The sequence below is a fragment of the Drosophila arizonae genome, chromosome X (assembly GCF_054131065.1).
Source record: "Drosophila arizonae isolate 15081-1271.41 chromosome X, UAZ_ARI_1.0, whole genome shotgun sequence".
Taxonomy (NCBI): domain Eukaryota; kingdom Metazoa; phylum Arthropoda; class Insecta; order Diptera; family Drosophilidae; genus Drosophila; species Drosophila arizonae.
Genome location: NC_142927.1, coordinates 158 through 70,272, shown reverse-complemented (window position 1 = coordinate 70,272; position 70,115 = coordinate 158). Strand labels below are relative to the sequence as shown.

At 44.3% G+C, this 70,115-nt stretch overlaps 4 protein-coding genes and 5 long non-coding RNA genes across 11 annotated transcripts; 5 read left to right on the top strand and 4 right to left on the bottom strand.

Moving 5' to 3' along the window:
* The first annotated feature begins 14,363 nt into the window (after window positions 1–14,363).
* On the top strand, window positions 14,364–14,931 carry LOC149267762 (uncharacterized). Its single transcript, XR_016271079.1, has 3 exons — window positions 14,364–14,521; window positions 14,618–14,692; window positions 14,760–14,931. It is a non-coding gene; the product is annotated as an uncharacterized LOC149267762 (long non-coding RNA).
* Window positions 14,932–28,959: 14,028 nt separating this feature from the next.
* On the bottom strand, window positions 28,960–34,312 carry LOC149267761 (uncharacterized). The gene is made up of 2 exons (XM_089473682.1): window positions 31,846–34,312; window positions 28,960–31,202 (listed from the first exon to the last, which is right to left on the bottom strand). Exons 1-2 carry the CDS (start codon window positions 32,365–32,367, stop codon window positions 30,717–30,719), a joined length of 1,008 nt encoding a protein of 335 aa, XP_089329808.1. The 5' UTR covers window positions 32,368–34,312; the 3' UTR covers window positions 28,960–30,716.
* A 1,901-nt stretch (window positions 34,313–36,213) lies between these two features.
* Window positions 36,214–38,808, bottom strand: LOC149267760 (uncharacterized). The gene is made up of 2 exons (XM_089473681.1): window positions 37,369–38,808; window positions 36,214–36,725 (listed from the first exon to the last, which is right to left on the bottom strand). The coding sequence occupies exons 1-2, from the start codon at window positions 38,089–38,091 to the stop codon at window positions 36,240–36,242; spliced, it is 1,209 nt and encodes a 402-aa protein (XP_089329807.1). The 5' UTR covers window positions 38,092–38,808; the 3' UTR covers window positions 36,214–36,239.
* Window positions 38,809–41,114: 2,306 nt separating this feature from the next.
* On the top strand, window positions 41,115–41,924 carry LOC149267759 (uncharacterized). The gene is made up of 4 exons (XR_016271052.1): window positions 41,115–41,349; window positions 41,459–41,512; window positions 41,609–41,683; window positions 41,751–41,924. It is a non-coding gene; the product is annotated as an uncharacterized LOC149267759 (long non-coding RNA).
* A 6,237-nt stretch (window positions 41,925–48,161) lies between these two features.
* LOC149267758 (uncharacterized) lies at window positions 48,162–48,889 on the top strand. The gene is made up of 4 exons (XR_016270947.1): window positions 48,162–48,314; window positions 48,402–48,475; window positions 48,572–48,648; window positions 48,716–48,889. It is a non-coding gene; the product is annotated as an uncharacterized LOC149267758 (long non-coding RNA).
* Window positions 48,890–48,958: 69 nt separating this feature from the next.
* On the top strand, window positions 48,959–55,896 carry LOC149267757 (uncharacterized). Of its 3 annotated transcripts, none has more exons than XR_016270950.1 (5): window positions 48,959–49,476; window positions 49,598–55,328; window positions 55,435–55,488; window positions 55,585–55,659; window positions 55,727–55,896. It is a non-coding gene; the product is annotated as an uncharacterized LOC149267757 (long non-coding RNA). The 3 variants fall into 3 exon arrangements; XR_016270949.1 differs by having other exon boundaries at window positions 48,960–49,948; window positions 50,059–55,328; XR_016270948.1 differs by lacking the exons at window positions 48,959–49,476; window positions 49,598–55,328 and having other exon boundaries at window positions 55,340–55,488.
* A 2,600-nt stretch (window positions 55,897–58,496) lies between these two features.
* LOC149267756 (uncharacterized) lies at window positions 58,497–60,916 on the bottom strand. Its single transcript, XM_089473539.1, has one exon. It carries the CDS (start codon window positions 60,796–60,798, stop codon window positions 58,966–58,968), a length of 1,833 nt encoding a protein of 610 aa, XP_089329665.1. The 5' UTR covers window positions 60,799–60,916; the 3' UTR covers window positions 58,497–58,965.
* Window positions 60,917–61,158: 242 nt separating this feature from the next.
* On the bottom strand, window positions 61,159–67,969 carry LOC149267755 (uncharacterized). Its single transcript, XM_089473541.1, has 2 exons — window positions 61,539–67,969; window positions 61,159–61,470 (listed from the first exon to the last, which is right to left on the bottom strand). The coding sequence occupies exon 1, from the start codon at window positions 67,665–67,667 to the stop codon at window positions 66,039–66,041; it is 1,629 nt and encodes a 542-aa protein (XP_089329667.1). The 5' UTR covers window positions 67,668–67,969; the 3' UTR covers window positions 61,159–61,470; window positions 61,539–66,038.
* A 402-nt stretch (window positions 67,970–68,371) lies between these two features.
* On the top strand, window positions 68,372–69,080 carry LOC149267754 (uncharacterized). Its single transcript, XR_016270917.1, has 4 exons — window positions 68,372–68,513; window positions 68,620–68,673; window positions 68,769–68,843; window positions 68,911–69,080. It is a non-coding gene; the product is annotated as an uncharacterized LOC149267754 (long non-coding RNA).
* The last annotated feature ends 1,035 nt before the right edge of the window (window positions 69,081–70,115 follow it).

The window sequence follows — 70,115 nt, the reverse complement described above, 5'->3', positions numbered from 1 at the left end:
TTACAATAGACTAATTAGATGAGTAAGATAAAAGTTTAACAATAGTAATAGATGGCATTAATTAATATAATTCAATTTTTTCATTTATAAGCATCTACAAGATGCACAGAGAAAAATAGCCCCAAGTGGCCAATTGGAATAATAGAGAAAAGTCGAGACAAAGTCTGGTCATTTTCTCCAATACGGGCTTAAGCTAAAATTAGCTTTGATCTCTATGTGATCCAAATACGACCCTATAGGCAGCAAGTGGTGATGGTGGTGGTAGTGGCCGCGGCATTGGCGCAATACCCTCGAAAACAGGTAGTCGTTGCGGCTGGTGGGCTGCTGTTTGTGCAGCTTCGTTGCGTTGCTGAGCCTCACGTCGGCGAAGGAATCGCTCCCTACTTTCAGCAATTTCGTCGGCTTCCCGTTGTAGTTGTCGCTGGGTGCGTAGAGCAATGTCATTGGCCAAATGCGTATTTACGAGACTCGTGTATCTTGCCAATGTTATCCGCTGTGGGATGAACGGGTCGTAGGCAATGTTTTTGGCCAAGTTGTTGGTATGGACCCGGAGTCGATCATAGTATTTGGCGCAGAGATTGTTGAGTATATCATCCGCAGATAAAACTTCTAGATCAGCTCTGATGCGCGCGTTCGAAACAAAGTACTGAGCACCAGAAATGGCTCTCAGAGCTTTGTTGTGTACGACTCGAATGCGGCTGAATTGCGCCTCAGATAGCAAAGCACCCCATACAGGCAGCGAGTATTGCCAAAGTGGAGCAACTAGCTGCTTGTATATGATGACTTTAGTCCTTAGAGTCAATTTACTGTCTTTATTGATGAGCCAATCTATCTTTTTAAGCCTAGCCCTAACCCTAGTAACGACCGTAGTGACATGTTGTGAGAAGCGCAGTTTCGTATCTAGAGTAACACCCAAATATGAATGAGAAGTGCCATTTTCAATGGTTTCGTTGCCAATGCGAATAGCCTGATATGGCGCTATAACTCTAAGCGTATGCATGATATGCATAGTCTTGTTTGCATTAATTGTAATGCACCACTTGCTCGCCCATTCAGCCAAACTATCCATATACGCCTGCTGCTGACTGAGCGCGACTGCTTGACGAGAGTCAGCCGAAAGAACGATGACGTCGTCAGCATAAGTGGCAATCAAAGTCCCTCGCGGGTAAGCTGGCCTCGGTATATCGCTGGTGTACACATTGTACAAGATAGGCCCGAGCAAGCTACCTTGTGGCACACCGGCGTGAATTTGCTTAATACCTGAGCGACAGCCACCGTGACACTCAACAATAAAAGTGCGATCTGTTAGATAGCAGCAGAGGATGCGGTAGAGAGCATCCGGCAATAGCATCTTGAGCTTATACTTCAAGCCTGTATGCCACACTCGATCAAAGGCTTCCTTGATATCCATGTACACAGCAGAGCAGTATTTATGGTCATCAAACGCTTTAATAATAAATTGGGTGACTCGACCCAATTGCTGTTCAGCTGAGTGCGCTTTGCGGAATCCAAATTGATGGTTTGGGATCGCATTTACAAGAGTATCTTGCTCCAGCATACGGCTCAAAATAAGATACTCGAGTATCTTTGAGAGGCCAGACAGCAGACTTATTGGCCTGTATGATGCGACGTGTTGCGTAGGCTTGCCAGGCTTATGCACCATCTTCACCATCGCTAACTTCCAGCAAGAAGGGAAATGACCCAGTCTAAAAGAGTTATTGCATATCAAGACGAGATACAGAATAGCCTTCATAGGCAGCGCTTTAATGGTGTGATTATCAATTTGATCCAATCCAGCCGCTTTTTTGTTCTCTAGCGTGCTGATGTGACTGATGACCTCAGCCGCAGTGACTGGCCGAAATGAGACTGAAGCAGTCAAAGATGGCTGGCTAACTTGAGCCTCGATCTCGGCCAGATCACTGGGCGGCGTAGTCACGATTGGCTGAAAACGCTGCTCAAGACTTGCAGCAAATGTTTCGGCCTTCTCGGCTGTTGTCTTGCACCAGACATTTTGCGCATTAGAGCCATTGCCACTGGAGGACTTCAACAGCGGTAGATTTGGAGCAGGCTGCCGCTTGATCTCGTTGGTCAGCCGCCAGAGCTTCTGCATACTATATCTATCAGTTGGATCGATAGATCTAAATAGCTCTTCCTCATACTTCTGCCTAGCATATATGAGCTCTTTGCGTATGCGATTCGACAGCCTGTTGCAGAGCATCTTAAGCATCGGATTGCGATTTCGAGCGAGATAGCGCTTGACTTGCTTATGGGCTTCGATAAGTTGCAGAGTCTGTCTATCTACACGAAATCTAGTCCTCGTTATCTTGCGTGGGTTCTGTGCATTCGCATAGTTTGCAGCATCTTCAATATTTTTGACAAAAATATTGACCGCATCATCCACATCATCAGCACTGCTGATCTCAGTGTTGAGCAAGATTTTTTCATTTAGATAGCTCTGAAATTTGTTGACGTTGGCATTCAAATCAAGCAGGTGGCCTTTTGCTCTGCTGGTGACAGGCTTCTCAACCAGCTGAACTTGCAGCGGGAGATGATCAGAGCTGAGCTCGAAAGAGTCAGTGATGGTCAGCAAATCTCGCCTGATGCCTTTAAATAGCGCAAAGTCAATGGCAGACGGAGTTTGGCGCGAATTAAACGGAAAATGGGTGGGCGACCCAGTTGCCAGAATGTTGCAATTCACTTGTAGAATACTATTGACTAGCATTCGGCCACGGAGACAAGATCTGGCGTTGCCCCACCACTGACTTTTCGCATTCCAGTCACCACCGACTATAAAAGTGTCACCCAGAGAAGATAGCAGGTTGTGGAAATCTTGCCCAGACCAGATGACTTGCGGCGGGCAGTAGATTGAGACAATATTGATATGACGGCCATTTTGCAGGCTGACTGAAACTTCGACAGATTGATGCGAGTCGTAAGATGTAAAGCGCATAGCATAATGGCATATATGTTGTTTAATTATAAAGGCTGCACCTCCTCTGCGCCTGTTTGAGGGGTGATTTGCTAAATAAACAATATAACCATTAATAGCAATGCTATCGCTATCAGTCAGATGCGTCTCAGACACTAGCATTATGTCTACATCGTGCTTGACGAGATACAGATTGAGCTCATTAAGCTTTTTCTTGACACCTGCAGCATTCCAAAAAGATATGTTCATGTTGTTGACACGTTGAGATACAAGCAGGCTGCAGTGCAGCGCTGCGTCTACTGGCATTTGGGGAAGTGGATACATTGTTAGACATTTAAGCGCTCATTGGGACCAAATTGGGCCAACAGGCAGGCCGTGAGGGTGGTCATCATCTCAATGAGTTTGTCTATTTTAGCCTCTAATCTAAAGCTAACTTGCACTGGCATGCTTGGCACATTCGCATTCATTGGCTGCTCGAAACGTTGAAAATGAACACCCCCACTAACAGGATGCGCACCCCCATCTATTGGTTGCGGATGCCTACGGCGCGTACTTAGGCTACGGCTGCGTTTTGGCTGCGGCGGCCGCTGTGCGCTTGCCTGCCTAGGCAAACGGACTTGTTGCTGCTGCTGTTGTTGTTGCTGGCTAACTTTGGCGGCTTTTTGCCTCGACTGACGCTGTTTGCTGCTAATAGCTGCCGGTCCGACAGGCTGAGCAAATTGGAAGGCCAGCCCGAAGAGCAGCCGAATAACTGGGCCCTGCACTAACAGTTTGCGGTCGTGACTGAGGGGGGGCTTGCTGTAAAAGATTTGGCATATTAGACATGTTTGGCATATTTGCTCGACTGCTCTGAGCAGCAGTAGTGGCAGCTGGCTTGGACTAAGTTGCTAATGACTTTAGCTAGTTGCGTGGCACTTTCATTTTCGCGCTTCTTGCACGCTTCTTTATAAGAAGGGCAGCCTTTGTAGCTCGCGGCATGTGGGCCGGAGCAATTGGCACACTTCGCTGGAGTTTGGTCGCCTTTTTGCTTGCCACAGTCCGTGGAAGCATGATTGGCGCCGCACTTGACGCAGGCGAAGGGGCGACGGCAATAATTTTTGTGTGCCCAAATTTCTGGCACCTATGGCATTGGGCAATTTCGCTTGATTTGTACGGCCGCTCAATTTTTACACGCTGATTGCCAATGGCAGTTATTTGCAGCAATTCTGCGTTGTTTGCGCTGACGGCCAACTCAACCTCAAAGAGGTCAAGCGGCTCTTTGGAGAAGCGTGATTTAATGCCTCTTAAGAAGCGAACTTCGTGCCCTAATTTGGCCAACTGCTCACGAATATAGTGATCCGGAGTGGAGAAGTGCAAATGCCGGATAACGGCTCTATAGCCGCGTTCGCATTTCAACTGGTATGTGTGATTTTCAATCGAATTAACGTCGAGGTACTTTACCAATTTGCGGTGCGTAGCGATGTCCTTGCACTGCACTCTGATGCCATGGTTTGCAGCGGGCTTGGTGGTGTAGTTCTCCTGGCCGATAGCATCATCCAGGCGGATTAACAGCGGCATTATGTCCGTGACATTTGCTAAAAACAGCGGAGCGGGCTTCGCGTTGAGTTGCGCATGGCTGGCTCCAGTTGCGGCGGCAGCGGAAGCAGCAGTAACAGCTGCAGCGGCAGCATTGGGCGGCATAGCTTGCACATTTGCAGCAGTGCGAGCTTTATTAACGAGGCCAGTTGCCTCTTGCTGTGTGTCCTCAGTCCTGGGAGTCCGCGCAGAGTCGTCAAGTTGCAGGCAGTCCTCATCGCTGCCATCCAGATCAACTGCGCCCAGCTGCGCAGTCTTCTTCTTGGGGCTGTCGCCTTTCTCAGCAGTCCTCTTTGCTGCTCTCTCACTAGAGAGCGGCTTTGTAGCACTTTGAATTGCATTTTTTGCAGCAAGATATTCGGCGACCATAGATTCCGCAGAAGTGGATGGTTTTGCCTTTAATTGCTAGAGCCGCAGCTCGATGAAGTTGTTGGTCGTGCCGTAACCACACTTTTCTTCACCGGCACTTTTAATGGCGTGGGCGCAGGCGCTAGTGGCTGCGAGTCGATTAATAATTCGACTTCCACGTCCATATCCTCGTCACCGTCATCTGCAGTATAGCCCCTAGGCATTGCAGCAATTTAATTTGCAAAATTTAATTGCAAAAACACCGATTTAAATAGATTTAAATTACAACTTTTTCTGTTCGTATGTCTATGAAGAACACACATTAATGATCTCCGCCTCTTCCCATTCTCGTACATGAACAGCTGACCTGCAGCTGCATGATGAGGGGAAGAGTACGGGGATACTCTTTATTTATTTAATACTTCACAATAGCATTTTTTATAAATATAAATAGCGCCTATGAGATAACTAAAATCTAAAAAGGACTATATTTGTCGAAACTTTTCATTAAATGATTAAATTTAAATGGCCATAAGTGCACAAAAATAACAGTGCAGCTTAATGTTACAAAATACTAATAAAAAGAGCAAATTAAAGATAATTCAAAATAACAATAAAGTGCTTGAGTAGCTTACAATAGACTAATTAGATGAGTAAGATAAAAGTTTAACAATAGTAATAGATGGCATTAATTAATATAATTCAATTTTTTCATTTATAAGCATCTACAAGATGCACAGAGAAAAATAGCCCCAAGTGGCCAATTGGAATAATAGAGAAAAGTCGAGACAAAGTCTGGTCATTTTCTCCAATACGGGCTTAAGCTAAAATTAGCTTTGATCTCTATGTGATCCAAATACGACCCTATAGGCAGCAAGTGGTGATGGTGGTGGTAGTGGCCGCGGCATTGGCGCAATACCCTCGAAAACAGGTAGTCGTTGCGGCTGGTGGGCTGCTGTTTGTGCAGCTTCGTTGCGTTGCTGAGCCTCACGTCGGCGAAGGAATCGCTCCCTACTTTCAGCAATTTCGTCGGCTTCCCGTTGTAGTTGTCGCTGGGTGCGTAGAGCAATGTCATTGGCCAAATGCGTATTTACGAGACTCGTGTATCTTGCCAATGTTATCCGCTGTGGGATGAACGGGTCGTAGGCAATGTTTTTGGCCAAGTTGTTGGTATGGACCCGGAGTCGATCATAGTATTTGGCGCAGAGATTGTTGAGTATATCATCCGCAGATAAAACTTCTAGATCAGCTCTGATGCGCGCGTTCGAAACAAAGTACTGAGCACCAGAAATGGCTCTCAGAGCTTTGTTGTGTACGACTCGAATGCGGCTGAATTGCGCCTCAGATAGCAAAGCACCCCATACAGGCAGCGAGTATTGCCAAAGTGGAGCAACTAGCTGCTTGTATATGATGACTTTAGTCCTTAGAGTCAATTTACTGTCTTTATTGATGAGCCAATCTATCTTTTTAAGCCTAGCCCTAACCCTAGTAACGACCGTAGTGACATGTTGTGAGAAGCGCAGTTTCGTATCTAGAGTAACACCCAAATATGAATGAGAAGTGCCATTTTCAATGGTTTCGTTGCCAATGCGAATAGCCTGATATGGCGCTATAACTCTAAGCGTATGCATGATATGCATAGTCTTGTTTGCATTAATTGTAATGCACCACTTGCTCGCCCATTCAGCCAAACTATCCATATACGCCTGCTGCTGACTGAGCGCGACTGCTTGACGAGAGTCAGCCGAAAGAACGATGACGTCGTCAGCATAAGTGGCAATCAAAGTCCCTCGCGGGTAAGCTGGCCTCGGTATATCGCTGGTGTACACATTGTACAAGATAGGCCCGAGCAAGCTACCTTGTGGCACACCAGCGTGAATTTGCTTAATACCTGAGCGACAGCCACCGTGACACTCAACAATAAAAGTGCGATCTGTTAGATAGCAGCAGAGGATGCGGTAGAGAGCATCCGGCAATAGCATCTTGAGCTTATACTTCAAGCCTGTATGCCACACTCGATCAAAGGCTTCTTTGATATCCATGTACACAGCAGAGCAGTATTTATGGTCATCAAACGCTTTAATAATAAATTGGGTGACTCGACCCAATTGCTGTTCAGCTGAGTGCGCTTTGCGGAATCCAAATTGATGGTTGGGATCGCATTTACAAGAGTATCTTGCTCCAGCATACGGCTCAAAATAAGATACTCGAGTATCTTTGAGAGGCCAGACAGCAGACTTATTGGCCTGTATGATGCGACGTGTTGCGTAGGCTTGCCAGGCTTATGCACCATCTTCACCATCGCTAACTTCCAGCAAGAGGGGAAATGACCCAGTCTAAAAGAGTTATTGCATATCAAGACGAGATACAGAATAGCCTTCATCGGCAGCGCTTTAATGGTGTGATTATCAATTTGATCCAATCCAGCCGCTTTTTTGTTCTCTAGCGTGCTGATGTGACTGATGACCTCAGCCGCAGTGACTGGCCGAAATGAGACTGAAGCAGTCAAAGATGGCTGGCTAACTTGAGCCTCGATCTCGGCCAGATCACTGGGCGGCGTAGTCACGATTGGCTGAAAACGCTGCTCAAGACTCGCAGCAAATGTTTCGGCCTTCTCGGCTGTTGTCTTGCACCAGACATTTTGCGCATTAGAGCCATTGCCACTGGAGGACTTCAACAGCGGTAGATTTGGAGCAGGCTGCCGCTTGATCTCGTTGGTCAGCCGCCAGAGCTTCTGCATACTATATCTATCAGTTGGATCGATAGATCTAAATAGCTCTTCCTCATACTTCTGCCTAGCATATATGAGCTCTTTGCGTATGCGATTCGACAGCCTGTTGCAGAGCATCTTAAGCATCGGATTGCGATTTCGAGCGAGATAGCGCTTGACTTGCTTATGGGCTTCGATAAGTTGCAGAGTCTGTCTATCTACACGAAATCTAGTCCTCGTTATCTTGCGTGGGTTCTGTGCATTCGCATAGTTTGCAGCATCTTCAATATTTTTGACAAAAATATTGACCGCATCATCAACATCATCAGCACTGCTGATCTCAGTGTTGAGCAAGATTTTTTCATTTAGATAGCTCTGAAATTTGTTGACGTTGGCATTCAAATCAAGCAGGTGGCCTTTTGCTCTGCTGGTGACAGGCTTCTCAACCAGCTGAACTTGCAGCGGGAGATGATCAGAGCTGAGCTCGAAAGAGTCAGTGATGGTCAGCAAATCTCGCCTGATGCCTTTAAATAGCGCAAAGTCAATGGCAGACGGAGTTTGGCGCGAATTAAACGGAAAATGGGTGGGCGACCCAGTTGCCAGAATGTTGCAATTCACTTGTAGAATACTATTGACTAGCATTCGGCCACGGAGACAAGATCTGGCGTTGCCCCACCACTGACTTTTCGCATTCCAGTCACCACCGACTATAAAAGTGTCACCCAGAGAAGATAGCAGGTTGTTGAAATCTTGCCCAGACCAGATGACTTGCGGCGGGCAGTAGATTGAGACAATATTGATATGACGGCCATTTTGCAGGCTGACTGAAACTTCGACAGATTGATGCGAGTCGTAGATGTAAAGCGCATAGCATAATGGACATATATGTTGTTTAATTATAAAGGCTGCACCTCCTCTGCGCCTGTTTGAGGGGTGATTTGCTAAATAAACAATATAGCCATTAATAGCAATGCTATCGCTATCAGTCAGATGCGTCTCAGACACTAGCATTATGTCTATATCGTGCTTGACGAGATATAGATTGAGCTCATTAAGCTTTTTCTTGACACCTGCAGCATTCCAAAAAGATATGTTCATGTTGTTGACACGTTGAGATACAGCAGGCTGCAGTGCAGCGCTGCGTCTACTGGCATTTGGGGAAGTGGATACATTGTTAGACATTTAAGCGCTCATTGGGACCAAATTGGGCCAACAGGCAGGCCGTGAGGGTGGTCATCATCTCAATGAGTTTGTCTATTTAGCCTCTAATCTAGAGCTAACTTGCACTGGCATGCTTGGCACATTCGCATTCATTGGCTGCTCGAAACGTTGAAAATGAACACCCCCACTAACAGGATGCGCACCCCCATCTATTGGTTGCGGATGCCTACGGCGCGTACTCAGACTACGGCTGCGTTTTGGCTGCGGCGGCCGCTGTGCGCTTGCCTGCCTAGGCAAACGGACTTGTTGCTGCTGCTGTTGTTGTTGCTGGCTAACTTTGGTGGCTTTTTGCCTAGACTGACGCTGTTTGCTGCTAATAGCTGCCGGTCCGACAGGCTGAGCAAATTGAAGGCCAGCCCGAAGAGCAGCCGAATAACTGGGCCCTGCACTAACAGTTTGCGGTCGTGACTGAGGGGGGGCTTGCTGTAAAAGATTTGGCATATTAGACATGTTTGGCATATTTGCTCGACTGCTCTGAGCAGCAGTAGTGGCAGCTGGCTTGGCTAAGTTGCTAATGACTTTAGCTAGTTGCGTGGCACTTTCATTTTCGCGCTTCTTGCACGCTTCTTTATAAGAAGGGCAGCCTTTGTAGCTCGCGGCATGTGGGCCGGAGCAATTGGCACACTTCGCTGGAGTTTGGTCGCCTTTTTGCTTGCCACAGTCCGTGGAAGCATGATTGGCGCCGCACTTGACGCAGGCGAAGGGGCGACGGCAATAATTTTTGTGTGCCCAAATTTCTGGCACCTATGGCATTGGGCAATTTCGCTTGATTTGTACGGCCGCTCAATTTTTACACGCTGATTGCCAATGGCAGTTATTTGCAGCAATTCTGCGTTGTTTGCGCTGACGGCCAACTCAACCTCAAAGAGGTCAAGCGGCTCTTTGGAGAAGCGTGATTTAATGCCTCTTAAGAAGCGAACTTCGTGCCCTAATTTGGCCAACTGCTCACGAATATAGTGATCCGGAGTGGAGAAGTGCAAATGCCGGATAACGGCTCTATAGCCGCGTTCGCATTTCAACTGGTATGTGTGATTTTCAATCGAATTAACGTCGAGGTACTTTACCAATTTGCGGTGCGTAGCGATGTCCTTGCACTGCACTCTGATGCCATGGTTTGCAGCGGGCTTGGTGGTGTAGTTCTCCTGGCCGATAGCATCATCCAGGCGGATTAACAGCGGCATTATGTCCGTGACATTTGCTAAAAACAGCGGAGCGGGCTTCGCGTTGAGTTGCGCATGGCTGGCTCCAGTTGCGGCGGCAGCGGAAGCAGCAGTAACAGCTGCAGCGGCAGCATTGGGCGGCATAGCTTGCACATTTGCAGCAGTGCGAGCTTTATTAACGAGGCCAGTTGCCTCTTGCTGTGTGTCCTCAGTCCTGGGAGTCCGCGCAGAGTCGTCAAGTTGCAGGCAGTCCTCATCGCTGCCATCCAGATCAACTGCGCCCAGCTGCGCAGTCTTCTTCTTGGGGCTGTCGCCTTTCTCAGCAGTCCTCTTTGCTGCTCTCTCACTAGAGAGCGGCTTTGTAGCACTTTGAATTGCATTTTTTGCAGCAAGATATTCGGCGACCATAGATTCCGCAGAAGTGGATGGTTTTGCCTTTAATTGCAGAGCCGCAGCTCGTGAAGTTGTTGGTCGTGCCGTAACCACACTTTTCTTCACCGGCACTTTTAATGGCGTGGGCGCAGGCGCTAGTGGCTGCGAGTCGATTAATAATTCGACTTCCACGTCCATATCCTCGTCACCGTCATCTGCAGTATAGCCCCTAGGCATTGCAGCAATTTAATTTGCACAATTTAATTGCAAAAACACCGATTTAAATAGATTTAAATTACAACTTTTTTCTGTTCGTATGTCTACAAAGAACACACATTAGTGATCTCCGCCTCTTCCCATTCTCGTACATGAACAGCTGACCTGCAGCTGCATGATGAGGGGAAGAGTTTTTTTTTCTGTTCGTATGTCTATGAAGAACACACATTAATGATCTCCGCCTCTTCCCATTCTCGTACATGAACAGCTGACCTGCAGCTGCATGATGAGGGGAAGAGTACGGGGATACTCTTTATTTATTTAATACTTCACAATAGCATTTTTTATAAATATAAATAGCGCCTATGAGATAACTAAAATCTAAAAAGGACTATATTTGTCGAAACTTTTCATTAAATGATTAAATTTAAATGGCCATAAGTGCACAAAAATAACAGTGCAGCTTAATGTTACAAAATACTAATAAAAAGAGCAAATTAAAGATAATTCAAAATAACAATAAAGTGCTTGAGTAGCTTACAATAGACTAATTAGATGAGTAAGATAAAGTTTAACAATAGTAATAGATGGCATTAATTAATATAATTCAATTTTTTCATTTATAAGCATCTACAAGATGCACAGAGAAAAATAGCCCCAAGTGGCCAATTGGAATAATAGAGAAAAGTCGAGACAAAGTCTGGTCATTTTCTCCAATACGGGCTTAAGCTAAAATTAGCTTTGATCTCTATGTGATCCAAATACGACCCTATAGGCAGCAAGTGGTGATGGTGGTGGTAGTGGCCGCGGCATTGGCGCAATACCCTCGAAAACAGGTAGTCGTTGCGGCTGGTGGGCTGCTGTTTGTGCAGCTTCGTTGCGTTGCTGAGCCTCACGTCGGCGAAGGAATCGCTCCCTACTTTCAGCAATTTCGTCGGCTTCCCGTTGTAGTTGTCGCTGGGTGCGTAGAGCAATGTCATTGGCCAAATGCATGCTTACGAGACTCGTGTATCTTGCCAATGTTATCCGCTGTGGGATGAACGGGTCGTAGGCAATGTTTTTGGCCAAGTTGTTGGTATGGACCCGGAGTCGATCATAGTATTTGGCGCAGAGATTGTTGAGTATATCATCCGCAGATAAAACTTCTAGATCAGCTCTGATGCGCGCGTTCGAAACAAAGTACTGAGCACCAGAAATGGCTCTCAGAGCTTTGTTGTGTACGACTCGAATGCGGCTGAATTGCGCCTCAGATAGCAAAGCACCCCATACAGGCAGCGAGTATTGCCAAAGTGGAGCAACTAGCTGCTTGTATATGATGACTTTAGTCCTTAGAGTCAATTTACTGTCTTTATTGATGAGCCAATCTATCTTTTTAAGCCTAGCCCTAACCCTAGTAACGACCGTAGTGACATGTTGTGAGAAGCGCAGTTTCGTATCTAGAGTAACACCCAAATATGAATGAGAAGTGCCATTTTCAATGGTTTCGTTGCCAATGCGAATAGCCTGATATGGCGCTATAACTCTAAGCGTATGCATGATATGCATAGTCTTGTTTGCATTAATTGTAATGCACCACTTGCTCGCCCATTCAGCCAAACTATCCATATACGCCTGCTGCTGACTGAGCGCGACTGCTTGACGAGAGTCAGCCGAAAGAACGATGACGTCGTCAGCATAAGTGGCAATCAAAGTCCCTCGCGGGTAAGCTGGCCTCGGTATATCGCTGGTGTACACATTGTACAAGATAGGCCCGAGCAAGCTACCTTGTGGCACACCAGCGTGAATTTGCTTAATACCTGAGCGACAGCCACCGTGACACTCAACAATAAAAGTGCGATCTGTTAGATAGCAGCAGAGGATGCGGTAGAGAGCATCCGGCAATAGCATCTTGAGCTTATACTTCAAGCCTGTATGCCACACTCGATCAAAGGCTTCTTTGATATCCATGTACACAGCAGAGCAGTATTTATGGTCATCAAACGCTTTAATAATAAATTGGGTGACTCGACCCAATTGCTGTTCAGCTGAGTGCGCTTTGCGGAATCCAAACTGGTGGCTGGGAATCGCATTTACAAGAGTATCTTGCTCCAGCATACGGCTCAAAATAAGATACTCGAGTATCTTTGAGAGGCCAGACAGCAGACTTATTGGCCTGTATGATGCGACGTGTTGCGTAGGCTTGCCAGGCTTATGCACCATCTTCACCATCGCTAACTTCCAGCAAGAGGGGAAATGACCCAGTCTAAAAGAGTTATTGCATATCAAGACGAGATACAGAATAGCCTTCATCGGCAGCGCTTTAATGGTGTGATTATCAATTTGATCCAATCCAGCCGCTTTTTTGTTCTCTAGCGTGCTGATGTGACTGATGACCTCAGCCGCAGTGACTGGCCGAAATGAGACTGAAGCAGTCAAAGATGGCTGGCTAACTTGAGCCTCGATCTCGGCCAGATCACTGGGCGGCGTAGTCACGATTGGCTGAAAACGCTGCTCAAGACTCGCAGCAAATGTTTCGGCCTTCTCGGCTGTTGTCTTGCACCAGACATTTTGCGCATTAGAGCCATTGCCACTGGAGGACTTCAACAGCGGTAGATTTGGAGCAGGCTGCCGCTTGATCTCGTTGGTCAGCCGCCAGAGCTTCTGCATACTATATCTATCAGTTGGATCGATAGATCTAAATAGCTCTTCCTCATACTTCTGCCTAGCATATATGAGCTCTTTGCGTATGCGATTCGACAGCCTGTTGCAGAGCATCTTAAGCATCGGATTGCGACTTCGAGTCAGATAGCGCTTGATTTGCTTATGGGCCTCGATAAGTTGCAGAGTCTGCCTGTTTACTCGAAATCTAGTCCTCATAATCTTGCGTGGGTGCTGTGCATTCGCAAAGTTTGCAGCATCTTCAATATTTTTGACAAAAATATTGACCGCATCATCAACATCATCAGCACTGCTGATCTCAGTGTTGAGCAAGATTTTGTCATTTAGATAGCTCTGAAATTTGTTGACGTTGGCATTCAAATCAAGCAGGTGGCCTTTTGCTCTGCTGGTGACATTTTCTGTTCGTATGTCTATGAAGAACACACATTAATGATCTCCGCCTCTTCCCATTCTCGTACATGAACAGCTGACCTGCAGCTGCATGATGAGGGGAAGGGTACGGGGATAGTCTTTATTTATTTAATACTTTACAATAGCATTTTATGTAAATATAAATAGCGCCTATGAGATAATTAAAATCTAAAAAGGACAATATTTGTCGAAACTTATCATATAATGATTCAATTTAAATAGCCATAAGTGCACAAACATAACAGTGCAGCTTAATTTTACAAAATACTTATATAAGAGCAATTTAAAGATAATACAAATTAACAATAAAGTGCTTGAGTAACTGATTAACGACTAAATAGATAATTAAGATTTAAGTTTAACAATAGTAATAGATGGCATTAATTAATATAATTCAATTATTTCATTAATAAGCATCTACAAGATGCACAGAGAAAATAGCCCAAAGTGGCCAATTGGAATAATAGAGAAAAGTCGAGACAAAGTCTGGTCATTTTCTCAAATATGGGCTTAAGCTAAAATTAACTTAAATTACAAATAGTTTATGACAATTAATATAGATAATTAAATAGAAATAGTTTAACAATTCATTTTAGCAGTTTTGATTTAATTAATTTTCGTTCGATGTATCGCAAATGCAATTTGGAAAGTGACGATGCACCCCTGGCTTTGTGTCTATCGGAGTGCATAATCAAAACAAAAACAAAAAACAGCTGATTGAAAATTGCATTAAATGCAAATTTTATGCTGCTAATTGGTAAGTTTAAATATTAACAAATAATTAATTGAAATTAATTATATGAATAATTAATATTAATTAATTATCATATTTTTATATAAATGTGGCTGCTATTATACGAAATACAGACGGGCGCAATACTGTAGACAGCGGAATTGCATTAAGTGCAAGCTGACTAGCAGGTGAGTTTTGCAAAATAAAAATTAGAAATTGTAAACGTGATATTAATAAAGATGATAATTAATATTAATTGATTATTATCTTTATATAAAAAATAGCTGCTACCATACAAAGTGCAGAGGGGCGCAAAGCTGGAAATAGCCGAACTTCATTAATTGCAAGTTGACTAGCAGGTAAGTGAATTTTGCAGAAGTTAATAAAAACATTCAAAGATTATTAATGTTGATTTTTTCTTTGCAGAATACATGAAGTACAGCAAGGAGACTTAGCCATATGGGCTGCATAACCAATAGGGCGCGTATTTAAGTTAGTTTTAAGTAGGCTTAAAATGTGCATTTTAGGCGCAAGCGCCGTCGCATATGTTCGCTGCACACATATATATGTGCCGAAAATAAAATTTTTGAATTGTCAATTTGTGTTAATACTTAACTTAGATCTCTATGTGATCCAAATACGACCCTATAGGCAGCAAGTGGTGATGGTGGTGGTAGTGGCCGCGGCATTGGCGCAATACCCTCGAAAACAGGTAGTCGTTGCGGCTGGTGGGCTGCTGCTTGTGCGGCTTCGTTGCGTTGCTGGGCCTCCCGTCGGCGAAGGAATCGTTCTCTGCTTTCAGATATTTCGTCGGCTTCTCTTTGCAGTTGCCGCTGAGTGCGTAATGCAATATCGTTGGCTAAATGCGTGTTAACGAGACTCGTGTATCTAGCCAAAGTTATCCGCTGTGGGATAAACGGGTCATAGGCTATGTTTTTGGCCAGATTGTTGCTATGAGCGCGAAGTCTGTCGTAGTATTTAGCGCAGAGATTATTGAGTATCTCATCTGCAGACAAGACGTCCAGTTCAGTTCTGATGCGAGTGTTCGAGATGAAGTACTGAGCACCAGAAATGGCTCTCAGAGCTTTATTGTGAACGACTCGAATGCGGCTGAATTGCGCCTCAGATAGCAGAGCGCCCCATACAGGCAGCGAGTATTGCCAAAGTGGAGCAACTAGCTGCTTGTATATGATGACTTTAGTCCTTAGACTCAATTTACTGTCTTTATTGATGAGCCAATCTATCTTTTTAAGCCTAGCCCTAACCCTAGTAACGACCGTAGTGACATGTTGTGAGAAGCGCAGTTTCGTATCTAGAGTAACACCCAAATATGAATGAGAAGTGCCATTTTCAATGGTTTCGTTGCCAATGCGAATAGCCTGATATGGCGCTATAACTCTAAGCGTATGCATGATATGCATAGTCTTGTTTGCATTAATTGTAATGCACCACTTGCTCGCCCATTCAGCCAAACTATCCATATACGCCTGCTGCTGACTGAGCGCGACTGCTTGACGAGAGTCATGCCGAAAGAACGATGACGTCGTCAGCATAAGTGGCAATCAAAGTCCCTCGCGGATAAGCTGGCCTCGGTATATCGCTGGTGTACACATTGTACAAGATAGGCCCGAGCAAGCTACCTTGTGGCACACCAGCGTGAATTTGCTTAATACCTGAGCGACAGCCACCGTGACACTCAATAATAAAAGTGCGATCTGTTAGATAGCAGCAGAGGATGCGGTAGAGAGCATCCGGCAATAGCATCTTGAGCTTATACTTCAAGCCTGTATGCCACACTCGATCAAAGGCTTCTTTGATATCCATGTACACAGCAGAGCAGTATTTATGGTCATCAAACGCTTTAATAATAAATTGGGTGACTCGACCCAATTGCTGTTCAGCTGAGTGCGCCTTGCGGAATCCAAACTGGTGGCTGGGAATCGCATTTACAAGAGTATCTTGCTCCAGCATACGGCTCAAAATAAGATACTCGAGTATCTTTGAGAGGCCAGACAGCAGACTTATTGGCCTGTATGATGCGACGTGTTGCGTAGGCTTGCCAGGCTTTTTTCTGTTCGTATGTCTATGAAGAACACACATTAATGATCTCCGCTTCTTCCCATCTCATACATGATCAGCTGACCAGCAGCTGCATGGCGAGGGGAAGATAGTACGGAGATACTTTTTATTCAATTGATACTTCACAATAGCATTTCTTATGAATATAAATAGCGCCTATGAGATAATTAAAATCTATAAAGGACAATATTAGTCAAAACTTATCATAGAATGATTCAATTTAAATAGCCAAAAGTGCACAAAAATAACAGTGCAGCTTAATGTTACAAAATACTTATAAAAGAGCAATTTAAAGATAATACAAATTAACAATAAAGTGCTTGAGTAACTGATTAACGACTAAATAGATAAGTAAGATTTAAGTTTAACAATAGTAATAGATGGCATTAATTAATATAATTCAATTTTTTCATTATAAGCATCTACAAGATGCACAGAGAAAAATAGCCCCAAGTGGCCAATTGGAATAATAGAGAAAAGTCGAGACAAAGTCTGGTCATTTTCTCCAATACGGGCTTAAGCTAAAATTAGCTTTGATCTCTATGTGATCCAAATACGACCCTATAGGCAGCAAGTGGTGATGGTGGTGGTAGTGGCCGCGGCATTGGCGCAATACCCTCGAAAACAGGTAGTCGTTGCGGCTGGTGGGCTGCTGTTTGTGCAGCTTCGTTGCGTTGCTGAGCCTCACGTCGGCGAAGGAATCGCTCCCTACTTTCAGCAATTTCGTCGGCTTCCCGTTGTAGTTGTCGCTGGGTGCGTAGAGCAATGTCATTGGCCAAATGCATGCTTACGAGACTCGTGTATCTTGCCAATGTTATCCGCTGTGGGATGAACGGGTCGTAGGCAATGTTTTTGGCCAAGTTGTTGGTATGGACCCGGAGTCGATCATAGTATTTGGCGCAGAGATTGTTGAATATATCATCCGCAGATGAAACTTCCAAATCAGCTCTGATGCGCGCGTTCGAAACAAAGTACTGAGCACCAGAAATGGCTCTCAGAGCTTTGTTGTGTACGACTCGAATGCGGTTGAATTGCGCCTCAGATAGCAGAGCGCCCCATACAGGCAGCGAGTATTGCCAAAGTGGAGCAACTAGCTGCCTATAAATAATGACTTTTGTTCTAAGCGTCAATTTGCTATCCTTGTTAATGAGCCAATCTATCTTTTTAAGCCTAGCCCTGACCCTAGTAACGACCGTAGTGACATGTTGTGAAAAGCGTAGTTTTGTGTCTAGAGTAACGCCCAAATACGAATGTGAGGTGCCATTTTCAATAGTTTCGTTGCCAATGCGAATAGCCTGATATGGCGCTATAACTCTAAGCGTATGCATGATATGCATAGTCTTGTTTGCATTAATTGTAATGCACCACTTGCTCGCCCATTCGGCCAAACTATCCATATAAGCTTGCTGCTGACTGAGCGCATCTGCTTGGCGAGAGTCTGCCGATAGAACAATGACGTCATCAGCATAAGTAGCAATCAAAATCCCACGTAGACGAGTTGGCCTTGGTATGTCGCTGGTGTATATATTATACAAGATTGGCCCGAGCAAGCTACCTTGTGGCACACCGGCGTGAATTTGCTTGATTCCTGAGCGGCAGCCACCGTGACACTCAACAATAAAAGTGCGATCTGCTAAATAGCAGCAGAGGATGCGATAGAGAGCGTCCGGCAAGAGCATCTTGAGCTTGTATTTCAAGCCTGGATGCCACACTCGATCGAAAGCTTCTTTTATGTCCATATAGACGGCAGAGCAGTATTTATGGTCATCAAACGCTTTAATAATAAATTGAGTAACTCGACCCAATTGCTGCTCAGCTGAATGCGCCTTGCGGAATCCAAACTGATGGCTGGGAATCGCGTTTACAAGAGTATCTTGCTCCAGCATACGGCTCAATATAAGATACTCGAGTATCTTAGAGAGGCCAGATAGCAGACTTATTGGCCTGTATGATGCGACGTGTTGCGTAGGCTTGCCAGGCTTATGCACCATCTTCACCATCGCTAACTTCCAGCAAGAGGGGAAATGACCCAGTCTAAAAGAGTTATTGCATATCAAGACGAGATACAGAATAGCCTTCATCGGCAGCGCTTTGAATGGTGTGATTAGTCAATTTGGTCCAATCCAGCCGCTTTTTTGTTCTCTAGCGTGCTGATGTGACTGATGACCTCAGCCGCAGTGACTGGCCGAAATGAGACTGAAGCAGTCAAAGATGGCTGGCTAACTTGAGCCTCGATCTCGGCCAGATCACTGGGCGGCGTAGTCACGATTGGCTGAAAACGCTGCTCAAGACTCGCAGCAAATGTTTCGGCCTTCTCGGCTGTTGTCTTGCACCAGACATTTTGCGCATTAGAGCCATTGCCACTGGAGGACTTCAACAGCGGTAGATTTGGAGCAGGCTGCCGCTTGATCTCGTTGGTCAGCCGCCAGAGCTTCTGCATACTATATCTATCAGTTGGATCGATAGATCTAAATAGCTCTTCCTCATACTTCTGCCTAGCATATATGAGCTCTTTGCGTATGCGATTCGACAGCCTGTTGCAGAGCATCTTAAGCATCGGATTGCGATTTCGAGCGAGATAGCGCTTGACTTGCTTATGGGCTTCGATAAGTTGCAGAGTCTGTCTATCTACACGAAATCTAGTCCTCGTTATCTTGCGTGGGTTCTGTGCATTCGCATAGTTTGCAGCATCTTCAATATTTTTGACAAAAATATTGACCGCATCATCAACATCATCAGCACTGCTGATCTCAGTGTTGAGCAAGATTTTTTCATTTAGATAGCTCTGAAATTTGTTGACGTTGGCATTCAAATCAAGCAGGTGGCCTTTTGCTCTGCTGGTGACAGGCTTCTCAACCAGCTGAACTTGCAGCGGGAGATGATCAGAGCTGAGCTCGAAAGAGTCAGTGATGGTCAGCAAATCTCGCCTGATGCCTTTAAATAGCGCAAAGTCAATGGCAGACGGAGTTTGGCGCGAATTAAACGGAAAATGGGTGGGCGACCCAGTTGCCAGAATGTTGCAATTCACTTGTAGAATACTATTGACTAGCATTCGGCCACGGAGACAAGATCTGGCGTTGCCCCACCACTGACTTTTCGCATTCCAGTCACCACCGACTATAAAAGTGTCACCCAGAGAAGATAGCAGGTTGTTGAAATCTTGCCCAGACCAGATGACTTGCGGCGGGCAGTAGATTGAGACAATATTAATGTGACGGCCATTTTGCAGGCTGACTGAAACTTCGACAGATTGATGCGAGTCGTTAGATGTAAAGCGCATAGCATAATGACATATATGTTGTTTAATTATAAAGGCTGCACCTCCTCTGCGCCTGTTTGAGGGGTGATTTGCTAAATAAACAATATAGCCATTAATAGCAATGCTATCGCTATCAGTCAGATGCGTCTCAGACACTAGCATTATGTCTATATCGTGCTTGACGAGATATAGATTGAGCTCATTAAGCTTTTTCTTGACACCGGCAGCATTCCAAAAAGATATCTTGATGTTGTTGACACGTTGAGATACAGCATGCTGCAGTGCAGCGCTGCGTCTACTGGCATTTGGGGAAGTGGATACATTACTAGACATTTAAGCGCTCATTGGGACCAACTTGGGCCATCAAGGCAGGCAAGTGAGGTGGTCATCATCTCAATGAGTTTGTCTAATTTAGCCTCTAATCTAGAGCTAACTTGCACTGGCATGCTTGGCACATTCGCATTCATTGGCTGCTCGAAACGTTGAAAATGAACACCCCCACTAACAGGATGCGCACCCCCATCTATTGGTTGCGGATGCCTACGGCGCGTACTCAGACTACGGCTACGTTTTGGCTGCGGCGGCCGCTGCGCGCTTGCCTGCCTAGGCAAACGGACTTGTTGCTGCTGCTGTTGTTGTTGCTGGCTAACTTTGGTGGCTTTTTGCCTAGACTGACGCTGTTTGCTGCTAATAGCTGCCGGTCCGACAGGCTGAGCAAATTGAAGGCCAGCCCGAAGAGCAGCCGAATAACTGGGCCCTGCACTAACAGTTTGCGGTCGTGACTGAGGGGGGGCTTGCTGTAAAAGATTTGGCATATTAGACATGTTTGGCATATTTGCTCGACTTGCTCTGAGCAGCAGTAGTGGCAGCTGGCTTGGCTAAGTTGCTAATGACTTTAGCTAGTTGCGTGGCACTTTCATTTTCGCGCTTCTTGCACGCTTCTTTATAAGAAGGGCAGCCTTTGTAGCTCGCGGCATGTGGGCCGGAGCAATTGGCACACTTTGCTGGAGTTTGGTCGCCTTTTTGCTTGCCACAGTCCGTGGAAGCATGATTGGCGCCGCACTTGACGCAGGCAAAGGGGCGACGGCAATAATTCTTTGTGTGCCCGAATTTTTGGCACCTATGGCATTGAGCAATTTCATTAGTTTTATACGGCCGCTCAATTTTGACACGCTGGTTGCCAATGGCCGTGATTTGCAGCAATTCTGCGTTGTTTGCGCTGACGGCCAACTCAACCTCAAAGAGATCGAGAGGCTCTTTTGTAAATCGAGACTTAATGCCTCTTAAAAAGCGGACTTCGTGCCCTAACTTGGCCAACTGCTCACGAATATAGTGATCCGGAGTGGAGAAATGCAAGTGCCGAATAATGGCTCTATAGCCGCGCTCGCACTTTAATTGAAAAGTGTAATTTTCAATTGCATTAGCATCGAGGTACTTTACCAATTTGCGGTGCGTGGCGACGTCCTTGCACTGGACACGAATGCCGTGGTTAGCAGCAGGCTTGGTGGAGTAATTGTCCTGTCCAATAGCGTCATCCAGGCGTATTAGCAGAGGCATAATATCCGTCACGTTGGCAAGAAATAGCGGCGCTGGCTTCGCGTTGAGTTGCGCATGGCTGGCTCCAGTTGTAGTGGCGGCGGCAGCAGCAGTAACGGCGGCAGCACTAATAGCAGCTGCAGCGGCAGCATTAGGTGGCATAGCTTGCACTTTTGCAGCTGTGCGAGCTTTATTAACGAGGCCAGTAGCCTCTCGCTGCGTGTCCTCAGTCCTGGTGGTCCGTATTAAGTCGTCAATTTGCTGGCAGTCCTCGTCACTGCCATCCAGATCAACTGCGCCCAGCTGCGCAGTCTTCTTCTTGGGGCTGTCGCCTTTCTCAGCAGTCCTCTTTGCTGCTCTCTCACTAGAGAGCGGCTTTGTAGCACTTTGAATTGCATTTTTTGCAGCAAGATATTCGGCGACCATAGATTCCGCAGAAGTGGATGGTTTTGCCTTTAATTGCTGAGCCGCAGCTCGAGAAGTTGTTGGTCGTGCCGTAACCACACTTTTCTTCACCGGCACTTTTAATGGCGTGGGCGCAGGCGCTAGTGGCTGCGAGTCGATTAATAATTCGACTTCCACGTCCATATCCTCGTCACCGTCATCTGCAGTATAGCCCCTAGGCATTGCAGCAATTTAATTTGCAAAATTTAGTTGCAAAAAACCCGATTTAAATAGATTTAATTTTTTTTTTTTCTGTTCGTATGTCTATGAAGAACACACATTAATGATCTCCGCTTCTTCCCATCTCATACATGATCAGCTGACCAGCAGCTGCATGGCGAGGGGAAGATAGTACGGAGATACTTTTTATTTCAATTGATACTTCACAATAGCATTTCTTATGAATATAAATAGCGCCTATGAGATAATTAAAATCTATAAAGGACTATATTAGTCGAAACTTATCATAGAATGATTCAATTCAAATAGCCATAAGTGCACAAAAATAACAGTGCAGCTTAATGTTACAAAATACTTATAAAAGAGCAATTAAAGATAATACAAATTAACAATAAAGTGCTTGAGTAGCTTAATTAACGACTAATAGATAAGTAAGATTAAGTTTAACAATAGTAATAGATGGCATTAATTAATATAATTCAATTTTTTCATTATAAGCATCTACAAGATGCACAGAGAAAAATAGCCCCAAGTGGCCAATTGGAATAATAGAGAAAAGTCGAGACAAAGTCTGGTCATTTTCTCCAATACGGGCTTAAGCTAAAATTAGCTTTGATCTCTATGTGATCCAAATACGACCCTATAGGCAGCAAGTGGTGATGGTGGTGGTAGTGGCCGCGGCATTGGCGCAATACCCTCGAAAACAGGTAGTCGTTGCGGCTGGTGGGCTGCTGTTTGTGCAGCTTCGTTGCGTTGCTGAGCCTCACGTCGGCGAAGGAATCGCTCCCTACTTTCAGCAATTTCGTCGGCTTCCCGTTGTAGTTGTCGCTGGGTGCGTAGAGCAATGTCATTGGCCAAATGCATGCTTACGAGACTCGTGTATCTTGCCAATGTTATCCGCTGTGGGATGAACGGGTCGTAGGCAATGTTTTTGGCCAAGTTGTTGGTATGGACCCGGAGTCGATCATAGTATTTGGCGCAGAGATTGTTGAGTATATCATCCGCAGATAAAACTTCTAGATCAGCTCTGATGCGCGCGTTCGAAACAAAGTACTGAGCACCAGAAATGGCTCTCAGAGCTTTGTTGTGTACGACTCGAATGCGGCTGAATTGCGCCTCAGATAGCAAAGCACCCCATACAGGCAGCGAGTATTGCCAAAGTGGAGCAACTAGCTGCTTGTATATGATGACTTTAGTCCTTAGAGTCAATTTACTGTCTTTATTGATGAGCCAATCTATCTTTTTAAGCCTAGCCCTGACCCTAGTAACGACCGTAGTGACATGTTGTGAGAATCGTAGTTTTGTGTCTAGAGTAACGCCCAAATACGAATGTGAGGTGCCATTTTCAATAGTTTCGTTGCCAATACGAATAGCCTGATATGGCGCTATAACTCGAAGCGTATGCATGATATGCATAGTCTTGTTTGCATTAATTGTAATGCACCACTTGCTCGCCCATTCAGCCAATCTATCCATATAAGCTTGCTGCTGACTGAGCGCATCTGCTTGACGAAAGTCTGCCGAAAGAACGATGACGTCGTCAGCATAAGTGGCAATCAAGATCCCACGTAGGCGAAGTTGGCCTTGGTATATCGCTGGTGTATATATTATACAAGATAGGCCCGAGCAAGCTACCTTGTGGCACACCAGCGTGAATTTGCTTAATACCTGAGCGACAGCCACCGTGACACTCAACAATAAACGTGCGATCATGCTAGATAGCAGCAGAGGATGCGGTAGAGAGCATCCGGCAATAGCATCTTGAGCTTATACTTCAAGCCTGTATGCCACACTCGATCAAAGGCTTCTTGATATCCATGTACACAGCAGAGCAGTATTTGCTGGTCATCAAACGCTTTAATAATAAATTGGGTGACTCGACCCAATTGCTGTTCAGCTGAATGCGCCTTGCGGAATCCAAATTGATGGATTGGGAATCGCATTTACAAGAGTATCTTGCTCCAGCATACGGCTCAAAATAAGATACTCGAGTATCTTTGAGAGGCCAGACAGCAGACTTATTGGCCTGTATGATGCGACGTGTTGCGTAGGCTTGCCAGGCTTATGCACCATCTTCACCATCGCTAACTTCCAGCAAGAGGGGAAATGACCCAGTCTAAAAGAGTTATTGCATATCAAGACGAGATACAGAATAGCCTTCATCGGCAGCGCTTTAATGGTGTGATTATCAATTTGATCCAATCCAGCCGCTTTTTTGTTCTCTAGCGTGCTGATGTGACTGATGACCTCAGCCGCAGTGACTGGCCGAAATGAGACTGAAGCAGTCAAAGATGGCTGGCTAACTTGAGCCTCGATCTCGGCCAGATCACTGGGCGGCGTAGTCACGATTGGCTGAAAACGCTGCTCAAGACTTGCAGCAAATGTTTCGGCCTTCTCGGCTGTTGTCTTGCACCAGACATTTTGCGCATTAGAGCCATTGCCACTGGAGGACTTCAACAGCGGTAGATTTGGAGCAGGCTGCCGCTTGATCTCGTTGGTCAGCCGCCAGAGCTTCTGCATACTATATCTATCAGTTGGATCGATAGATCTAAATAGCTCTTCCTCATACTTCTGCCTAGCATATATGAGCTCTTTGCGTATGCGATTCGACTAGCCTGTTGCAGAGCATCTTAAGCATCGGATTGCGACTTCGAGTCAGATAGCGCTTGACTTGCTTATGGGCCTCGATAAGTTGCAGAGTCTGTCTATTTACGCGATATCTAGTCCTCTTTATCGTGCGTGGGTTCTGTGCATTCGCATAGTTTGCAGCATCTTCAATGTTTTTTACAAAAATATTGACCGCATCATCAATATCGTCAGCACTGTTGATCTCAGTGTTGAGCAAGATTTTGTCAGTTTAGATAGCTCTGAAATTTGTTGATGTTAGCGTTCAGATCAAGTAGATGGCCTTTTGCTCTGCTGGTGACAGGCTTCTCAACCAGCTGAACTTGCAGCGGGAGATGATCAGAGCTGAGCTCGAAAGAGTCAGTGATGGTCAGCAAATCTCGCCTGATACCTTTAAATAGCGCAAAGTCAATGGCAGACGGAGTTTGGCGCGAATTAAACGGAAAATGGGTGGGCGACCCAGTTGCCAGAATGTTGCAATTCACTTGTAGAATACTATTGACTAGCATTCGGCCACGGAGACAAGATCTGGCGTTGCCCCACCACTGACTTTTCGCATTCCAGTCACCACCGACTATAAAAGTGTCACCCAGAGAAGATAGCAGGTTGTTGAAATCTTGCCCAGACCAGATGACTTGAGGCGGGCAGTAGATTGAGACAATATTGATATGACGGCCATTTTGCAGGCTGACTGAAACTTCGACAGATTGATGCGAGTCGTTAGATGTAAAGCGCATAGCATAATGACATATATGTTGTTTAATTATAAAGGCTGCACCTCCTCTGCGCCTGTTTGAGGGGTGATTTGCTAAATAAACAATATAGCCATTAATAGCAATGCTATCGCTATCAGTCAGATGCGTCTCAGACACTAGCATTATGTCTATATCGTGCTTGACGAGATATAGATTGAGCTCATTAAGCTTTTTCTTGACACCGGCAGCATTCCAAAAAGATATGTTCATGTTGTTGACACGTTGAGATACAGCAGGCTGCAGTGCAGCGCTGCGTCTACTGGCATTTGGGGAAGTGGATACATTGTTAGACATTTAAGCGCTCATTGGGACCAAATTGGGCCAACAGGCAGGCCGTGAGGGTGGTCATCATCTCAATGAGTTTGTCTATTTAGCCTCTAATCTAAGCTAACTTGCACTGGCATACTTGGCACATTCGCATTCATTGGCTGCTCGAAACGTTGAAAATGAACACCCCCACTAACAGGATGCGCACCCCCATCTATTGGTTGCGGATGCCTACGGCGCGTACTCAGACTACGGCTACGTTTTGGCTGCGGCGGCCGCTGCGCGCTTGCCTGCCTAGGCAAACGAACTTGTTGCTGTTGTTGTTGTTGCTGCTGTTGTTGTTGTTGCTGGCTAACTTTGGTGGCTTTTTGCCTAGACTGACGCTGTTTGCTGCTAATAGCTGCCGGTCCGACAGGCTGAGCAAATTGAAGGCCAGCCCGAAGAGCAGCCGAATAACTGGGCCCTGCACTAACAGTTTGCGGTCGTGACTGAGGGGGGGCTTGCTGTAAAAGATTTGGCATATTAGACATGTTTGGCATATTTGCTCGACTGCTCTGAGCAGCAGTAGTGGCAGCTGGCTTGGCTAAGTTGCTAATGACTTTAGCTAGTTGCGTGGCACTTTCATTTTCGCGCTTCTTGCACGCTTCTTTATAAGAAGGGCAGCCTTTGTAGCTCGCGGCATGTGGGCCGGAGCAATTGGCACACTTTGCTGGAGTTTGGTCGCCTTTTTGCTTGCCACAGTCCGTGGAAGCATGATTGGCGCCGCACTTGACGCAGGCAAAGGGGCGACGGCAATAATTTTTGTGTGCCCGAAATTTCTGGCACCTATGGCATTGAGCAATTTCGCTGGATTTTATACGGCCGCTCAATTTTGACAGCGCTGATTGCCAATGGCAGTAATTTGCAGCAATTCTGCGTTGTTTGCGCTGACGGCCAACTCAACCTCAAAGAGGTCAAGCGGCTCTTTAGAGAAGCGTGATTTAATGCCTCTTAAGAAGCGAACTTCGTGCCCTAATTTGGCCAACTGCTCACGGATATAGTGATCCGGAGTGGAGAAGTGCAGATGCCGAATAACAGCTCTATAGCCGCGCTCGCATTTAATTGAAATGTGTAATTTTCAATTGAATTTAGCAGTCGAGGATATCTTACCAACTTGCGGTGCGTGGCGACGTCCTTGCACTGGACACGAATGCCGTGGTTAGCAGCAGGCTTGGTGGAGTAATTGTCCTGGCCAATAGCGTCATCCAGGCGTAATTAGCAGAGGCATAATATCCGTCACGTTGGCGATAAATAGCGGCGCTGGCTTTGCACTCGGTTGCGCATGGCTGGCTCCAGTTGTAGTGGCGGCGGCAGCAGCAGTAACGGCGGCAGCACTAATAGCAGCTGCAGTGGCAGCATTAGGTGGCATAACTTGCACTTTTGCGGCTGTGCAAACTTTATTGGCGAGGCAAGTTGCCTCTCGCTGCGTGTCCTCAGTCCTGGTGGTCCGTATTAAGTCGTCAATTTGCAGGCAGTCTTCGTCACTGCCATCCAGATCAACTGCGCCCAGCTGCGCAGTCTTCTTCTTGGGGCTGTCGCCTTTCTCCGCAGTCCTCTTTGCTGCTCTTTCACTAGAGAGCGGCTTTGTAGCACTTTGCATTGCTTTTTCTGTTCGTATGTCTAAAAAGAACACACATTAGTGATCTCCGCCTCTTCCCATTCTCGTACATGAACAGCTGACCTGCAGCTGCATGATGAGGGGAAGAGTACGGGGATACTCTTTATTTATTTAATACTTCACAATAGCATTTTTATATAAATATAAATAGCGCCTATGAGATAATTAAAATCTAAAAAGGACTATATTTGTCGAAACTTTTCATTAAATGATTAAATTTAAATGGCCATAAGTGCACAAAAATAACAGTGCAGCTTAATGTTACAAAATACTAATAAAAAGAGCAAATTAAAGATAATTCAAAATAACAATAAAGTGCTTGAGTAGCTTACAATAGACTAATTAGATGAGTAAGATAAAGTTTAACAATAGTAATAGATAGCATTAATTAATATAATTCAATTTTTTCATTTATAAGCATCTACAAGATGCACAGAGAAAAATAGCCCCAAGTGGCCAATTGGAATAATAGAGAAAAGTCGAGACAAAGTCTGGTCATTTTCTCCAATACGGGCTTAAGCTAAAATTAGCTTTGATCTCTATGTGATCCAAATACGACCCTATAGGCAGCAAGTGGTGATGGTGGTGGTAGTGGCCGCGGCATTGGCGCAATACCCTCGAAAACAGGTAGTCGTTGCGGCTGGTGGGCTGCTGTTTGTGCAGCTTCGTTGCGTTGCTGAGCCTCACGTCGGCGAAGGAATCGCTCCCTACTTTCAGCAATTTCGTCGGCTTCCCGTTGTAGTTGTCGCTGGGTGCGTAGAGCAATGTCATTGGCCAAATGCATGCTTACGAGACTCGTGTATCTTGCCAATGTTATCCGCTGTGGGATGAACGGGTCGTAGGCAATGTTTTTGGCCAAGTTGTTGGTATGGACCCGGAGTCGATCATAGTATTTGGCGCAGAGATTGTTGAATATATCATCCGCAGATAAAACTTCCTAGATCAGCTCTGATGCGCGCGTTCGAAACAAAGTACTGAGCACCAGAAATGGCTCTCAGAGCTTTGTTGTGTACGACTCGAATGCGGCTGAATTGCGCCTCAGATAGCAGAGCACCCCATACAGGCAGCGAGTATTGCCAAAGTGGAGCAACTAGCTGCCTTATAATAATGACTTTAGTCCTTAAGCGTCAATTTGCTATCTTTGTTAATGAGCCAATCTATCTTTTTAAGCCTAGCCCTGACCCTAGTAACGACCGTAGTGACATGTTGTGAGAATCGTAGTTTTGTGTCTAGAGTAACGCCCAAATACGAATGTGAGGTGCCATTTTCAATAGTTTCGTTGCCAATACGAATAGCCTGATATGGCGCTATAACTCGAAGCGTATGCATGATATGCATAGTCTTGCTTGCATTAATTGTAATGCACCACTTGCTCGCCCATTCAGCCAATCTATCCATATAAGCTTGCTGCTGATTAAGCGCATCTGCTTGACGAAAGTCTGCCGAAAGAACGATGACGTCGTCAGCATAAGTGGCAATCAAAGTCCCTCGCGGATAAGCTGGCCTCGGTATATCGCTGGTGTACACATTGTACAAGATAGGCCCGAGCAAGCTACCTTGTGGCACACCAGCGTGAATTTGCTTAATACCTGAGCGACAGCCACCGTGACACTCAACAATAAAGTGCGATCTGCTAGATAGCAGCAGAGGATGCGGTAGAGAGCATCCGGCAATAGCATCTTGAGCTTATACTTCAAGCCTGTATGCCACACTCGATCAAAGGCTTCTTTGATATCCATGTACACAGCAGAGCAGTATTTGTGGTCATCAAACGCTTTAATAATAAATTGGGTGACTCGACCCAATTGCTGTTCAGCTGAGTGCGCTTTGCGGAATCCAAACTGGTGGCTGGGAATCGCATTTACAAGAGTATCTTGCTCCAGCATACGGCTCAAAATAAGATACTCGAGTATCTTTGAGAGGCCAGACAGCAGACTTATTGGCCTGTATGATGCGACGTGTTGCGTAGGCTTGCCAGGCTTATGCACCATCTTCACCATCGCTAACTTCCAGCAAGAGGGGAAATGACCCAGTCTAAAAGAGTTATTGCATATCAAGACGAGATACAGAATAGCCTTCATCGGCAGCGCTTTAATGGTGTGATTATCAATTTGATCCAATCCAGCCGCTTTTTTGTTCTCTAGCGTGCTGATGTGACTGATGACCTCAGCCGCAGTGACTGGCCGAAATGAGACTGAAGCAGTCAAAGATGGCTGGCTAACTTGAGCCTCGATCTCGGCCAGATCACTGGGCGGCGTAGTCACGATTGGCTGAAAACGCTGCTCAAGACTCGCAGCAAATGTTTCGGCCTTCTCGGCTGTTGTCTTGCACCAGACATTTTGCGCATTAGAGCCATTGCCACTGGAGGACTTCAACAGCGGTAGATTTGGAGCAGGCTGCCGCTTGATCTCGTTGGTCAGCCGCCAGAGCTTCTGCATACTATATCTATCAGTTGGATCGATAGATCTAAATAGCTCTTCCTCATACTTCTGCCTAGCATATATGAGCTCTTTGCGTATGCGATTCGACAGCCTGTTGCAGAGCATCTTAAGCATCGGATTGCGATTTCGAGCGAGATAGCGCTTGACTTGCTTATGGGCTTCGATAAGTTGCAGAGTCTGTCTATCTACACGAAATCTAGTCCTCGTTATCTTGCGTGGGTTCTGTGCATTCGCATAGTTTGCAGCATCTTCAATATTTTTGACAAAAATATTGACCGCATCATCAACATCATCAGCACTGCTGATCTCAGTGTTGAGCAAGATTTTTCATTTAGATAGCTCTGAAATTTGTTGACGTTGGCATTCAAATCAAGCAGGTGGCCTTTTGCTCTGCTGGTGACAGGCTTCTCAACCAGCTGAACTTGCAGCGGGAGATGATCAGAGCTGAGCTCGAAAGAGTCAGTGATGGTCAGCAAATCTCGCCTGATGCCTTTAAATAGCGCAAAGTCAATGGCAGACGGAGTTTGGCGCGAATTAAACGGAAAATGGGTGGGCGACCCAGTTGCCAGAATGTTGCAATTCACTTGTAGAATACTATTGACTAGCATTCGGCCACGGAGACAAGATCTGGCGTTGCCCCACCACTGACTTTTCGCATTCCAGTCACCACCGACTATAAAAGTGTCACCCAGAGAAGATAGCAGGTTGTTGAAATCTTGCCCAGACCAGATGACTTGCGGCGGGCAGTAGATTGAGACAATATTAATGTGACGGCCATTTTGCAGGCTGACTGAAACTTCGACAGATTGATGCGAGTCGTTAGATGTAAAGCGCATAGCATAATGACATATATGTTGTTTAATTATAAAGGCTGCACCTCCTCTGCGCCTGTTTGAGGGGTGATTTGCTAAATAAACAATATAGCCATTAATAGCAATGCTATCGCTATCAGTCAGATGCGTCTCAGACACTAGCATTATGTCTATATCGTGCTTGACGAGATATAGATTGAGCTCATTAAGCTTTTTCTTGACACCGGCAGCATTCCAAAAAGATATGTTCATGTTGTTGACACGTTGAGATACAGCAGGCTGCAGTGCAGCGCTGCGTCTACTGGCATTTGGGGAAGTGGATACATTGTTAGACATTTAAGCGCTCATTGGGACCAAATTGGGCCAACAGGCAGGCCGTGAGGGTGGTCATCATCTCAATGAGTTTGTCTATTTTAGCCTCTAATCTAAAGCTAACTTGCACTGGCATACTTGGCACATTCGCATTCATTGGCTGCTCGAAACGTTGAAAATGAACACCCCCACTAACAGGATGCGCACCCCCATCTATTGGTTGCGGATGCCTACGGCGCGTACTCAGACTACGGCTACGTTTTGGCTGCGGCGGCCGCTGCGCGCTTGCCTGCCTAGGCAAACGAACTTGTTGCTGTTGTTGTTGTTGCTGCTGTTGTTGTTGTTGCTGGCTAACTTTGGTGGCTTTTTGCCTAGACTGACGCTGTTTGCTGCTAATAGCTGCCGGTCCGACAGGCTGAGCAAATTGAAGGCCCGCCCGAAGAGCAGCCGAATAACTGGGCCCTGCACTAACAGTTTGCGGTCGTGACTGAGGGGGGGCTTGCTGTAAAAGATTTGGCATATTAGACAATGTTTGGCATATTTGCTCGACTGCTCTGAGCAGCAGTAGTGGCAGCTGGCTTGGCTAAATTGCTAATGACTTTAGCTAGTTGCGTGGCACTTTCATTTTCGCGCTTCTTGCACGCTTCTTTATAAGAAGGGCAGCCTTTGTAGCTCGCGGCATGTGGGCCGGAGCAATTGGCACACTTTGCTGGAGTTTGGTCGCCTTTTTGCTTGCCACAGTCCGTGGAAGCATGATTGGCGCCGCACTTGACGCAGGCGAAGGGGCGACGGCAATAATTTTTGTGTGCCCGAAATTTCTGGCACCTATGGCATTGAGCAATTTCGCTTGATTTGTACGGCCGCTCAATTTTGACACGCTGATTGCCAATGGCAGTAATTTGCAGCAATTCTGCGTTGTTTGCGCTGACGGCCAACTCAACCTCAAAGAGGTCAAGCGGCTCTTTAGAGAAGCGTGATTTAATGCCTCTTAAGAAGCGAACTTCGTGCCCTAATTTGGCCAACTGCTCACGGATATAGTGATCCGGAGTGGAGAAATGCAGATGCCGAATAACAGCTCTATAGCCGCGCTCGCATTTCAATTGAAATGTGTAATTTTCAATTGAATTTGCGTCGAGATATCTTACCAACTTGCGGTGCGTGGCGACGTCCTTGCACTGGACACGAATGCCGTGGTTAGCAGCAGGCTTGGTGGAGTAATTGTCCTGGCCAATAGCGTCATCCAGGCGTAATAGCAGAGGCATAATATCCGTCACGTTGGCGATAAATAGCGGCGCTGGCTTTGCACTCGGTTGCGCATGGCTGGCTCCAGTTGTAGTGGCGGCGGCAGCAGCAGTAACGGCGGCAGCACTAATAGCAGCTGCAGCGGCAGCATTAGGTGGCATAACTTGCACTTTTGCGGCTGTGCAAACTTTATTGGCGAGGCAAGTTGCCTCTCGATGCGTGTCCTCAGTCCTGGCGGTCCGTATATAGTCGTCAATTTGCTGGCAGTCCTCGTCACTGCCATCCAGATCAACTGCGCCCAGCTGCGCAGTCTTCTTCTTGGGGCTGTCGCCTTTCTCAGCAGTCCTCTTTGCTGCTCTCTCACTAGAGAGCGGCTTTGTAGCACTTTGCATTGCATTTTTTGCAGCAATATATTCAGCGACCATTGATTCCGCAGAAGTGGAAGGTTTTGCCTTTAATTGCTGAGCCGCAGCTCGAGAAGTTGTTGGTCGTGCCGTAACCACACTTTTCTTACCGGCACTTTTAATGGCGTGGGCGCAGGCGCTAGTGGCTGCGAGTCGATTAATAATTCGACTTCCACGTCCATATCCTCGTCACCGTCATCTGCAGTATAGCCCCTAGGCATTGCAGCAATTTAATTTGCAAAATTTAATTGCAAAAACACCGATTTAAATAGATTTAAATTACAACTTTTTTTTTTTTCTGTTCGTATGTCTAAAAAGAACACACATTAGTGATCTCCGCCTCTTCCCATTCTCGTACATGAACAGCTGACCTGCAGCTGCATGATGAGGGGAAGAGCACGGGGATACTCTTTATTTATTTAATACTTCACAATAGCATTTTTATATAAATATAAATAGCGCCTATGATATAATTAAAATCTAAAAAGGACTATATTTGTCGAAACTTTTCATTAAATGAATAAATTTAAATGGCCATAAGTGCACAAAAATAACAGTGCAGCTTAATGTTACAAAATACTAATAAAAAGAGCAAATTAAAGATAATTCAAAATAACAATAAAGTGCTTGAGTAGCTTACAATAGACTAATTAGATGAGTAAGATATAAGTTTAACAATAGTAATAGATGGCATTAATTAATATAATTCAATTTTTTCATTTATAAGCATCTACAAGATGCACAGAGAAAAATAGCCCCAAGTGGCCAATTGGAATAATAGAGAAAAGTCGAGACAAAGTCTGGTCATTTTCTCCAATACGGGCTTAAGCTAAAATTAGCTTTGATCTCTATGTGATCCAAATACGACCCTATAGGCAGCAAGTGGTGATGGTGGTGGTAGTGGCCGCGGCATTGGCGCAATACCCTCGAAAACAGGTAGTCGTTGCGGCTGGTGGGCTGCTGTTTGTGCAGCTTCGTTGCGTTGCTGAGCCTCACGTCGGCGAAGGAATCGCTCCCTACTTTCAGCAATTTCATCGGCTTCCCGTTGTAGTTGTCGCTGGGTGCGTAGAGCAATGTCATTGGCCAAATGCATGCTTACGAGACTCGTGTATCTTGCCAATGTTATCCGCTGTGGGATGAACGGGTCGTAGGCAATGTTTTTGGCCAAGTTGTTGGTATGGACCCGGAGTCGATCATAGTATTTGGCGCAGAGATTGTTGAATATATCATCCGCAGATAAAACTTCTAGATCAGCTCTGATGCGCGCGTTCGAAACAAAGTACTGAGCACCAGAAATGGCTCTCAGAGCTTTGTTGTGTACGACTCGAATGCGGCTGAATTGCGCCTCAGATAGCAAAGCACCCCATACAGGCAGCGAGTATTGCCAAAGTGGAGCAACTAGCTGCTTGTATATGATGACTTTAGTCCTTAGAGTCAATTTACTGTCTTTATTGATGAGCCAATCTATCTTTTTAAGCCTAGCCCTGACCCTAGTAACGACCGTAGTGACATGTTGTGAGAAGCGTAGTTTTGTGTCTAGAGTAACGCCCAAATACGAATGTGAGGTGCCATTCTCAATAGTTTCATTTCCAATGCGAATCGCCTGATATGGCGCTATAACTCTAAGAGTATGCATGATATGCATAGTCTTGTTTGCATTAATCGTAATGCACCACTTGCTCGCCCATTCAGCCAATCTATCCATGTAAGCTTGCTGCTGATTAAGCGCATCTGCTTGACGAAAGTCTGCCGACAGAACGATGACGTCATCAGCATAAGTAGCTATAAGAATCCCATGCAGACAAGTTGGCCTTGGCATATCGCTGGTGTATATATTATACAAGATTGGCCCGAGCAAGCTACCTTGTGGCACACCAGCGTGAATCTGTTTGATACCTGAGCGACAGCCACCGTGGCACTCAACAATGAAAGTGCGATCTGCTAGATAGCAGCAGAGGATGCGATAGAGAGCATCCGGCAAGTAGCCTCTTAAGCTTATACTTCAAGCCTGTATGCCACACTCGATCAAAGGCTTCTTTGATGTCCATGTACACAGCAGAGCAGTATTTGTGGTCATCAAACGCTTTAATAATGTATTGGGTGACTCGACCCAATTGCTGTTCAGCTGAGTGCGCTTTGCGGAATCCAAACTGGTGGCTGGGAATCGCATTTACAAGAGTATCTTGCTCCAGCATACGGCTCAAAATAAGATACTCGAGTATCTTTGAGAGGCCAGACAGCAGACTTATTGGCCTGTATGATGCGACGTGTTGCGTAGGCTTGCCAGGCTTATGCACCATCTTCACCATCGCTAACTTCCAGCAAGAGGGGAAATGACCCAGTCTAAAAGAGTTATTGCATATCAAGACGAGATACAGAATAGCCTTCATCGGCAGCGCTTTAATGGTGTGATTATCAATTTGGTCCAATCCAGCCGCTTTTTTGTTCTCTAGCGTGCTGATGTGACTGATGACCTCAGCCGCAGTGACTGGCCGAAATGAGACTGAAGCAGTCAAAGATGGCTGGCTAACTTGAGCCTCGATCTCGGCCAGATCACTGGGCGGCGTAGTCACGATTGGCTGAAAACGCTGCTCAAGACTCGCAGCAAATGTTTCGGCCTTCTCGGCTGTTGTCTTGCACCAGACATTTTGCGCATTAGAGCCATTGCCACTGGAGGACTTCAACAGCGGTAGATTTGGAGCAGGCTGCCGCTTGATCTCGTTGGTCAGCCGCCAGAGCTTCTGCATACTATATCTATCAGTTGGATCGATAGATCTAAATAGCTCTTCCTCATACTTCTGCCTAGCATATATGAGCTCTTTGCGTATGCGATTCGATAGCCTGTTGCAGAGCATCTTAAGCATCGGATTGCGACTTCGAGTAAGATAGCGCTTGACTTGCTTATGGGCCTCGATTAAGTTGCAGAGTCTGTCTATTTACGCGATATCTAGTCCTCTTTATCGTGCGTGGGTGCTGTGCATTCGCATAGTTTGCAGCATCTTCAATGTTTTTTACAAAAATATTGACCGCATCATCAATATCGTCAGCACTGTTGATCTCAGTGTTGAGCAAGATTTTGTCGTTTAGATAGCTCTGAAATTTGTTGATGTTAGCGTTCAGATCAAGTAGATGGCCTTTTGCTCTGCTAGTGACAGGCTTCTCAACCAGCTGAACTTGCAGCGGGAGATGATCAGAGCTGAGCTCGAAAGAGTCAGTGATGGTCAGCAAATCTCGCCTGATACCTTTAAATAGCGCAAAGTCAATGGCAGACGGAGTTTGGCGCGAATTAAACGGAAAATGGGTGGGCGACCCAGTTGCCAGAATGTTGCAATTCACTTGTAGAATACTATTGACTAGCATTCGGCCACGGAGACAAGATCTGGCGTTGCCCCACCACTGACTTTTCGCATTCCAGTCACCACCGACTATAAAAGTGTCACCTAAGAGATAAAGCAGGTTGTTGAAATCTTGCCCAGACCAGATGACTTGAGGCGGGCAGTAGATTGAGACAATATTGATATGACGGCCATTTTGCAGGCTGACTGAAACTTCGACAGATTGATGCGAGTGGTTAGATGTAAAGCGCATAGCGTAATGACATATATGTTGTTTAATTATAAAGGCTGCACCTCCTCTGCGCCTGTTTGAGGGGTGATTTGCTAAATAAACAATATAGCCATTAATAGCAATGCTATCGCTATCAGTCAGATGTGTCTCAGACACTAGCATTATGTCTATATCGTGCTTGACGAGATATAGATTGAGCTCATTAAGCTTTTTCTTGACACCGGCAGCATTCCAAAAAGATATGTTCATGTTGTTGACACGTTGAGATACAGCAGGCTGCAGTGCAGCGCTGCAGTCTACTGGCATTTGGGGAAGTGGATACATTGTTAGACATTTAAGCGCTCATTGGGACCAAATTGGGCCAACAGGCAGGCCGTGAGGGTGGTCATCATCTCAATGAGTTTGTCTATTTTAGCCTCTAATCTAAAGCTAACTTGCACTGGCATACTTGGCACATTCGCATTCATTGGCTGCTCGAAACGTTGAAAATGAACACCCCCACTAACAGGATGCGCACCCCCATCTATTGGTTGCGGATGCCTACGGCGCGTACTCAGACTACGGCTACGTTTTGGCTGCGGCGGCCGCTGCGCGCTTGCCTGCCTAGGCAAACGAACTTGTTGCTGTTGTTGTTGTTGCTGCTGTTGTTGTTGTTGCTGGCTAACTTTGGTGGCTTTTTGCCTAGACTGACGCTGTTTGCTGCTAATAGCTGCCGGTCCGACAGGCTGAGCAAATTGAAGGCCAGCCCGAAGAGCAGCCGAATAACTGGGCCCTGCACTAACAGTTTGCGGTCGTGACTGAGGGGGGGCTTGCTGTAAAAGATTTGGCATATTAGACATGTTTGGCATATTTGCTCGACTGCTCTGAGCAGCAGTAGTGGCAGCTGGCTTGGCTAAGTTGCTAATGACTTTAGCTAGTTGCGCTGGCACTTTCATTTTCGCGCTTCTTGCACGCTTCTTTATAAGAAGGGCAGCCTTTGTAGCTCGCGGCATGTGGGCCGGAGCAATTGGCACACTTTGCTGGAGTTTGGTCGCCTTTTTGCTTGCCACAGTCCGTGGAAGCATGATTGGCGCCGCACTTGACGCAGGCGAAGGGGCGACGGCAATAATTTTTGTGTGCCCAAATTTCTGGCACCTATGGCATTGAGCAATTTCAGCTTGATTTGTACGGCCGCTCAATTTTGACACGCTGATTGCCAATGGCAGTTATTTGCAGCAAATCTGCATTGTTTGCGCTGACGGCCAACTCAACCTCAAAGAGGTCAAGCGGCTCTTTAGAGAAGCGTGATTTAATGCCTCTTAAGAAGCGAACTTCGTGCCCTAATTTGGCCAACTGCTCACGGATATAGTGATCCGGAGTGGAGAAGTGCAGATGCCGAATAACAGCTCTATAGCCGCGCTCGCACTTTAATTGAAATGTGTAATTTTCAATTGCATTAGCATCGAGGTACTTTACCAATTTGCGGTGCGTGGCGACGTCCTTGCACTGGACACGAATGCCGTGGTTAGCAGCAGGCTTGGTGGAGTAATTGTCCTGGCCAATAGCGTCATCCAGGCGTATTAGCAGAGGCATAATATCCGTCACGTTGGCGATAAATAGCGGCGCTGGCTTTGCACTCGGTTGCGCATGGCTGGCTCCAGTTGTAGTGGCGGCGGCAGCAGCAGTAACGGCGGCAGCACTAATAGCAGCTGCAGTGGCAGCATTAGGTGGCATAACTTGCACTTTTGCGGCTGTGCAAGCTTTATTGGCGAGGCAAGTTGCCTCTCGCTGCGTGTCCTCAGTCCTGGTGGTCCGTATTAAGTCGTCAATTTGCTGGCAGTCTTCGTCACTGCCATCCAGATCAACTGCGCCCAGCTGCGCAGTCTTCTTCTTGGGGCTGTCGCCTTTCTCCGCAGTCCTCTTTGCTGCTCTTTCATTAGAGAGCGGCTTTGTAGCACTTTGCATTGCATTTTTTGCAGCAATATATTCAGCGACCATAGATTCCGCAGAAGTGGAAGGTTTTGCCTTTAATTGCTGAGCCGCAGCTCGAGAAGTTGTTGGTCGTGCCGTAACCACACTTTTCTTCACCGGCACTTTTACTGGCGTGGGCGCAGGCGCTAATGGCTGCGAGTCGATTAATAATTCGACTTCCACGTCCATATCCTCGTCACCGTCATCTGCAGTATAGCCCCTAGGCATTGCAGCAATTTAATTTGCAAAATTCAATTGCAAAATCACCGATTTAAATAGATTTAAATTACAACTCTTTTTCTGTTTTTTCTTTTTTTCTGTTCGTATGTCTAAAAAGAACACACATTAGTGATCTCCGCCTCTTCCCATTCTCGTACATGAACAGCTGACCTGCAGCTGCATGATGAGGGGAAGAGTACGGGGATACTCTTTATTTATTTAATACTTCACAATAGCATTTTTATATAAATATAAATAGCGCCTATGAGATAATTAAAATCTAAAAAGGACTATATTTGTCGAAACTTTTCATTAAATGATTAAATTTAAATGGCCATAAGTGCACAAAAATAACAGTGCAGCTTAATGTTACAAAATACTAATAAAAAGAGCAAATTAAAGATAATTCAAAATAACAATAAAGTGCTTGAGTAGCTTACAATAGACTAATTAGATGAGTAAGATATAAGTTTAACAATAGTAATAGATGGCATTAATTAATATAATTCAATTTTTTCATTTATAAGCATCTACAAGATGCACAGAGAAAAATAGCCCCAAGTGGCCAATTGGAATAATAGAGAAAAGTCGAGACAAAGTCTGGTCATTTTCTCCAATACGGGCTTAAGCTAAAATTAGCTTTGATCTCTATGTGATCCAAATACGACCCTATAGGCAGCAAGTGGTGATGGTGGTGGTAGTGGCCGCGGCATTGGCGCAATACCCTCGAAAACAGGTAGTCGTTGCGGCTGGTGGGCTGCTGTTTGTGCAGCTTCGTTGCGTTGCTGAGCCTCACGTCGGCGAAGGAATCGCTCCCTACTTTCAGCAATTTCAGTCGGCTTCCCGTTGTAGTTGTCGCTGGGTGCGTAGAGCAATGTCATTGGCCAAATGCATGCTTACGAGACTCGTGTATCTTGCCAATGTTATCCGCTGTGGGATGAACGGGTCGTAGGCAATGTTTTTGGCCAAGTTGTTGGTATGGACCCGGAGTCGATCATAGTATTTGGCGCAGAGATTGTTGAAGTATATCATCCGCAGATAAAACTTCTAGATCAGCTCTGATGCGCGCGTTCGAAACAAAGTACTGAGCACCAGAAATGGCTCTCAGAGCTTTGTTGTGTACGACTCGAATGCGGCTGAATTGCGCCTCAGATAGCAGAGCACCCCATACAGGCAGCGAGTATTGCCAAAGTGGAGCAACTAGCTGCCTATAAATAATAACTTTTGTCTTAAGCGTCAATTTGCTATCTTTGTTAATGAGCCAATCTATCTTTTTAAGCCTAGCCCTGACCCTAGTAACGACCGTAGTGACATGTTGTGAGAATCGTAGTTTTGTGTCTAGAGTAACGCCCAAATACGAATGTGAGGTGCCATTTTCAATAGTTTCGTTGCCAATACGAATAGCCTGATATGGCGCTATAACTCGAAGCGTATGCATGATATGCATAGTCTTGCTTGCATTAATTGTAATGCACCACTTGCTCGCCCATTCAGCCAATCTATCCATATAAGCTTGCTGCTGAATAAGCGCATCTGCTTGACGAAAGTCTGCCGAAAGAACGATGACGTCGTCAGCATAAGTGGCAATCAAAGTCCCTCGCGGATAAGCTGGCCTCGGTATATCGCTGGTGTACACATTGTACAAGATAGGCCCGAGCAAGCTACCTTGTGGCACACCAGCGTGAATTTGCTTAATACCTGAGCGACAGCCACCGTGACACTCAACAATAAACGTCCGATCAACTAAATAGCAGCAGAGGATGCGGTAGAGAGCATCCGGCAATAGCATCTTGAGCTTATATTTCAAGCCTGTATGCCACACTCGATCAAAGGCTTCCTTGATATCCATATAGACAGCAGAGCAGTATTTGCGGTCATCAAACGCTTTAATAATAAATTGAGTAACTCGACCCAATTGCTGTTCAGCTGAGTGCGCTTTGCGGAATCCAAACTGGTGGCTGGGAATCGCATTTACAAGAGTATCATGCTCCAGCATACGGCTCAAAATAAGATACTCGAGTATCTTTGAGAGGCCAGACAGCAGACTTATTGGCCTGTATGATGCGACGTGTTGCGTAGGCTTGCCAGGCTTATGCACCATCTTCACCATCGCTAACTTCCAACAAGAGGGGAAATGACCCAGTCTAAAAGAGTTATTGCATATTAAGACGAGATACAGAATAGCCTTCATCGGCAGCGCTTTGATGGTGTGATTATCAATTTGATCCAATCCAGCCGCTTTTTTGTTCTCTAGCGTGCTGATGTGACTGATGACCTCAGCCGCAGTGACTGGCCGAAATGAGACTGAAGCAGTCAAAGATGGCTGGCTAACTTGAGCCTCGATCTCGGCCAGATCACTGGGCGGCGTAGTCACGATTGGCTGAAAACGCTGCTCAAGACTCGCAGCAAATGTTTCGGCCTTCTCGGCTGTTGTCTTGCACCAGACATTTTGCGAATTAGAGCCATTGTCACTGGAGGACTTCAACAGCGGTAGATTTTTCTGTTGGTATGTTGCAGAGAACACACAATAATGATCTCCGCTTCTTCACACCTCATACATGATCAGCTGACCAGCAGCTGCATGGCGAGGGGAAGATAGTACGGGGATACTCTTTATTTCTTTAATACTTCACAATAGCATTTTTATATAAATATAAATAGCGCCTATGAGATAATTAAAATCTAAAAAGGACTATATTTGTCGAAACTTTTCATTAAATGAATAAATTTAAATGGCCATAAGTGCACAAAAATAACAGTGCAGCTTAATGTTACAAAATACTAATAAAAGAGCAATTAAAGATAATTCAAAATAACAATAAAGTGCTTGAGTAGCTTACAATAGACTAATTAGATGAGTAAGATATAAGTTTAACAATAGTAATAGATGGCATTAATTAATATAATTCAATTTTTTTCATTTATAAGCATCTACAAGATGCACAGAGAAAATAGCCCGAAGTGGCCAATTGGAATAATAGAGAAAAGTCGAGACAAAGTCTGGTCATTTTCTCCAATGCGGGCTAAGCTAAAATTAGCTTAAATTACAAAAAGTAAATGATAATTAATATAGATAATTAATTAAAAATAGTTTAACAATTCATTTTAGCAGTTTTGATTTCATTAACATTCATTCGATATATCGCAAGTGCAATTGAGTAAGTGACGATGCACCCCTGGCGTTGTGCCTATCGGGGTGCATAATCAAAACAAAACAAAAACAGCTGATTGAAATTGCATTAAATGCAAATTTTATGCTGCTAATTGGTAAGTTTAAATATAACAAGTAAATAATTGAAATTAATGATATTAATAATTAATATTAATTAATTATTATCTTTTTATATATATGTGGCTGCTGTCATACGGAATACAGACGGGCGCAATACTGAATATAGCAGGATTGCATTAATTGCAAGCTGACTAGCAGGTGAGTTTTGCAATATAAAAAATTAACAATTGAAAAAGTGATATTAATAAAGTTAACAATTAATATTAATTAATTATTATCTTTATATATAAACAGCTGCTACCATACAAAGTGCAGAGGGGCGCAAAGCTGGAAATAGTCGAATTTCATTAATTGCGAGCTGACTAGCAGGTAAGTGAATTTTGCAGAAGTTAATAAAAACATTCAAAGATTATTAATGTTGATTTTTTCTTTGCAGAGCACATCAACTACGGCAAGGAGACTTAGCCAAGTGGGCTGCACAGCCAATAGGGCGTATATTTAAGTTAGTTTTTAGTTAATTACAAAATGTGCATTTAAGGCGCAAGCGCCGTCACATATGTTCCGTGCACATATATATGTATGTGCCGAAAATAAAATTTTGAAATTGTAACTGAGTGTTTAATTTGTGTTTAAATAGTGTAATTACTTAACTCTGATCCCTATGTGATCCAAATACGACCCTATAGGCAGCAAGTGGTGATGGTGGTGGTAGTGGCCGCGGCATTGGCGCAATACCCTCGAAAACAGGTAGTCGTTGCGGCTGGTGGGCTGCTGTTTGTGCAGCTTCGTTGCGTTGCTGAGCCTCACGTCGGCGAAGGAATCGCTCCCTACTTTCAGCAATTTCGTCGGCTTCCCGTTGTAGTTGTCGCTGGGTGCGTAGAGCAATGTCATTGGCCAAATGCATGCTTACGAGACTCGTGTATCTTGCCAATGTTATCCGCTGTGGGATGAACGGGTCGTAGGCAATGTTTTTGGCCAAGTTGTTGGTATGGACCCGGAGTCGATCATAGTATTTGGCGCAGAGATTGTTGAATATATCATCCGCAGATAAAACTTCCAGATCAGCTCTGATGCGCGCGTTCGAAACAAAGTACTGAGCACCAGAAATGGCTCTCAGAGCTTTGTTGTGTACGACTCGAATGCGGCTGAATTGCGCCTCAGATAGCAGAGCACCCCATACAGGCAGCGAGTATTGCCAAAGTGGAGCAACTAGCTGCTTATAATAATGACTTTAGTCTTAAGCGTCAATTTGCTATCCTTGTTAATGAGCCAATCTATCTTTTTAAGCCTAGCCCTGACCCTAGTAACGACCGTAGTGACATGTTGTGAGAATCGTAGTTTTGTGTCTAGAGTAACGCCCAAATACGAATGTGAGGTGCCATTTTCAATAGTTTCGTTGCCAATACGAATAGCCTGATATGGCGCTATAACTCGAAGCGTATGCATGATATGCATAGTCTTGCTTGCATTAATTGTAATGCACCACTTGCTCGCCCATTCAGCCAATCTATCCATGTAAGCTTGCTGCTGATTAAGCGCATCTGCTTGACGAAAGTCTGCCGACAGAACGATGACGTCATCAGCATAAGTAGCTATAAGAATCCCATGCAGACAAGTTGGCCTTGGCATATCGCTGGTGTATATATTATACAAGATTGGCCCGAGCAAGCTACCTTGTGGCACACCAGCGTGAATCTGTTTGATACCTGAGCGACAGCCACCGTGGCACTCAACAATGAAAGTGCGATCTGCTAGATAGCAGCAGAGGATGCGATAGAGAGCATCCTGGCAGTAGCCTCTTAAGCTTATACTTCAAGCCTGTATGCCACACTCGATCAAAGGCTTCTTTGATATCCATGTATACAGCAGAGCAGTATTTGTGGTCATCAAACGCTTTAATAATGTATTGGGTGACTCGACCCAATTGCTGTTCAGCTGAGTGCGCTTTGCGGAATCCAAATTGATGGTTTGGGATAGCATTTAGAAGAGTATCTTGCTCCAGCATACGGCTCAAAATAAGATACTCGAGTATCTTTGAGAGGCCAGACAGCAGACTTATTGGCCTGTATGATGCGACGTGTTGCGTAGGCTTGCCAGGCTTATGCACCATCTTCACCATCGCTAGCTTCCAGCAAGAGGGGAAATGACCCAATCTAAAAGAGTTGTTACAGATCAAAACAAGATACAGAATAGCCTTCATTGGCAGCGCTTTAAGGGTGTGATTATCAATTTGATCCAATCCAGCCGCTTTTTTGTTTTCCAGCGTGCTGATGTGACTGATGACCTCAGCCGCAGTGACTGGCCGAAATGAGACTGAAGCAGTCAAAGATGGCTGGCTAACTTGAGCCTCGATCTCGGCCAGATCACTGGGCGGCGTAGTCACGATTGGCTGAAAACGCTGCTCAAGACTCGCAGCAAATGTTTCGGCCTTCTCGGCTGTTGTCTTGCACCAGACATTTTGCGCATTAGAGCCATTGCCACTGGAGGACTTCAACAGCGGTAGATTTGGAGCAGGCTGCCGCTTGATCTCGTTGGTCAGCCGCCAGAGCTTCTGCATGCTATATCTATCAGTTGGATCGATAGATCTAAATAGCTCTTCCTCATACTTCTGCCTAGCATATATGAGCTCTTTGCGTATGCGATTCGATAGCCTGTTGCAGAGCATCTTAAGCATCGGATTGCGATTTCGAGCGAGATAGCGCTTGACTTGCTTATGGGCTTCGATAAGTTGCAGAGTCTGTCTATCTACACGAAATCTAGTCCTCGTTATCTTGCGTGGGTTCTGTGCATTCGCATAGTTTGCAGCATCTTCAATGTTTTTTACAAAAATATTGACCGCATCATCAATATCGTCAGCACTGTTGATCTCAGTGTTGAGCAAGATTTTGCCGTTTAGATAGCTCTGAAATTTGTTGATGTTAGCGTTCAGATCAAGTAGATGGCCTTTTGCTCTGCTGGTGTCAGGCTTCTCAACCAGCTGAACTTGCAACGGGAGATGATCAGAGCTAAGCTCGAAAGAGTCAGTGATGGCAAGCAAATCTCGCCTGATACCTTTAAATAGCGCAAAGTCAATGGCAGACGGAGTTTGGCGTGAATTAAACGGAAAATGGGTGGGCGACCCAGTTGCCAGAATGTTGCAATTCACTTGTAGAATACTATTGACTAGCATTCGGCCACGGAGACAAGATCTGGCGTTGCCCCACCACTGACTTTTCGCATTCCAGTCACCACCGACTATAAAAGTGTCACCCAAGGATAAAAGCAGGTTGTTGAAATCTTGCCCAGACCAGATGACTTGAGGCGGGCAGTTTTCTAGGTGAGGTGCCTGCTGGCGGCTGCGCTCTCGCGACCGATCTCGCTGCCGTCCAACTAGCAATTGGCTGGGCTGCCCACTCCTGCCATTCACCTCCACCAGGCATGGCAGGGCGCGGGCTGTAAATATCTCAATCGATACCTAGTATCATTTGTTTAGAAATTAAGTGGCGCCTGAAAACATGCTACGCAGAGCAGTCAGGGCTCGAGTTGCTGGGGAACTACTCAGCCAGGGCTGAGAAGCTTATTGACATTACTATCGTAATATATGAATGTTATCGATGTGCGATCATTTTGAATGACGAACTTAGAGCTATTGTGACTTAGAACTATATTTACAAATAACAATAGGAAAACTTAAATTAACTTAGCTAATCATACTAATTATTTTCTATTTATTTACAGGTGACATCTAGGCGAGGAAACCATCAGGACCATCAGGGACAGACGGCCTCCATCAGTGGCAGCACAATCGGTGGAAATTATGCAGGGCTTTTTTTCTGTTCGTATGTCTAAAAAGAACACACATTAGTGATCTCCGCCTCTTCCCATTCTCGTACATGAACAGCTGACCTGCAGCTGCATGATGAGGGGAAGAGTACGGGGATACTCTTTATTTATTTAATACTTCACAATAGCATTTTTTTATAAATATAAATAGCGCCTATGAGATAACTAAAATCTAAAAAGGACTATATTTGTCGAAACTTTTCATTAAATGATTAAATTTAAATGGCCATAAGTGCACAAAAATAACAGTGCAGCTTAATGTTACAAAATACTAATAAAAAGAGCAAATTAAAGATAATTCAAAATAACAATAAAGTGCTTGAGTAGCTTACAATAGACTAATTAGATGAGTAAGATAAAAGTTTAACAATAGTAATAGATAGCATTAATTAATATAATTCAATTTTTTCATTTATAAGCATCTACAAGATGCACAGAGAAAAATAGCCCCAAGTGGCCAATTGGAATAATAGAGAAAAGTCGAGACAAAGTCTGGTCATTTTCTCCAATACGGGCTTAAGCTAAAATTAGCTTTGATCTCTATGTGATCCAAATACGACCCTATAGGCAGCAAGTGGTGATGGTGGTGGTAGTGGCCGCGGCATTGGCGCAATACCCTCGAAAACAGGTAGTCGTTGCGGCTGGTGGGCTGCTGTTTGTGCAGCTTCGTTGCGTTGCTGAGCCTCACGTCGGCGAAGGAATCGCTCCCTACTTTCAGCAATTTCGTCGGCTTCCCGTTGTAGTTGTCGCTGGGTGCGTAGAGCAATGTCATTGGCCAAATGCATGCTTACGAGACTCGTGTATCTTGCCAATGTTATCCGCTGTGGGATGAACGGGTCGTAGGCAATGTTTTTGGCCAAGTTGTTGGTATGGACCCGGAGTCGATCATAGTATTTGGCGCAGAGATTGTTGAGTATATCATCCGCAGATAAAACTTCTAGATCAGCTCTGATGCGCGCGTTCGAAACAAAGTACTGAGCACCAGAAATGGCTCTCAGAGCTTTGTTGTGTACGACTCGAATGCGGCTGAATTGCGCCTCAGATAGCAAAGCACCCCATACAGGCAGCGAGTATTGCCAAAGTGGAGCAACTAGCTGCTTGTATATGATGACTTTAGTCCTTAGAGTCAATTTACTGTCTTTATTGATGAGCCAATCTATCTTTTTAAGCCTAGCCCTAACCCTAGTAACGACCGTAGTGACATGTTGTGAGAAGCGCAGTTTCGTATCTAGAGTAACACCCAAATATGAATGAGAAGTGCCATTTTCAATGGTTTCGTTGCCAATGCGAATAGCCTGATATGGCGCTATAACTCTAAGCGTATGCATGATATGCATAGTCTTGTTTGCATTAATTGTAATGCACCACTTGCTCGCCCATTCAGCCAAACTATCCATATACGCCTGCTGCTGACTGAGCGCGACTGCTTGACGAGAGTCAGCCGAAAGAACGATGACGTCGTCAGCATAAGTGGCAATCAAAGTCCCTCGCGGGTAAGCTGGCCTCGGTATATCGCTGGTGTACACATTGTACAAGATAGGCCCGAGCAAGCTACCTTGTGGCACACCAGCGTGAATTTGCTTAATACCTGAGCGACAGCCACCGTGACACTCAACAATAAAAGTGCGATCTGTTAGATAGCAGCAGAGGATGCGGTAGAGAGCATCCGGCAATAGCATCTTGAGCTTATACTTCAAGCCTGTATGCCACACTCGATCAAAGGCTTCTTTGATATCCATGTACACAGCAGAGCAGTATTTATGGTCATCAAACGCTTTAATAATAAATTGGGTGACTCGACCCAATTGCTGTTCAGCTGAGTGCGCTTTGCGGAATCCAAATTGATGGTTTGGGATCGCATTTACAAGAGTATCTTGCTCCAGCATACGGCTCAAAATAAGATACTCGAGTATCTTTGAGAGGCCAGACAGCAGACTTATTGGCCTGTATGATGCGACGTGTTGCGTAGGCTTGCCAGGCTTATGCACCATCTTCACCATCGCTAACTTCCAGCAAGAAGGGAAATGACCCAGTCTAAAAGAGTTATTGCATATCAAGACGAGATACAGAATAGCCTTCATAGGCAGCGCTTTAATGGTGTGATTATCAATTTGATCCAATCCAGCCGCTTTTTTGTTCTCTAGCGTGCTGATGTGACTGATGACCTCAGCCGCAGTGACTGGCCGAAATGAGACTGAAGCAGTCAAAGATGGCTGGCTAACTTGAGCCTCGATCTCGGCCAGATCACTGGGCGGCGTAGTCACGATTGGCTGAAAACGCTGCTCAAGACTTGCAGCAAATGTTTCGGCCTTCTCGGCTGTTGTCTTGCACCAGACATTTTGCGCATTAGAGCCATTGCCACTGGAGGACTTCAACAGCGGTAGATTTGGAGCAGGCTTTTTTTTCTGTTGGTATGTTGCAGAGAACACACAATAATGATCTCCGCTTCTTCACACCTCATACATGATCAGCTGACCAGCAGCTGCATGGCGAGGGGAAGATAGTACGGAGATACTTTTTATTCATACAATACTTTACAATAGTATTTCTTAAGAATATGAGTAGCGCCTATAAGATACTTAGAAATATACAGAAGGTCAATATTTACCGAAACTTTTCATAAAATGAATTAATTTAAATGGCCATAAGTGCACAAAAATAACAGTGCAGCTTAATGTTACAAAATACAGATAAAATGAGCAATTTAAAGATAATACAAATTAACTATAAAGTGCTTGAGTAACTGATTAACGACTAAATAGATAAGTAAGATTTAAGTTTAACAATAGTAATGGATGGCATTAATTAATATAATTCATTTTTTTCATTTATAAGCATCTACAAGATGCACAGAGAAAAATAGCCCAAAGTGGCCAATTGGAATAATAGAGAAAAGTCGAGACAAAGTCTGGTCATCTTCTCCAATATGAGCTTAAGCTAAAATTAACTTAAATTACAAAATGTTTATGATAATTAATATAGATAATTAATTAAAAATAGTTTAACAATTCATTTTAGCAGTTTTGATTTAATTAACATTCATTCAATATATCGCAAGTGCAATTGGTAAGTGACGATGCACCCCTGGTTTACATACCTATCGGAATGCATAACCAAAACAAAAACAAAGACAGCTGATTGAAAATTGCATTAAATGCAAATTTGATGCTGCTAATTGGTAAGTTTAAATATTAATAATTATATAAGTGATATTAATGACATTAATAATACATATTAATTAATAATAATCTTTTTATATTTACAGCTGCTACCATACAACATGCAGAAAGCGCAATACTGAAGATAGCGGAATTGCATTAATTGCAAGCTGACTAGCAGGTAAGTAACTTTGCAAAATAGAAATTAATAATTATAAAAGCAATATTGAAGATATTAATAATTAATATTAATTAATTATTATCTTTTTATATATAGAGCTGCTGCCATACAAGGTGCAGAGGGGCGCAAAAATGGAAATTGCAGAATTGCATTAACTGCAAGCTGACTAGCAGGTATGTGAATTTTGCAGAAGTAAATAAAAACATTAAAAGATAATTAATGTTGATTTTTTCATTGCAGAATATATGAAGTACAGCAAGGAGACCTAGCCAAGTGGGCTGCATAGTCAATAGGGCACATAATTAAGTTAGATTTAAGTAGATTTAAAATGTGCATTTTAGGCGCTAGTGCCGTCACATATGTTCGCTGTACATATACATATATGTGCCGAAAATAAAATTTTTGAATTGTCAATTTGTGTTAATACTTAACTTAGATCTCTATGTGATCCAAATTTTCTAGGTGAGGTGCCTGCTGGCGGCTGCGCTCTCGCGACCGATCTCGCTGCCGTCCAACTAGCAATTGGCTGGGCTGCCCACTTCTGCCATTCACCACCACCAGGCATGGCAGGGCGCGGGCTGTGAATATCTCAATCGATACCTAGTATCATTTGTTTAGAAATTAAGTGGCGCCTGAAAACATGCTACGCAGAGCAGTCAGGGCTCGAGTTGCTGGGGAACTGCTCAGCCAGGGCTGAGTAGATTATTGGCATTACTATCGTAATATATGAATGTTATCGATGTGCGATCATTTTGAATGGCGAACTTAGAGCTATTGTGACTTAGAACTATATTTACAAATAACAATAGGAAAACTTAAATTAACTTAGCTAATAATACTAATTATTTTCTTTTTATTTACAGGTGAGGAGACATCTAGGCGAGGAAACCATCAGGACCATCAGGGACAGACGGCCTCCATCAGTGGCAGCATAATCGGTGGAAATTATGCAGGACAAGATGAATGGCTGCTGGCACCGCAATGTGGACCAGCGACACATGGTAAATATTAGGCATCTCGAGTTTGCTGGAGACTAGCACCAGCATCACCAGATCCTCTAGTGGCAGAAGCAGGTAAGTTGACATCATTATTGACAATTTACTGAAATCTATTCAATTACAGATTCAGCAAATCGACTGCATCCATCGGCAAAGCAGGTATGTGGACATCATTATTGGCAATTTACTCAGCATCACCAGGTCCTCAAGTGGCAGGAAGCTGGTAAGTTGACATCATTATTGACAATTTACTGAAATCTGTTCAATTACAGATTCAGCAAATCAACTGCATCCATCGGCAAAGCAGGCAAGTTGACATCATTATTGGCAATTTACTGAAATCTATTCAATTACAGATTCAGCAAATCAACTGCATCCATCAGCAAAGCAGGCAAGTGGACATCATTATTGACAACTTACTGAAATCTGTTCAGTTACAGATTCAGCAAATCAACTGCATCCATCGGGAAAGCAGGTAAGTGGACATCATTGGCAATTTACTCAGCATCACCAGATCCTCAAGTGGCAGGAAGCAGGTAAGTTGACATCATTATTGACAATTTACTGAAATCTATTCAATTACAGATTCAGCAAATCGACTGCATCCATCGGCATCATCTGGGGCATCCAGGATTTGGACAATTTTTCTGTTCGTATGTCTATGAAGAACACACATTAATGATCTCCGCCTCTTCTCATTCTCGTACATGAACAGCTGACCTGCAGCTGCATGATGAGGGGAAGAGTACGGGGATACTCTTTATTTATTTAATACTTCACAATAGCATTTTTTTATAAATATAAATAGCGCCTATGAGATAACTAAAATCTAAAAAGGACTATATTTGTCGAAACTTTTCATTAAATGATTAAATTTAAATGGCCATAAGTGCACAAAAATAACAGTGCAGCTTAATGTTACAAAATACTAATAAAAAGAGCAAATTAAAGATAATTCAAAATAACAATAAAGTGCTTGAGTAGCTTACAATAGACTAATTAGATGAGTAAGATAAAAGTTTAACAATAGTAATAGATAGCATTAATTAATATAATTCAATTTTTTCATTTATAAGCATCTACAAGATGCACAGAGAAAAATAGCCCCAAGTGGCCAATTGGAATAATAGAGAAAAGTCGAGACAAAGTCTGGTCATTTTCTCCAATACGGGCTTAAGCTAAAATTAGCTTTGATCTCTATGTGATCCAAATACGACCCTATAGGCAGCAAGTGGTGATGGTGGTGGTAGTGGCCGCGGCATTGGCGCAATACCCTCGAAAACAGGTAGTCGTTGCGGCTGGTGGGCTGCTGTTTGTGCAGCTTCGTTGCGTTGCTGAGCCTCACGTCGGCGAAGGAATCGCTCCCTACTTTCAGCAATTTCATCGGCTTCCCGTTGTAGTTGTCGCTGGGTGCGTAGAGCAATGTCATTGGCCAAATGCATGCTTACGAGACTCGTGTATCTTGCCAATGTTATCCGCTGTGGGATGAACGGGTCGTAGGCAATGTTTTTGGCCAAGTTGTTGGTATGGACCCGGAGTCGATCATAGTATTTGGCGCAGAGATTGTTGAATATATCATCCGCAGATAAAACTTCTAGATCAGCTCTGATGCGCGCGTTCGAAACAAAGTACTGAGCACCAGAAATGGCTCTCAGAGCTTTGTTGTGTACGACTCGAATGCGGCTGAATTGCGCCTCAGATAGCAAAGCACCCCATACAGGCAGCGAGTATTGCCAAAGTGGAGCAACTAGCTGCTTGTATATGATGACTTTAGTCCTTAGAGTCAATTTACTGTCTTTATTGATGAGCCAATCTATCTTTTTAAGCCTAGCCCTGACCCTAGTAACGACCGTAGTGACATGTTGTGAGAATCGTAGTTTTGTGTCTAGAGTAACGCCCAAATACGAATGTGAGGTGCCATTTTCAATAGTTTCGTTGCCAATACGAATAGCCTGATATGGCGCTATAACTCGAAGCGTATGCATGATATGCATAGTCTTGTTTGCATTAATCGTAATGCACCACTTGCTCGCCCATTCAGCCAATCTATCCATGTAAGCTTGCTGCTGATTAAGCGCATCTGCTTGACGAAAGTCTGCCGAAAGAACGATGACGTCGTCAGCATAAGTAGCTATAAGAATCCCACGCAGACAAGTTGGCCTTGGCATATCGCTGGTGTATATATTATACAATATTGGCCCGAGCAAACTACCTTGTGGCACACCAGCGTGAATCTGTTTGATACCTGAGCGACAGCCACCGTGGCACTCAACAATGAAAGTGCGATCTGCTAGATAGCAGCAGAGGATGCGATAGAGAGCATCCGGCAATAGCCTCTTAAGCTTATACTTCAAGCCTGTATGCCACACTCGATCAAAGGCTTCTTTGATATCCATGTACACAGCGGAGCAGTATTTGTGGTCATCAAACGCTTTAATAATGTATTGGGTGACTCGACCCAATTGCTGTTCAGCTGAATGCGCCTTGCGGAATCCAAACTGGTGGTTGGGAATCGCATTTACAAGAGTATCTTGCTCCAGCATACGGCTCAAAATAAGATACTCGAGTATCTTTGAGAGGCCAGATAGCAGACTTATTGGCCTGTATGATGCGACGTGTTGCGTAGGCTTGCCAGGCTTATGCACCATCTTCACCATCGCTAACTTCCAGCAAGAGGGGAAATGACCCAGTCTAAAAGAGTTATTGCATATCAAGACGAGATACAGAATAGCCTTCATCGGCAGCGCTTTAATGGTGTGATTATCAATTTGGTCCAATCCAGCCGCTTTTTTGTTCTCTAGCGTGCTGATGTGACTGATGACCTCAGCCGCAGTGACTGGCCGAAATGAGACTGAAGCAGTCAAAGATGGCTGGCTAACTTGAGCCTCGATCTCGGCCAGATCACTGGGCGGCGTAGTCACGATTGGCTGAAAACGCTGCTCAAGACTTGCAGCAAATGTTTCGGCCTTCTCGGCTGTTGTCTTGCACCAGACATTTTGCGCATTAGAGCCATTGCCACTGGAGGACTTCAACAGCGGTAGATTTGGAGCAGGCTGCCGCTTGATTTCGTTGGTCAGCCGCCAGAGCTTCTGCATACTATATCTATCAGTTGGATCGATAGATCTAAATAGCTCTTCCTCATACTTCTGCCTAGCATATATGAGCTCTTTGCGTATGCGATTCGATAGCCTGTTGCAGAGCATCTTAAGCATCGGATTGCGACTTCGAGTCAGATAGCGCTTGACTTGCTTATGGGCCTCGATAAGTTGCAGAGTCTGTCTATTTACGCGATATCTAGTCCTCTTTATCGTGCGTGGGTTCTGTGCATTCGCATAGTTTGCAGCATCTTCAATGTTTTTTACAAAAATATTGACCGCATCATCAATATCGTCAGCACTGTTGATCTCAGTGTTGAGCAAGATTTTGCCGTTTAGATAGCTCTGAAATTTGTTGATGTTAGCGTTCAGACCAAGTAGATGGCCTTTTGCTCTGCTGGTGACAGGCTTCTCAACCAGCTGAACTTGCAACGGGAGATGATCAGAGCTAAGCTCGAAAGAGTCAGTGATGGCAAGCAAATCTCGCCTGATACCTTTAAATAGCGCAAAGTCAATGGCAGACGGAGTTTGGAGTGAATTAAACGGAAAATGGGTGGGCGACCCAGTTGCCAGAATGTTGCAATTCACTTGTAGAATACTATTGACTAGCATTCGGCCACGGAGACAAGATCTGGCGTTGCCCCACCACTGACTTTTCGCATTCCAGTCACCACCGACTATAAAAGTGTCACCCAGAGAAGATAGCAGGTTGTTGAAATCTTGCCCAGACCAGATGACTTGAGGCGGGCAGTAGATTGAGACAATATTGATATGACGGCCATTTTGCAGGCTGACTGAAACTTCGACAGATTGATGCGAGTCGTTAGATGTAAAGCGCATAGCGTAATGACATATATGTTGTTTAATTATAAAGGCTGCACCTCCTCTGCGCCTGTTTGAGGGGTGATTTGCTAAATAAACAATATAGCCATTAATAGCAATGCTATCGCTATCAGTCAGATGCGTCTCAGACACTAGCATTATGTCTATATCGTGCTTGACGAGATATAGATTGAGCTCATTAAGCTTTTTCTTGACACCGGCAGCATTCCAAAAAGATATGTTCATGTTGTTGATACGTTGAGATACAGCAGGCTGCAGTGCAGCGCTGCGTCTACTGGCATTTGGGGAAGTGGATACATTGTTAGACATTTAAGCGCTCATTGGGACCAAATTGGGCCAACAGGCAGGCCGTGAGTGTGGTCATCATCTCAATGAGTTTGTCTATTTTAGCCTCTAATCTAAAGCTAACTTGCACTGGCATACTTGGCACATTCGCATTCATTGGCTGCTCGAAACGTTGAAAATGAACACCCCCACTAACAGGATGCGCACCCCCATCTATTGGTTGCGGATGCCTACGGCGCGTACTCAGACTACGGCTACGTTTTGGCTGCGGCGGCCGCTGCGCGCTTGCCTGCCTAGGGAAACGAACTTGTTGCTGTTGTTGTTGTTGCTGCTGTTGTTGTTGTTGCTGGCTAACTTTGGTGGCTTTTTGCCTAGACTGACGCTGTTTGCTGCTAATAGCTGCCGGTCCGACAGGCTGAGCAAATTGAAGGCCCGCCCGAAGAGCAGCCGAATAGCTGGGCCCTGCACTAACAGTTTGCGGTCGTGACTGAGGGGGGGCTTGCTGTAAAAGATTTGGCATATTAGACATGTTTGGCATATTTGCTCGACTGCTCTGAGCAGCAGTAGTGGCAGCTGGCTTGGCTAAATTGCTAATGACTTTAGCTAGTTGCGTGGCACTTTCATTTTCGCGCTTCTTGCACGCTTCCTTATAAGAAGGGCAGCCTTTGTAGCTCGCGGCATGTGGGCCGGAGCAATTGGCACACTTTGCTGGAGTTTGGTCGCCTTTTTGCTTGCCACAGTCCGTGGAAGCATGATTGGCGCCGCACTTGACGCAGGCAAAGGGGCGACGGCAATAATTTTTAGTATGCCCAAATTTCTGGCATCTATGGCATTGAGCAACTTCGCTGGATTTGTACGGCTTTCTGTTCGTATGTCTAAAAAGAACACACATTAGTGATCTCCGCCTCTTCCCATTCTCGTACATGAACAGCTGACCTGCAGCTGCATGATGAGGGGAAGAGTACGGGGATACTCTTTATTTATTTAATACTTCACAATAGCATTTTATGTAAATATAAATAGCGCCTATGAGATAATTAAAATCTAAAAAGGACAATATTTGTCGAAACTTATCATAGAATGATTCAATTTAAATAGCCATAAGTGCACAAAAATAACAGTGCAGCTTAATTTTACAAAATACTTTTATAAGAGCAATTTAAAGATAATACAAATTAACAATAAAGTGCTTGAGTAACTGATTAACGACTAAATAGATGAGTAAGATTTAAGTTTAACAATAGTAATAGATGGCATTAATTAATATAATTCAATTATTTCATTAATAAGCATCTACAAGATGCACAGAGAAAATAGCCCAAAGTGGCCAAATGGAATAATAGAGAAAAGTCGAGACAGAGTCTGGTCATTTTCTCAAATATGGGCTTAAGCAAAAATTAACTTAAATTACAAAAAGTTTATGACAATTAGTATAGATAATTAAATAGAAATAGTTTAACAATTCATTTTAGCAGTTTTGATTTAATTAATTTTCGTTCGATGTATCGCAAATGCAATTGGAAAGTGACGATGCACCCCTGGCTTTGTGCCTATCGGAGTGCATAATCAAAACAAAAACAAAAAACAGCTGATTGAAAATTGCATTAAATGCAAATTTTATGCTGCTAATTGGTAAGTTTAAATATTAATAATTAATTGAAATTAATTATATGAATAATTAATATTAATTAACTATCATATTTTTATATATATGCGGCTGCTATTATACGAAATACAGACGGGCGCAATACTGTAGACAGCGGAATTGCATTAAGTGCAAGCTGACTAGCAGGTGAGTTTTGCAAAATAAAAATTAGAAATTGTAAACGTGATATTAATAAAGTTGATAATTAATATTGATTGATTATTATCTTTATATAAAAAACAGCTGCTACCATACAAAGTGCAGAGGGGCGCAAAGCTGGAAATGGCCGAACTTCATTGATTGCAAGTTGACTAGCAGGTAAGTGAATTTTGCAGAAGTTAATAAGAACATTCAAAGATTATTAATGTTGATTTTTTCTTTGCAGAATACATGAAGTACAGCAAGGAGACTTAGCCATATGGGCTGCATAGCCAATAGGGCGCGTATTTAAGTTAGTTTTAAGTAGGCTTAAAATGTGCATTTTAGGCGCAAGCGCCGTCGCATATGTTCGCTGCACATATATATGTGCCGAAAATAAAATTTTTGAATTGTCAATTAGTGTTAATACTTAACTTAGATCTCTATGTGATCCAAATACGACCCTATAGGCAGCAAGTGGTGATGGTGGTGGTAGTGGCCGCGGCATTGGCGCAATACCCTCGAAAACAGGTAGTCGTTGCGGCTGGTGGGCTGCTGCTTGTGCGGCTTCGTTGCGTTGCTGAGCCTCCCGTCGGCGAAGGAATCGCTCTCTGCTTTCAGCTACTTCGTCGGCTTCTCTTTGCAGTTGCCGCTGAGTGCGTAAAGCAATATCGTTGGCTAAATGCGTGTTAACGAGACTCGTGTATCTAGCCAATGTTATCCGCTGTGGGATGAACGGGTCGTAGGCAATGTTTTTGGCCAAGTTGTTGGTATGGACCCGGAGTCGATCATAGTATTTGGCGCAGAGATTGTTGAATATATCATCCGCAGATGGAACTTCCAAATCAGCTCTGATGCGCGCGTTCGAAACAAAGTACTGAGCACCAGAAATGGCTCTCAGAGCTTTGTTGTGTACGACTCGAATGCGGTTGAATTGCGCCTCAGATAGCAGAGCGCCCCATACAGGCAGCGAGTATTGCCAAAGTGGAGCAACTAGCTGCCTATAAATAATGACTTTTGTTCTAAGCGTCAATTTGCTATCCTTGTTAATGAGCCAATCTATCTTTTTAAGCCTAGCCCTGACCCTAGTAACGACCGTAGTGACATGTTGTGAGAATCGTAGTTTTGTGTCTAGAGTAACGCCCAAATACGAATGTGAGGTGCCATTTTCAATAGTTTCGTTGCCAATACGAATAGCCTGATATGGCGCTATAACTCGAAGCGTATGCATGATATGCATAGTCTTGCTTGCATTAATTGTAATGCACCACTTGCTCGCCCATTCAGCCAATCTATCCATATAAGCTTGCTGTTGAATAAGCGCATCTGCTTGACGAAAGTCTGCCGACAGAACGATGACGTCGTCAGCATAAGTGGCAATCAAAGTCCCTCGCGGATAAGCTGGCCTCGGTATATCGCTGGTGTACACATTGTACAAGATAGGCCCGAGCAAGCTACCTTGTGGCACACCAGCGTGAATTTGCTTGATTCCTGAGCGACAGCCACCGTGACACTCAACAATAAACGTCCGATCAACTAAATAGCAGCAGAGGATGCGGTAGAGAGCATCCGGCAATAGCATCTTGAGCTTATATTTCAAGCCTGTATGCCACACTCGATCAAAGGCTTCCTTGATATCCATATAGACAGCAGAGCAGTATTTGCGGTCATCAAACGCTTTAATAATAAATTGAGTAACTCGACCCAATTGCTGCTCAGCTGAATGCGCCTTGCGGAATCCAAATTGATGATTTGGAATCGCATTTACAAGAGTATCTTGCTCCAGCATACGGCTCAAAATCAGATACTCAAGTATCTTAGAGAGGCCAGACAGCAGACTTATTGGCCTGTATGATGCAACATGGTGCGTAGGCTTGCCAGGCTTATGCACCATCTTCACCATCGCTAGCTTCCAGCAAGAGGGGAAATGACCCAGTCTAAAAGAGTTATTGCATATCAAGACGAGATACAGAATAGCCTTCATTGGCAGCGCTTTAATGGTGTGATTGTCAATTTGATCCAATCCAGCCGCTTTTTTGTTCTCTAGCGTGCTGATGTGACTGGATGACCTCAGCCGCAGTGACTGGCCGAAATGAGACTGAAGCAGTCAAAGATGGCTGGCTAACTTGAGCCTCGATCTCGGCCAGATCACTGGGCGGCGTAGTCACGATTGGCTGAAAACGCTGCTCAAGACTTGCAGCAAATGTTTCGGCCTTCTCGGCTGTTGTCTTGCACCAGACATTTTGCGCATTAGAGCCATTGCCACTGGAGGACTTCAACAGCGGTAGATTTGGAGCAGGCTGCCGCTTGATCTCGTTGGTCAGTCGCCAGAGCTTCTGCATACTATATCTATCAGTTGGATCGATAGATCTAAATAGCTCTTCCTCATACTTCTGCCTAGCATATATGAGCTCTTTGCGTATGCGATTCGACAGCCTGTTGCAGAGCATCTTAAGCATCGGATTGCGATTTCGAGCGAGATAGCGCTTGACTTGCTTATGGGCCTCGATAAGTTGCAGAGTCTGTCTATCTACACGAAATCTAGTCCTCGTTATCTTGCGTGGGTTCTGTGCATTCGCATAGTTTGCAGCATCTTCAATGTTTTTTACAAAAATATTGACCGCATCATCAATATCGTCAGCACTGTTGATCTCAGTGTTGAGCAAGATTTTGTCGTTTAGATAGCTCTGAAATTTGTTGATGTTGGCATTCAAATCAAGCAGGTGGCCTTTTGCTCTGCTGGTGACAGGCTTCTCAACCAGCTGAACTTGCAGCGGGAGATGATCAGAGCTGAGCTCGAAAGAGTCAGTGATGGTCAGCAAATCTCGCCTGATACCTTTAAATATCGCAAAGTCAATGGCAGACGGAGTTTGGCGTGAATTAAACGGAAAATGGGTGGGCGACCCAGTTGCCAGAATGTTGCAATTCACTTGTAGAATACTATTGACTAGCATTCGGCCACGGAGACAAGATCTGGCGTTGCCCCACCACTGACTTTTCGCATTCCAGTCACCACCGACTATAAAAGTGTCACCCAAGGATAAAAGCAGGTTGTTGAAATCTTGCCCAGACCAGATGACTTGAGGCGGGCAGTAGATTGAGACAATATTGATATGACGGCCATTTTGCAGGCTGACTGAAACTTCGACAGATTGATGCGAGTCGTAAGATGTAAAGCGCATAGCATAATGACATATATGTTGTTTAATTATAAAGGCTGCACCTCCTCTGCGCCTGTTTGAGGGGTGATTTGCTAAATAAACAATATAGCCATTAATAGCAATGCTATCGCTGTCAGTCAGATGCGTCTCAGACACTAGCATTATGTCTATATCGTGCTTGACGAGATACAGATTGAGCTCATTAAGCTTTTTCTTGACACCTGCAGCATTCCAAAAAGATATCTTGATGTTGTTGACACATTGAGATACAGCAGGCTGCAGTGCAGCGCTGCGTCTACTGGCATTTGGGGAAGTGGATACATTGTTAGACATTTAAGCGCTCATTGGGACCAAATTGGGCCAACAGGCAGGCCGTGAGGGTGGTCATCATCTCAATGAGTTTGTCTATTTTAGCCTCTAATCTAAAGCTAACTTGCACTGGCATGCTTGGCACATTTGCATTCATTGGCTGCTCGAAACGTTGAAAATGAACACCCCCACTAACAGGATGCGCACCCCCATCTATTGGTTGCGGATGCCTACGGCGCGTACTCAGACTACGGCTACGTTTTGGCTGCGGCGGCCGCTGCGCGCTTGCCTGCCTAGGCAAACGAACTTGTTGCTGTTGTTGTTGTTGCTGCTGTTGTTGTTGTTGCTGGCTAACTTTGGTGGCTTTTTGCCTAGACTGACGCTGTTTGCTGCTAATAGCTGCCGGTCCGACAGGCTGAGCAAATTGAAGGCCCGCCCGAAGAGCAGCCGAATAACTGGGCCCTGCACTAACAGTTTGCGGTCGTGACTGAGGGGGGGCTTGCTGAAAAAGATTTGGCATATTTGACAAATTTGGCATATTTGCTCGATTGCTCTGAGCAGCTGCAGTGGGAGCAGGCTTGGCTAAACTGTTTATGACCTTTGCTAGCTGCGTGGCACTTTCATTTTCGCGCTTCTTGCACGCTTCTTTATAAGAAGGGCAGCCTTTGTAGCTCGCGGCATGTGGGCCGGAGCAATTGGCACACTTTGCTGGAGTTTGGTCGCCTTTTTGCTTGCCACAGTCCGTGGAAGCATGATTAGCGCCGCACTTGACGCAGGCAAAGGGGCGACGGCAATAATTCTTTGTGTGCCCGAATTTTTGGCACCTATGGCATTGAGCAATTTCATTAGTTTTATACGGCCGCTCAATTTTGACACGCTGGTTGCCAATGGCCGTAATTTGCAGCAATTCTGCGTTGTTTGCGCTGACGGCCAACTCAACCTCAAAGAGGTCAAGCGGCTCTTTGGAGAAGCGTGATTTAATGCCTCTTAAGAAGCGAACTTCGTGCCCTAATTTGGCCAACTGCTCACGGATATAGTGATCCGGAGTGGAGAAGTGCAGATGCCGAATAACAGCTCTATAGCCGCGCTCACATTTTAATTGAAATGTATAATTTTCAATTGCATTAGCATCGAGGTACTTTACCAATTTGCGGTGCGTGGTGACGTCCTTGCACTGGACCCGAATGCCGTGGTTAGCAGCCGGCTTGGTGGTGTAGTTCTCCTGGCCAATAGCATCATCCAGGCGAATTAGAAGCGGCATTATGTCCGTGACGTTGGCAAGAAATAGCGGCGCTGGCTTCGCGTTGAGTTGCGCATGGCTTGCTCCAGTTGCGGTGGCAGCGGAAGCAGCAGTAACAGCTGCAGCGGCAGCATTGGGCGGCATAACTTGCACTTTTGCAGCTGTGCGAACTTTATTGGCGAGGCAAGTTGCCTCTCGCTGCGTGTCCTCAGTCCTGGTGGTCCGTACAAAGTCGTCAATTTGCAGGCAGTCTTCGTCACTGCCATCCAGATCAACTGCGCCCAGCTGCGCAGTCTTCTTCTTGGGGCTGTCTCCTTTCTCCGCAGTCCTCTTTGCTGCTCTTTCACTAGAGAGCGGCTTTGTAGCACTTTGCATTGCATTTTTTGCAGCAATATATTCAGCGACCATAGATTCCGCAGAAGTAGAAGGTTTTGCCTTTAATTGCTGAGCCGCAGCTCGAGAAGTTGTTGGTCGTGCCGCAACCACACTTTTCTTCACCGGCACTTTTAATGGCGTGGGCGCAGGCGCTAGTGGCTGCGAGTCGATTAATAATTCGACTTCCACGTCCATATCCTCGTCACCGTCATCTGCAGTATAGCCCCTAGGCATTGCAGCAATTTAATTTGCAAAAATTAATTGCAAAAACACCGATTTAAATAGATTTAAATTTTTTTTTTTTTTTTCTGTTTTTTTTTTTTTCTGTTTTTTTGAAGAACACACATTAATGATCTCCGCCTCTTCCCTTTCTGTTGGTATGTTGCAGAGAACACACAATAATGATCTCCGCTTCTTCACACCTCATACATGATCAGCTGACCAGCAGCTGCATGGCGAGGGGAAGATAGTACGGAGATACTTTTTATTCATACAATACTTTACAATAGTATTTCTTAAGAATATGAGTAGCGCCTATAAGATACTTAGAAATATACAGAAGGTCAATATTTACCGAAACTTTTCATAAAATGAATTAATTTAAATGGCCATAAGTGCACAAAAATAACAGTGCAGCTTAATGTTAAAAATACAGATAAAAGGAGCAATTTAAAGATAATACAAAATGACAATAAAGTGCTTGAGTCGCTGATAATAGACTAATTAGATAAATAAAATATAAATTTAACAATAGTAATAGATAGCATTAATTAATATAATTCAAATTTCTTTTTCCATTAATAAGCATCTGTAAGATGCACTGAGAAATTAGCCCAAAGAAGCTAATTGGAATTTTAGAGAAAAGTCGAGACGAAGTCTGGTCATTTTCTCCAATATGGGTATAAGCTAAAGATAGTTTAAATTTCAGAAATTAATGATAATTAATATAGATAATTATTTTCTTTTCATTTTACATTTGAGTTGCAATAACTAAAAGAATATGCACAACTGTCACCATACAATGTTTGTGCAGTAGTAAGTAGTTACATAGTTATCGGTGAGTTATCGAGAGTAACTACATATATGGCAAGTCAAAGACTATGAACAATAAGAATTAACAATTGATAAAAAATTATTGATATTAAGTTCTAAAGTTAATGTTATTAATTAATTATATACTAGTTTTAATTATTATTAAGTTTAATTTACATATTTACAATGTTTATGCATAGCGATATTTGCTGCAATATATCGTATGTGTAAACATATGTTTGATTTTGATTGCAACTATATAATAATTATTTTTAAATTAATTTAATATAGTTTAATATTCATAAAAATTTAATAATTTGTATATAAAATATTTTTTTTTTTTCAATTCATTTTAGCAATTTTGATTTCATAAATATTCGTTCGAAACATCGCAAGTACAATTGAGTAAGTGACGATGCACCCCTGGCTTAATGCCTATCGGAGTGCATAATCAAAACAAAACAAAAACAGCTGATTGAAAGTTGCATTAAATGCAAATTTGATGCTGCTAATTGGTAAGTTTAATTATTAATAATTATAAGAGTGGTATTAATGACATTAATAATTAATATTAATTAATTATTATCTTTGCATATATATAGCTGTGATTATACAAAATGCAGAGGGGCGCAAATACTGAAGATAGTGAATTTGCATTAACTGCAAGCAGGTAAGTAAATTTTGCAAAATAGAAATTAATAATTATAAAAGAAATATTAAAGATATTAGTAGTTAATATTAATTTTTATCTTTTTATATATAGAGCTGCTGCCATACAAAGTGCAAAGGGGCGCAAATCTGGAAATAGCGGAATTGCATTAATTGCAAGCTGACTAGCAGGTAGGTGACTTTGCAAAAGTAAATAAAAACATTAAAAGACTATTAATGTTGATTTTTTCTTTGCAGAGTACATCAACCGCAGCAAGGAGGATTAGCTAAGTGGGCTCAGCAGCCAATAGGGCATGAATTTAAGTTAGTTTTAAGTTCGTTTAATTGCATATTGTAGGCGCAAGCGCCACTATGTCTGTTCGGTGCACATATGTATATACAAATGTGTTGAAAATAAACTTTTGTGCTGTAAATAGATATCTAAATTGTTGTTATATGTTTGTTTAGTCACTCTTCTATGTAAATAGTGCAATAGTCGATTTCTAATTGTGTTATTTGTATATACAAATGACTAGTTTTAATGGCAATTAGATTTGATACTTATTTGCATGTCTGGCTGGAAGCCTCTAGGGAAGAGTAGACTTGATCAGTCCGGAAGATCATCCAGGTTGATGATGGGTGGGCGCATGGAGGCCATGGTGGGTGGTAACGGCGCCAACTGCTGGAATATAGGCAGGCGCGGCTGCAAGGCATCTGAGTCGCCTATACTTTGAGCCACCCCAGAGGCAGGTGTGTGTGCAGCAAGGCCGATCGGTGGGGCATTATTGCGTCGATTCCCATTGGAGTTGCGAGGAGGATCTGGGTACGATCTCGTGAATCGCTCCATAATTAGTCGTCGGCTGTGCTCGCGAAAAGTGATTGGGCCATACTCTGGCGGATGTAGGCGACGGTATCTCTCTCTAAATTCAGCGTTTTCATCAGCTTCTCTTTGCAGTTGTCGCTGACTGCGCAGAGCGATATCGTTAGCCAACAGAGTGTTAACGAGATTCGTGTATCTGGGCATAGCTAGTCGCTGAGGGATGAACGGATCATAGACAATCTTTCTAGCTTCGTTGTTGCTATGAACACGTAGTCTGTCGAAGTACTTTGTGCAGAGATTGTTGAATATTTCATCTGCAGATAGGACATCCAGAGAGGATCTGATGCGAGCATTAGAAACAAAGTACTGAGCACCAGATATGGCTCTAAGAGCTTTGTTGTGAACCACTCTAATGCGGCTGAATTGGGTCTCGGATAGAAGAGCACCCCATACAGGTAGCGAGTATTGCCATAGTGGGGCAACAAGCTGCTTGTATATGATAGTTTTAGTTTTCATAGATAATTTACTATCTTTATTTACGAGCCAATCTATCTTTTTAAGCCTAGCCCTAACCCTAGTAACGACCGTAGTGACATGTTGAGTGAAGCGCAGTCTAGAATCTAACGTAACGCCCAGATATGGATGTGAGGTGCTATTCTCAATAGTTTCGTTGCCAATGCGAATAGCCTGGTATGGCGCTATAGGTCTGAGTGTATGCATGATGTGCGTAGTTTTATTTGCATTAATTGTAATGCACCACTTGCTTGCCCATTCGGCCAGTATATGCATGTATTCTTGCTGTTGATTAAGCGCATCTGTTTGTCGATAGTTAGCTGAGAGCACGATGACGTCATCAGCGTAGGTGGCAATACGAATTCCATGTACGCAAGTTGGGCTTGGTATATCGCTGGTGTATATATTATACAGAGCTGGCCCAAGCAGGCTGCCTTGTGGCACGCCAGCGTGAATCTGCCTGACTCCTGAGCGACATCCACCGTGGCACTCAACAATAAAAGAGCGATCTGCTAGATAGCAACAGAGAATGCGATAGAGTGCAAACGGCAATAGTGACTTGAGTTTGTATTTCAAGCCTGTATGCCACACTCGATCGAAAGCTTCTTTAATGTCCAAATAGACAGCAGAGCAGTATTTATGGTCATCAAAAGCTTTAATAATATACTGGGTGACTCGACCCAATTGCTGTTCGGCTGAATGTGCCTTGCGGAATCCGAATTGGTGGCTGGGAATCTCATTTATAAGAGTGTCTTGTTCCATCATACGGCTCAATATCAGGTACTCGAGTATCTTCGAGAGGCCAGATAGGAGGCTTATTGGCCTGTATGATGAAACATGTTGCGTAGGCTTGCCAGGCTTATGCACCATCTTCACCATCGCTAGCTTCCAGCAGGAGGGGAAATGACCCAATCTAAAAGAGTTGTTGCAGATCAAAACAAGATAAAGAACAGCCTTCATTGGCAGCGCTTTGATGGTGTGATTGTCAATTTGATCCAGACCAGCCGCTTTCTTGCTCTCTAGCGTGCTGATGTGACTGATGACTTCAGCCGCAGTGACTGGCCGAAATAAGACTGAAGGAGTCTCAGATAGCTGGCTAACTTGAGCCTCAATCTCAGCCAGATCACTGGGTGACGTGGTCACGATGGGATGGAAACGCTGCTCAAGACTTGCAGCAAATGTTTCAGCCTTCTCGGCAGTAGTCTTGCACCAGACGTTATGAGCGTTAGAGCCGTTGCCACTGGAGGACTTCAATAGCGGTAGATTTGGGGCAGGCTGTCGCTTGATTTCATTGGTCAGTCGCCAGAGTTTCTGCATACTATATCTATCAGTTGGATCGATAGATCTAAATAGCTCTTCCTCATACTTCTGCCTAGCATCTATAAGCTCTTTGCGTATGCGATTCGACAGCCTGTTGCAGAGCTGCTTCGCCAAAGGATTGCGATTTCGTAGGAGATAGCGCTTGATTTGCTTGCGGGCCTCGATAAGTTGCAGAGTCTGTCTATCTACGCGAAATCTAGTCCTCGTTAATTTGCGTGGGTTCTGTGGATTCGCATAGTTTGCAGCATCCTCAATGTGTTTGACGAAGATATTAACAGCATCATCGACGTCATCCGCACTGTTGATCTCAGTGTTGAGCAAAATTTTGTCGTTTAGATAGCTCTGAAATTTGTTGATGTTAGCATTCAGATGCAGGAGATGGCCTTTAGCTTTGCTAGTGATTGGCTTCTCGACCAGCTGAACTTGCAGCGGGAGATGATCAGAGCTGAGCTCGAAAGAGTCAGTGATGGTCAGCAAATCTCGCCTGATGCCTTTAAATAGCGCAAAGTCAATGGCAGACGGAGTTTGGCGAGAATTAAACGGAAAATGGGTGGGCGACCCAGTTGCCAGAATGTTGCAATTCACTTGTAGAATACTATTGACTAGCATTCGGCCACGGAGACAAGATCTGGCGTTGCCCCACCACTGACTTTTCGCATTCCAGTCACCACCGACTATAAAAGTATCACCCAGAGATATAAGCAGGTTGTTGAAATCTTGTCCAGACCAATTGATTTGCGGCGGGCAGTATATGGCAACGATGTTGATGTGTTTGCCGTTTTGCAGGCTGACTGAAACTTCAACAGATTGATGCGAGTCACTTGATGTACTACGCATAACATAATGGCATATATTTTGTTTAATTATGAAAGCTGCACCTCCTCTACGCCTGTTTGAAGGGTGATTTGCTAAATAAACAATATAGCCATTGATAGCAATGCTATCGCTATCAATCAGATGCGTCTCGGACACTAACATTATGTCTATATCGTGCTTGACGAGATACAGATGGAGCTCGTTAAACTTTTTCTTGACACCGGCAGCATTCCAAAAAGATATCTTGATGTTGTTGACACGTTGAGATACAGCAGGCTGCAGTGCAGCGCTGCGTCTACTGGCATTTGGGGAAGTGGATATATTGTTAGACATTTAAACGCTCATTGGGACCAAATTGGGCCAACAGGCAGGCCGTGAGGGTGGTCATCATCTCAATGAGTTTGTCTATTTTAGCCTCTAATCTAAAGCTAACTTGCACTGGCATGCTTGGCATATTCGCATTTATTGGCTGCTCGAAACGATGAGAGTAAACACCCCCACTATTAGGATGTGCACCCCCATCTACGTGCTGTGGACGCCTACGGCGCGTACTCAGGCTACGGCTACGCATTGACTGCAGCGGCCGCTGTGCGCTTGCCTGCCTAGGTAAACGAACTTGTTGCTGCTGCTGTTGTTGCTGCAAGAGCTGTTGTTGTTGGCTACGTTTTGTGGCTTTTTGTCTGGACTGACGTTGTTTGCTGCTAATTGCTGCCGGCCCGACAGGCTGAGCAAATTCTAAACCCGCCCGAAGGGCAGCCGAATAGCTGGGCCCACTAACTGTTTGCGGTCGTGACTGAGGGGGGACTTGCTGTAAAAGATTTGGCATATTAGTCATATTTGGCATATTAGAGCGACTGCGCTGAGCAGTTGCAGTGGGAGCAGGCTTGGCTAAATTGTTTATTAGCTTTGCTATCTGGTGTACGCCTTCATTTTCGCGCTTCTTGCACGCTTCCTTATAAGAAGGGCAACCTTTGTAGCTCGCAGCGTGTGGGCCAGCACAGTTGGCACACTTCGCTGGTGTTTGTTCGCCTTTTTGCCTGCCACAGTCCGTGGAGGCATGGTTATCGCCGCACTTGACGCAGGCAAAGGGGCGACGGCAATAATTTTTAGTATGCCCAAATTTCTGGCATCTATGGCATTGAGCAACTTCGCTGGATTTGTGCGGCTTCTCAATTTTGACGCGCTGATTGCCGATGGCAGTGATTTGCATGAATTCGGCATTATTAGCACTGGGAACTAACTCAACTTCGAAGAGATCAAGTGGCTCTTTGGTGAAACGAGATTTAATGCCTCTCAAGAAGCGAACTTGATGCCCTAAATTGGCTAATTTCTCACGGATATAGTGGTCCGGAGTGGAATAGTGCAGATCTCTGATAATGGCTCTGAAGCCTCGCTCAGACTTCAACTGAAACGTGTAGTTTTCAACTTTATTCTCATCTAAGTACTTTACCAGCTTGCGATAGGTGGCGATGTCCTTGCACTGGACTCTGATTCCATGGTTGGAGGTGCGTTTGACGTCATAATTGACCTGGCCGATGGCTTCATCCAGTCGAATGAGAATCGACATGATGTCCGTGACGTTGGCAAGAAATAGCGGCGCTGGCTTCGCGTTGAGTTGCGCATGGCTTGCTCCAGTTGCGGTGGCAGCGGAAGCAGCAGTAACAGCTGCAGCGGCAGCATTGGGCGGCATAACTTGCACTTTTGCAGCTGTGCAAACTTTATTGGCGAGGCAAGTTGCCTCTCGCTGCGTGTCCTCAGTCCTGGTGATCCGTACAAGGTCATCAATTTGCAGGCAGTCTTCGTCACTGCCATCCAGATCAACTGCGCCCAGCTGCGCAGTCTTCTTCTTGGGGCTGTCGCCTTTCTCCGCAGTCCTCTTTGCTGCTCTTTCACTAGAGAGCGGCTTTGTAGCACTTTGCATTGCATTTTTTGCAGCAATATATTCAGCGACCATAGATTCCGCAGAAGTAGAAGGTTTTGCCTTTAATTGCTGAGCCGCAGCTCGAGAAGTTGTTGGTCGTGCCGTTTTTTCTGTTCGTATGTCTAAAAAGAACACACATTAGTGATCTCCGCCTCTTCCCATTCTCGTACATGAACAGCTGACCTGCAGCTGCATGATGAGGGGAAGAGTACGGGGATACTCTTTATTTATTTAATACTTCACAATAGCATTTTATGTAAATATAAATAGCGCCTATGAGATAATTAAAATCTAAAAAGGACAATATTTGTCGAAACTTATCATAGAATGATTCAATTTAAATAGCCATAAGTGCACAAAAATAACAGTGCAGCTTAATTTTACAAAATACTTATATAAGAGCAATTTAAAGATAATACAAATTAACAATAAAGTGCTTGAGTAACTGATTAACGACTAAATAGATAAGTAAGATTTAAGTTTAACAATAGTAATAGATGGCATTAATTAATATAATTCAATTATTTCATTAATAAGCATCTACAAGATGCACAGAGAAAATAGCCCAAAGTGGCCAATTGGAATAATAGAGAAAAGTCGAGACAAAGTCTGGTCATTTTCTCAAATATGGGCTTAAGCTAAAATTAACTTAAATTACAAAAAGTTTATGACAATTAGTATAGATAATTAAATAGAAATAGTTTAACAATTCATTTTAGCAGTTTTGATTTAATTAATTTTCGTTCGATGTATCGCAAATGCAATTGGAAAGTGACGATGCACCCCTGGCTTTGTGCCTATCGGAGTGCATAATCAAAACAAAAACAAAAAACAGCTGATTGAAAATTGCATTAAATGCAAATTTTATGCTGCTAATTGGTAAGTTTAAATATTAATAATTAATTGAAATTAATTATATGAATAATTAATATTAATTAACTATCATATTTTTATATATATGTGGCTGCTATTATACGAAATACAGACGGGCGCAATACTGTAGACAGCGGAATTGCATTAAGTGCAAGCTGACTAGCAGGTGAGTTTTGCAAAATAAAATTAGAAATTGTAAACGTGATATTAATAAAGTTGATAATTAATATTGATTGATTATTATCTTTATATAAAAAACAGCTGCTACCATACAAAGTGCAGAGGGGCGCAAAGCTGGAAATGGCCGAACTTCATTGATTGCAAGTTGACTAGCAGGTAAGTGAATTTTGCAGAAGTTAATAAGAACATTCAAAGATTATTAATGTTGATTTTTTCTTTGCAGAATACATGAAGTACAGCAAGGAGACTTAGCCATATGGGCTGCATAGCCAATAGGGCGCGTATTTAAGTTAGTTTTAAGTAGGCTTAAAATGTGCATTTTAGACGCAAGCGCCGTCGCATATGTTCGCTGCACATATATATGTGCCGAAAATAAAATTTTTGAATTGTCAATTAGTGTTAATACTTAACTTAGATCTCTATGTGATCCAAATACGACCCTATAGGCAGCAAGTGGTGATGGTGGTGGTAGTGGCCGCGGCATTGGCGCAATACCCTCGAAAACAGGTAGTCGTTGCGGCTGGTGGGCTGCTGCTTGTGCGGCTTCGTTGCGTTGCTGAGCCTCCCGTCGGCGAAGGAATCGCTCTCTGCTTTCAGCTACTTCGTCGGCTTCTCTTTGCAGTTGCCGCTGAGTGCGTAAAGCAATATCGTTGGCTAAATGCGTGTTAACGAGACTCGTGTATCTAGCCAATGTTATCCGCTGTGGGATGAACGGGTCGTAGGCAATGTTTTTGGCCAAGTTGTTGGTATGGACCCGGAGTCGATCATAGTATTTGGCGCAGAGATTGTTGAATATATCATCCGCAGATGGAACTTCCAAATCAGCTCTGATGCGCGCGTTCGAAACAAAGTACTGAGCACCAGAAATGGCTCTCAGAGCTTTGTTGTGTACGACTCGAATGCGGTTGAATTGCGCCTCAGATAGCAGAGCGCCCCATACAGGCAGCGAGTATTGCCAAAGTGGAGCAACTAGCTGCCTATAAATAATGACTTTTGTTCTAAGCGTCAATTTGCTATCCTTGTTAATGAGCCAATCTATCTTTTTAAGCCTAGCCCTGACCCTAGTAACGACCGTAGTGACATGTTGTGAGAATCGTAGTTTTGTGTCTAGAGTAACGCCCAAATACGAATGTGAGGTGCCATTTTCAATAGTTTCGTTGCCAATACGAATAGCCTGATATGGCGCTATAACTCGAAGCGTATGCATGATATGCATAGTCTTGCTTGCATTAATTGTAATGCACCACTTGCTCGCCCATTCAGCCAATCTATCCATATAAGCTTGCTGTTGAATAAGCGCATCTGCTTGACGAAAGTCTGCCGACAGAACGATGACGTCGTCAGCATAAGTGGCAATCAAAGTCCCTCGCGGATAAGCTGGCCTCGGTATATCGCTGGTGTACACATTGTACAAGATAGGCCCGAGCA

What these genes read in the sequence shown, in the direction of transcription:
- LOC149267755 (XM_089473541.1), bottom strand. Translation starts at nt 67,667, where the DNA reads ATGGTCGCTGAATATATTGCTGCAAAAAATGCAATGCAAAGTGCTACA.
- LOC149267756 (XM_089473539.1), bottom strand. Translation starts at nt 60,798, where the DNA reads ATGCCTAGGGGCTATACTGCAGATGACGGTGACGAGGATATGGACGTG.
- LOC149267761 (XM_089473682.1), bottom strand. Translation starts at nt 32,367, where the DNA reads ATGGTCGCTGAATATATTGCTGCAAAAAATGCAATGCAAAGTGCTACA. An exon ending in TCGCCACGCACCGCAAGTTG is followed by an intron (nt 31,203 to 31,845) that starts GTAAGATATCTC and finishes AATCTTTTACAG; the next exon opens with CAAGCCCCCCCTCAGTCACG.
- LOC149267760 (XM_089473681.1), bottom strand. Translation starts at nt 38,091, where the DNA reads ATGCCTAGGGGCTATACTGCAGATGACGGTGACGAGGATATGGACGTG. An exon ending in TCGCCACGCACCGCAAATTG is followed by an intron (nt 36,726 to 37,368) that starts GTAAAGTACCTC and finishes AATCTTTTACAG; the next exon opens with CAAGCCCCCCCTCAGTCACG.